Source organism: Ranitomeya variabilis, chromosome 4 (genome assembly GCF_051348905.1).
Source record: "Ranitomeya variabilis isolate aRanVar5 chromosome 4, aRanVar5.hap1, whole genome shotgun sequence".
NCBI lineage: Eukaryota > Metazoa > Chordata > Amphibia > Anura > Dendrobatidae > Ranitomeya > Ranitomeya variabilis.
The window spans coordinates 504141837-504207212 of NC_135235.1; the positions used below are offsets into that span (position 1 = coordinate 504141837).

Below are 65376 nucleotides of genomic sequence, written 5' to 3' on the forward strand. Positions count from 1 at the left end.
AAGTAAATGGGTTGTCCTACAAAGTCCATTTTAAGCAATAGATCTTGGAATTCCACAATTTGATGTGTTAGGAAAAAAAAGTGTTCCTGTGCTGCGCTAACCTTATAAACATGCCAGTACTGTGTAATGGCTGTGTCTAACCATACAGGAACATGGTCTGATCATATCACATTTCCAGGGCAGGCAAGAATGCAAAACAGTATACAGACATTACAGCAGGGGATCACAGCGGATTCTTTATGGCTATGTCCTGCGGAAGAAGTTGAATAACAAACGCATTGACTTTATAACCATTTAATAAAAAAATGTTTCCTGAACTCCAGCTCCGGAGTTCATCCATGTGAGTCTGCCAGCAGCGCAGGGAAACACGCTTTAAATCTGCATCACATTTCTCTGGTCTGTTGACCCATGGCCTGCAGCAGCTGGTATATGCTTGTAGGGAACCTGTCGGCAGGATTGTGCTGAGTAACCTACAGACACTCAGGTTGGGGCCGTTATACTGATTATATATCGGATCACCAATAGCTGCTACTGCACTGGCGCCACCATCTTGCTAGAGAAAACAACGTTGTCTCCACTAAGATGACGCCGGGCGTGCCTACGCAGTAGGCGATCCAATAGATGCTACGGCGCAGGTGCCGCCAGTGGCATTTTGGAGGAGGCAACTTTTTTCCCTCTCTAGCAAGATGGCGCTGCAGGTGTCTGCACAGTAGCAGCTGTTGGATCGCCAATAGCTGCAACTACGCGGCCAGTGCCATTTTCAAACTTTTTTTTTTAATGAATTTATGTATACCATCAAAGAAAACAATTAAATACACATAGATACAATCATGCTGCAGTGCAGGCGCCGCCTGCAGAAGGGAATAATTTATTTATATATATATATACACACACACACCTCAAAAAAAATAAAGGGAACATAAACAACAGAACATAACTCCCAAATAAATTAAACTTCTGTGAAATCAATCTGTCCACTTAGGAAGCAACACTGTTTGACAATCAATTTCACATGCTGTTGTGCAAATGGAATAGACAACAGATGGAAATTATTGGCAATTATCAAGACACACTCAATAAAGGAGTGGTTCTGCAGGTGAGGACCACAGACCACATCTCAGTACCAATGCTTTATGGTTGATGTTTTGGTCACCTTTAAATGTTGGTTGTGCTTTCACAGTCATGGTAGAATGAGACAGATTCTACAACCCACACAAGTGGCTCAGGTAGTGCAGCTCTTCCAGGATGGCACATCAATGCGAGCTGTGGCAAGGTTTGCTGTGTCTGTCAGCGTAGTGTCCAGAGGCTGGAGCTACCAGGAGACAGGCCAGTACACCAGGAGACGTGGAGAGGTCCGTAGAAGGGCAACAACCCAGCAGCAAGACCGCTACCTCAGCCTTTGTGCAAGGAGGAACAGGAGGAGCACTGCCAGAGCCCTGCAAAATGACCTCCAGCAGGCCACAAATGTGCATGTGTCTGCACAAACGGTTAGAAACTGACTCCATGGGGATGGTCTGAGAGCCCAATGTCCACAGATGGAGGTTGTGCTCACAGCTGAACACCGTGCAGGACGATTGGCGTTTGCCACAGGACACCAGGATTTGCAAATTCGCCACTGGCGCCTGTACTCTTCACAGATGAAAGCAGGTTCATGCTGAGCACATGTGACAGACGTGAGAGTCTGGAGACACTGTGGAGGGCAATCTGCTGCCTGCAACATCCTTCAGCATGACCTGTTTGGCAGTGGGTCAGTAATGGTGTGGAGTGGCATTTCTTTGGAGGGCCGCACAGCCCTCCATGTGCTCGCCAGAGGTAGCCTGACTGCCATTAGGTACCGAGATGAGATCCTCAGACCCCTTGTGAGACCATATGCTGGTGCGGTTGGCCCTGGTTTCCTCCTAATGTCGGACAGTGGCAGACCTCATGTGGCTGGACTGTGTCAGCAGTTCCTGCAAGATGAAGGCTTTGAAGCTATGGACTGGCCCGCCCGTTCCCCAGACCTGAATCCGATTGAACACATCTGGGACATCATGTCTAGCACCATTCACTAACGTCACGTTGCACCACAACTATCCAGGAGTTGGTGGATGCTTTAGTCCAGGTATGGGAGGAGATCCCTCAGGAGACCATCCGCCGCCTCATCGGGAGCATGCCCAGGCATTGTAGGGAGATCATACAGGCACGTGGATGCCACACACACTACTGAGCATCATTTCCTTGTCTTGAGGCATTTCCACTGAAGTTGGATCAGCCTGTAATTTTATTTTCCACTTTGATTTTGAGTATCATTCTACATCCAGACCTCCATGGGATATTTTGATTTACATTGATCATTTTTATGTTTTATTGTTCTCAACAAACTCCACTATGTAATGAATAAAGATTTGAAACTGAAATATTTCATTCAGTGATATCTAGGATGCGGTATTTTAGTGTTCCCTTCATTTTTTTTTTGAGTAGCGTATGTGTGTGTGTGTATATGTATATATATATATATATATATATATATATATATATATATATATATATATATATATATATATACATATATATATATACACATATATATATATACACACACACACACACACACACACACACACACACACACACACACACACACACACACACACACACAGTATATATAATTATAATATACACAAAGACCACCACCGTCCCACCCTGGAGCACGAGCATATCATTAACTCAAAACTGAAAATAAAGATGGACTAACAACCACAAGATGGATTTCATCAACCAAGGAATAATTTTAATCAGTATAACTGCGCCAACCTGACAGACACTGACAAGTTTCCTTTCAAGATTGTTGCAAGTATAATATTACCAGCTGAGCAAGTATTCACTATTAGTGATGAGCGAATATACTCGAGATTTCCCGAGCACGCTCGGGGGTCCTCCGAGTAGTTTTTAGTGCTCGGAGATTTAGTTTTTCTTGCCGCAGCTGAATGATTTACATCTGCTAGCCAGCATAAGTACATGTGGGGATTCCCTAGCAACCAGGCAACCCCCACATGTACTTATGCTGGCTAACAGATGTAAATCATTCAGCTGCGGCAAGAAAAACTAAATCTCCGAGCACTAAAAAATACTCGGGAGGACCCCCGAGCGTGCTCGGGAAATCTCGAGTAACGAGTATATTCGCTCATCACTATTCACTATTCTTTAGCTGTTGTTAGCCCTATTTGTGCTTTTTGCTTCCCAATCCCTCCTTTCTGTGAGAGCATTTCCCTGCCTGTTTTTAAACATGTTATACCTCATGGAAAGAATCAGCTGTGATCCTGTGCGGTCCCGTCTGTATACTTTTTTTTTTGCTTCTTCAGCTGCTGAAAAGATATATGTGCAGACCACTTTACTGCACGGTCAGGCACAGCCATTATAGAGTACATAGTGGGGGCACATTCATAAGATTATCTCAGCACAGGAACATTCTTTTTTTTTAAACACATCCAACTTGTGGAGCTCATTTTTATCCCAAGAACTGTTGGTTAAAATGTACATTGGAAAACTTCCTTTAAAACCATCACTTTAGAAGACCACACTTTGTTGCGAATTTTGTGCCACTACCTGGCCTTTATCACTGTACCCTGACTACTGGGTTTCAAACACCACTCCATTTCTTTGAGATTTGTTTATTGCACTTTGTAATGTGTACAGCTGCTCATCAGACCTAACTTGGGCAAGGAGCATGTATCAGTAATCTGTTAAAAGTAACATGTTTAAATCAGGTTTTTGTGTTTAATTTTTTTTCCTGCAGGTAAGCCCAATATCACCATCTTTATGAAAAAAAAATAATTGATATTTTCACACTCGACATTTGAAAGGTTTAGGACATCCATGTGTACTTTAGCAGCAATGAGCAAACTGTCCCTATCTTTTGAACTAAAATGTCTAATAAGCGTGTGCAAAGATTATTGTGAAGTGAGGATCTGGTTTTATCAGTCATTGTAATCCTGCCTCTGATAAGGGGCCTCCTGCAAACCTCCTCACAGGACAGGAAGTGTCTAAAAAGTCTCACTGGCCACTGGAAAAACTGCAAGATTACTAAACTTTTATATATCATTTTGTTATATGAAAACGTCAACAAAAATGTATAAAAATATATGCAACATTCAAAACCTGATTTGAATAATATGTCACTTTCCGATTATACACTCCCTTCAAGGGGCAACCTCATTTTCTAAAAAAAAAAAAGCAACGTGAAATCAATCTGTAAAATAAATGAAACTTACAGGTGTCTCCCGTTACTGATGACTATCCTATAAAATCAGACGTATCACAAATTCAGTTTAGTTGGATGTCCGACGACCATGCATTGGCACACGCACTTTAAAGGGAACCTGTCATCATGAAATTGCAACCTCATCTACAAGCATCATGTTATAGAGAAGGGGGAGTGGAGGATGGATATAGTTTTGTGAGAACAAATTCAGTATAACCTGTGTTAATCACATAATCCTCTGCTCTTTCTGGGATTTTGGGTCCAGTGGGCGGTCCTATCAGTGACTGAAAGCTGTCTGTATGCACACTTGTACAAGGAAAGCTGTCAGTCACTGACAGGACCCACACTGACCCAAAAAGAGCAGAGGTTTAAAATTATTAATACACAGTTTATAATGAATCTTTCCCTGCTCTGTGACATGGTGCCTGCAGATTAGACTGCAATTTCATGATGACAGGTCCTCTTTAAGTTGTGCACGAGCAGTCCGAATACACTGAAATCAGAGATTATATAAATCTACATGTGAAAGCGCCCAATTTTTATCATTGATTACTGTGGAAAGGAACCGATTCTCTGGCTATTGGTCCACTAACAATTTGAGTGATTTTTGGGGAACACCTCTTTAAATAAGAAAATGGAATGTTAATATTTAATGTAACATATATACATGAAATTATCAGTAATGCATTTGCTTTGAAAAACATAGTATAGTAAAGCAGGAAACAAATCTTCTGGTAAATTCTAGTAATTTACTCCAGTTGTGTCATTATATCCAAAGTGTAAAATTAGCGATAACGTCTGTTACTAGGATGGAGGATGGTGTGGATATGAAGTAAAGGACGGTGCTGACAGCAGCAATACTCCACTCTGAAGTCTTTGTTGGCCTATTCAATGCCATTTTCTTTCAGGATTGCTATAGTAGACTTCATATATGTCAAATCTGGGTACCCATTCCTGTAAAAAGAGAGATAGACTGGAATGAGTACGTTCAATTCAATAAACTTCAGACCCGTTACGGTTAACGCTAAATGGCGATGTGTCATATAGGAAGTCATGTGATTATATTGGTACCATAGGAAGTCATTTGATGTGAAATCATAATGCAACACGTTATCGTGTAGTCCTAGCCCAACTCACTACCCACATCCCCCAAAATAGTCTTGAACATAGGTAATTTTCTACTATGTCAGAGCTACAGTACAGACAAAGGCCACAGAATAGGATACACAGTTCAAGGCTGCAGCAGCATGTATGTCACAGGCAACCCTGGTTAGCATACACCATGAACATGGAAGTCCCACCAAGAAACTACAGACCTCCACTTATGATGGCTTAAAACTGATTGATAGAAACTACAAGCTGATAAAAGATTACCAATATCACAGAATATACATACTTTTGCTTTCCTCCATCTGGGGAGGTTTTATGAGGAATTTTGTACCACGTGACTATTTCTCCTGTTTCAAATGTCTTGATGTGAAAAATGAGGCCTTCATCCAGGGCTTTCTGAAGCAGTGCAAGGAGCTTCTTCCCCTCCCGATTATCTGGCAGGTAGGCCTCAAACTTTCCACCTCTATACTGGCATCCTGGATGAGGATCTCCAGCCTTAGTTAAATATATAAATAAAGATGGCTTAGACAGCTTATTCTTTTGTTTAGCTCACATCCTTTATTGCTTAAAGAGGACCTGTCACCAAGACAAAAGAGGCTATTTCTTGCTCTTATTCTATTCCTGCTGCTTCCTTGAATATTCTGGGTCCTTTTTTTATTCTGCCATATGGTTCCACAGATCTGGATCTTTTTAGTTAGTGCTAATTTTTATGGCCTTTACCAAGGAGGTGGGGCTCACAGAGTAGCATAAAGACATGTTCCCAGAGACAAACAAAAAAAAAATTGAATATTCATGAGCAGTGGAATTACCGTAAATAAGAGCAAGAACTGACTACTTTTCATTTGGAGACAGGTCCTCTTTAAACAGAATCAGAATATGATTTAAAGGGAACCTGTCACCCCAAAAATCGAAGATGAGCTGCGGCCACCGGCATCAGGGTCCAATCCGATGGGCATCGCAGTCCGGTCCGGGGCCTCCTATCTTCTTACGATGACGTCCTCTTCTTGTCTTCAGTGCGCAGGCGCCGGGAAAGGTCAGAGAGGCCCGGCGCCTGTGCACTGCAGTACTTTGCTCTGCCATCAACAGGGCAGACAAAGTACTCCTGCGCCGGAGCCGCAGCGTGAAGACCAGAAGAGGACGTCATCTGATGAAGATAGGAGGGACTGGACCGCGACACCCATCGGACCGCAGCAGGAATGCCCCTGGGCGAGTATAATCTAACCTCTTTTTCTCAACTTTTAAGATACATCGGGAGGCTTATCTACACCATTACAGAATGCTGTAGATAAGCGCCTGATGCTGGTAGGCTTAGCTCACCTTCGATTTTGGGTGTGACATTTTCCCTTTAACTAACAGCCCATTTTCAATTTAATTGTTTATAATTAGTGACCAGCGAGTATACTCCTTGCTCGGGTGTTCCTGAACACGCTCGGGTGGTCTCCGAGTATTTGTTAGTGCTCGGAGATTTAGTTTTTGTTGACTCAGCTGCATGATTTACGGCTGCTAGATAGCCTGAGTACATGTGGGGGTTGCCTGGTTGCTAGGGAATCCCCACATGTATTCAAGCTGTCCAGCAGCCGCAAATCATGCAGCTGAGTCAACAAAAACTAAATCTCTGAGCAGTCACAAATACTCGGAGATCACCCGAGCGTGCTCGGAAAAACCCGAGCAATGAGTACACTCACTCATCACTATTCATAATTACAACTGGAACTATACAATAAAAAATTAATGATATTTAAAAAAAATAAAATAAAAATTTGTACGCAGACTTGTGTGCCTCCATGGTTCCAGACTATAAACAATCCCCTTTGTCCATTTTGATCCTGCAGTTGTGTTACTCCACTCCAGTTGTCATCTCTTCCTAATAAACTATAGTCTATCTATACAGAAATTAAAGAATCTCCACATCTTGATAAAATTAGATATATGAAGTGGCTTTGTTTCTGTAGAGGTTTTCTCCTAACCAAATGTACTACAGTAGTATTCATAGACGTATGCGGACATACCAGCTAAGCCTACCAACTTCAAATCAACTGGCTGATCATGTTAAGTATTTAATGGCCTCCAAAGAAGAGGATTTAAGGCTACTTTCACACATCAGGTTTTTGCCGTCAGGCACAATTCGGCGAGTTTTGAAAAAACGGATCTTTTTTTTTTTTTCACTGGATCCGTTTGCTTCTCACAGAGTTGTATTAGCGCTGGATTGTGCCTGATGGCCACACGTTTCATCCGTTTTTTTGCCAGCTCTGTCCAAAATTTATTTTCCCTTGGATGGAGACGTACCGACGCATACTGTGAAAGCGCCGCACAACGGGGGCAGCGGATGCAGTTTTTCAACGCATCCGCTGCCCCATTGTGAGCTCCGGGGAGGAAGGGGCGGAGTACCGGCCGCGCATGCGCGGTCGGAAATGCTGGACACGACGCACCAAAAAACGTTACATGCAACGTTTTTTTGTGCCGACGGTTGCGACGTGTGGCAATGCGTCACTAATGTTAGTCTATGGAGAAAAAACGCATCCTGCAAGCAATTTTGCAGGATGCTTTTTTTCTCCAAAACGACGAAATTGCGACGTGCGTCGTACGATGCTAGTGTGAAAGAGGCCTAAACCAAAACGGATCCAGCAAAAAAAACTGATCTGGTGCATCAGTTTTTCACAATTTGCGCCGGATCCTTTTTTTTCACAAATAGCCGGCTTAATACCCTGCAGTTTTTCACCGTCAGGCAGGATCCGTCTAATTGTTGAAAAAAACGGATCAGTTGCAAATAGCGTAAAACCTAATGCAACAGATCCGTTTTTTATGATTAACCCGGGGAGGGGAGAGAGAGAGGGTGAAAGGGAAAGAGAGAGAGAGAGAGAGAGAGAGAGAAAGGGAAAGAAAGAGAGAGAGAGAGAGAGAGAGAGAGAGAAAGGGAAAGAGAGAGAAAGGGAAAGAGAAAAAGAAAAGGGAAAGAGAGAAAGGGAAAGAGCAATGGAAAGAGAGAGAAAGGGAAAGAGAGAAAGGGAAAGAGAAATGGAAAGAAAAAAGGGAAAGAGGGAGAGAAAGGGAAAGAGAGAGAAAGGGAAAGAAAGAGAAAGGGAAAGAGAAATGGAAAGAGAAAGGGAAAGAGAAAGAGAAAGAGAGAAAGGGAGAGAGAGAAAGGGAAATAGAAAGGGAAAGAGAGAAAGGGAAAGAGAGCGTGTGTAAGAGTGTAAGAGAGAGAGAGAGAAAGTGAAAGAGAGGGACACACCCCAGAACGGAAAGTGTGCATGAATGGAATGCATGGAAAACCAGATTCGTCATTTCACACCTCAGTTTCACATGTTTTCTGCCGGATCAGTCGCTGGGCGTTTTTTCGCCGGACAGAAAAAACGTTCCTCTGAACATTTTCTACGTCGGCCGGAAACAGCTTTTTTCACGGATCCAGCAAAAAACGGATGAAACGTGTGGCCATCAGCCTCAATCCGGCGCTAATACAACTCTATGAGAAAAAATGGATCCGGCGGAAAAAAAAAACGGATGTTTTTTTCAAAACTCGCCAGATTGTGCCTGACGGCAAAAACCTGATGTGTGAAAGTAGCCTTAGCTGCTCGATCCTTATATTATCAGAGGGTAAACTGTTATTATTACTATTATTGATTCCTACTGAGAAAAATATTTTGCAGCACAAGAGATAGCTGTCATCTAACCACAAATCTAATGACTTAGGCTACTTTCACACTAGCGTCAGGCGTTCCCGACACTAGCGTTGTCTTCGCCGCACAACGGGGGCAGCGGATGCATTTTTCCAGCGCATCCGCTGCCCCATTGTGAGGTGCGGGGAAGTGCGGGGAGGTGGGGGCGGAGTTCCGGCCGCGCATGCGCGGTCGGAAAAAGCGGACCGTCGTGAGCAAAAAACGTTACATGTAGCGTTTTTTGGTCCCGACGGTCCGCCACAACGCGGCGCAACCGTCGCACGACGGTTGCGAAGTGTGTCAATCCGTCGCAATACGTCGCTTAATGTAAGTCTATGGGGAAAAAACGCATCCTGCAAGCACTTTTGCAGGATGCGTTTTTTCGGAAAAACAACGCATTGTGGCAGATTGCAGTTAACGCTAGTGTGAAAGTAGCCTTATCCTTAAAAATGGCCTTCCATATTTGATTGCAGAAGACAATCTTCTACCAATCAGCAAAAACAGGCACCATGCTGGTATTAATAGTGTGACTGTCTCGGCCTTTTTCACTTTGATGCAGCTGAGCTGCAGTACCAAGCACAACCTCGCAGAAAAATGAGCCACAATGTTCTTGGGGGTCAGAGACATGGGTGATGTCTTATATAGGTAGTCCAAGACCTGGGAACAAAAGGCATGCCATGAGTAGATTTGACTTCATCAGCCCCGGTCCCTTCACAATGACAAAGTGTGTGATGACTCACTTTTAAATGACTGCACAACTGTATTTAGGTGGTGTTACTGTTTCACATCTATCGTTAAGCAAAAATTGCTGGATATGTCTTTCTATCACTTACCCTTTGTATGCCATCTGGAACTTCATATATTATCTTCAAGGAGGTATATTGGTCATACCCAGGTAATCTAAGGCTCATGCTTGTGTAAACCAAGGAAGCTCTCAAGGCACTTTTGTCATTAAGGCCAGACATAATAGATGCTGTTATACATTTAACACATACATTTTGACCAGATGACTGAATTGTTGTGCCGATGTTCTTACATTGGACACAAATGGTAGAATTCATAACCTCTGACTCTTGGCCAACTGCAGGACTCCGCAGCTGAGATGAACTGCTCTGATACGGTGGTTTGTAATCATCTCTGGAGATGCCCTGATCCCCATAATGTGGCTCTAGGTCACTCTGATTTTGGAGATTCGATGGAGAGAAGTCAACCTCTTCTGTTACAATCTCACTAGTATAGGAACCATGATTATAAGTTTTCACTTCTGTTGCTACAGTTTCTAATTGTTTTTTTGTGGTGTAGAAATCCATCTGATTCTTCTCTGACGTCAAGCTATTTTTTGGTTCGTCATGGAATTGTGGAAATTCTTTGGAATATTTAGAGTATTCATCTAAGGATGATGGTGATAAATTATCAGAATAGGCTTTGTTTTCATTGGTGATGTCTGGAAATATTTCTGTTCCGCTAACCTGGGAATAGTTTGGATCGACCAAACCTTTTCCAGTTTGAAAGTTATCTTCACCACCTAACTGAACAGATAACTGTTCAAGGTGTGTCTTGCCAAAAACATTGTCTTCTGAGCTTTGCTTTTGCTCAGCAATAGAATCTCCAGCCATATTCTTTTCAGAAAACTCAAATTTGTCCTTCAGGTGTAAAGGTGACAGACCGTCATCTGTCATTGTATCATTACTAGGTGACTTAGTTTTACATTCTATGTGCTGACTGTACACTTCAATGACACGGTCCTGAATTTGCTTGGGATATATAAGAACAAGATTTTCTTTCTGGAGCTTAACAGAAAGCATTTTGGAGCATTTCTGGAAAAGTTCACACCACTGAACTAAAGCACTGTCATCTTGACCTTGAACCCCAAGTGTGGCATAGTCAAGACATGAGCTGGTGGTTCGTACGTCTTCTTTCCAACACAATAGTTGAATCCTTTCCTTTGTTAAAATCAAATTAGATTTGTTAGTTGCCTTCAACTTTAAGCAAATATTTCCATTTTGCTTTTCCTCCTCTATCAACACAACCTCAGAACACCAACTCTTGATGTCAGAGCCATAGTTTTGTTTAATATAATGCCACAACCAATGCGCCACAATGACTTCGTCTTTGACTATCAGTGAATCGCTCTGTTGCTCAGAAGAGGCACTCTCTTTAGAATATACACGAGATAGGCTATTAGACCTTCTAAGTTTACCTTCTGGCATTTTGAGGTCCACTAATGCTGAGTTCACGTCTACCAAGCTAGAATAGGGAAGCTCACTTGATGCTTTTGTAATTCGGACAGGTTTGAGTGGACCTGTAGGTTTGGAGGTGGCTCTGCTTTGCCTTATATCCTCTCTACTCGTTTTCAGGACTGGGAGTACATCCATTTTTTTGAACGATGGCATGGTTTTGCTTTCCAATTTCTCATTTGGTTGCAAGAGACCCAAATCTTCAGCACTTGTAATTGCAGATCTGATAGATGTCTTGTCATTGGTGGGACCTCTCTCACGATCTAGCTGCTGTCTGCTATAACTATTTGATGATATTAGGTATTTCTCATCTATATGAGACTTTGATGCATATGAGCTGTGTGTTGTAGGAATGCTAAACGAGGCGGCTATTCTGCTTCCAACTTTGCTTTCATGTTTGTAGGTAGGGGACAAGGAATGCGACCCTACTTCTGACATGGTAGTTGACCCACTTGCTTTATATTGTGTGTCTCGATAACTTGATGGCCTATCAAATTTCAGTTGTACATCACTGATGTATTGTTTCCCTTGAGCCACATCAACCCCATTTCCAATAAGGTACACATATCTGTCGTCATCATGACAAAGAAGCATAGGATACAGTCTTTGGAGGTCTCTCAAAAGAAGGTTATGAAAGTCCTGCTCTCCATATACATCTCTCTTGTTTATCTGTTCTTTCCTTAGAAGTAGTTCTAATCCTTGATAAAGACCCATGAGCCTGAATCGTGCAGAACTCAAGTCTGCCATATGGTTTTTACCCCCTTTTACATACTGAAGATAAATTGTGGTGATTCCATCTCCACTTTCATCCACTGCATGAACATGATATTTGTTTAGTATTTCTTGATATTCAGAACTTTGGAACTTTTGTATGTATTTAAAGATATCAGAATCCCAGACAAAAGGTTCCTGCAAATGCTCCAGGGATTCAGTCAGCTGACTGTATCTTGCTTCAACTTCGCTTCCGTACACAGTCACAGATCTTTGAACCATAACTTGGGTGACATCTTGAGGGTCTGAATTTTTCAGGCGGTCAGTCTTGGTTTTCCTTCGTGTATCTGATGAAATCTCCTTTAAGTTTGTACATCCGATTTCTAATTTGCTTAATATTTCCTGTGCCATAGTCTGTATCCTGGCATATGGCCCACTGATGACACATGTCATGGATTCTTTATCAAAGTCAAACTTCACATCTGTATGAGTCTGCATTAAGTTGTTTAGAAGACTTCTACAACTTTCTGGGAACTTATTGTAGTTTACAGTCAATGACAACTTCTGAAATACCTGAAAATGGAAAACAATTTAAGTTAGATATAGTAGTATAAATATATTTTATAGCAGTGCTCAGTCATTTTGTGTCCAGGATGCAATTTAAGGGTTTCTCTACTAATTCCCATATGTACTAACCCAAGAAGGCATACAAGTCAATAATCATGGATATGGGAGTAGAGTCCTGTTTACAGGGGCAGACATCAGGCGTGTTCATAAGAATGCTAGTTTCCAATCATCGGCCCGTGTAAACATGCCGCTCCGCTGGTCAACCAATGTCTGAGCAAAATTCTTGTTCGACAGCTGATTGTTCATGCTGCAACCATTAAAATATCATTGTTGGCAGCACATCACCCAGTGAAAACAAGAGATGTGCTACCTACAACATGTAGTATACGGTGTGTTAGCTTATGAGGACTGTGAAGGAGGGCACCAGAGAGAGCACACAGAATCCAACTGATGCCACCACATGTGATGAACCCGCACCTCGCCAGCCCGGCTGACGCCACTATTATATCAGACGGATCATGTAATGTGGTCTCCCCACTTTCACCAATGTGACGTTCAGCAAGCCCTTGAAGACACGTAAGGTCAGCTTGGTACAGTTTTACACAAACGCCAACTGTCCAAAAGGGCCAAAGGAGGCACGGGGAGTAAAAGCAGGTGGCCCACGCAGTCGCTGATGTGGCACCACACTCGCTCACAACCATGGCAGGCTGAGAGGGCCTTTTCACTAGCACTAGTGAAACAGAGCTCTGTCAGCCCGGTAGGACTTCCACCAGTTCCTCGTTAGATATAAGCCCGGTCCGTTAACTGGATTATATTGGGCCAGAAACTAGCCCCGTTAACATGGAAAGATTAACCAAGAAACGGAGATGTTAATTCGTGATTAGAGATAAAAGAGCAGCCCAAGGTTAAATTATATATTTAATCGCCTTAAGGGTACACTAGACAATGCACTATATACACAATGGTTATACATATACAATTGTTAGAGTGTCTTTAACCCCTTTGGGTCACTGCCCTTCTGCCCTCTGGGCTGAACCTTAATTCCCTCCCCTTGCCTCTAGCAGCTAAAAACTCGAAAACCTAAGGTGAGTCATAACTCTTAAATGGACGGTCCTAGGGAGGGGGTTTTGGCGCAATCGGATCCGGCCTGGCCCCTGCTAGTGTTGAGACTAAATACATCTTTGCTATCTGGCTCCTATTAGCCATTCTACTTATCTCCCCCCTCCCTGCCCGGGGCGCTAGAATAGATTAAGACCCTGGAAGGCGTTCGCCATGTTCTGGAGATCTTGGAAATATACACGTTGTACGGCTAGGACGTATAGTATCTCCATAACTCCTTATGGAATTATATTTTGAAAATGTTCTTTGGCAGCTTCAGCATGACTCTATATTGCAAACAAGCCTTTGTCCTGGTCTGACCTCACTCAAGGTGTGAAATCTGTCACTCACAGCCTTTGCAGGCTTGACCTTTCCCCCTGCTGAGCTAGGGGCCAACTTTCTACTTTAGGCTTGGAGAATATTGTCCCTGCTGGACAAATGAAAGAGGGTTTTAAAATCCCAGGCCAAATATAATTTCATGATTATCATTTGCATTCTATCTCCAATATTCTTCACAAGGACAGATTATTAAACTAGTGTACACTGACTTGCAATTAGTCGATCAGCGCTTGTGTAAGGGCAGAGATAGGCTCATATAAATTGGTCGGTACAAGCCCAAAACTGACCCACATTCACACATCAAACGCTCCATTTACAATTGCCAATTTCTAGCCATAAACAAGAGTTGATCAACTACATGTAAATCATCGAATGGTGCTCACTTAATGGCCCATTCATACGGGGACATCAGAACAGAATGATCATCAATACAATTGTTGTGTCCTCAGTGATATGCTGCCAACAATGCAGCAGCCTATGAACAAGTCCTTCTTTGTCGGCTGATTAGGGGCCGATGTTCTTATGAGCGATTCGTACACTTATATGCAAATCCAAAATGCCTGAAACTTCCGGTTATTCTTTCCTTCTACAGCAGGAACTGTTACACTAACAAGTGAAATATTATGCACATAAAGAGTAGAGGAACATGTCCATTTGATTCCCATCACTTTTTATGCGAGTCCACATTTATCTTAAACAATCAATGTCTCAAAAGTGACAGCACAGCTGTATAAACCTGATAAGTGGTCCACATTGCAGTCCCTTAATAACAACTATGACACAAGGAAGGCATCCTGTTTCCTGCATGTGTACATCTCCATATCACAAAGCACACATATCTCTATCTACTTTTCTAACAGATCCTGTTTATTTAGGAGATTAGTCACCAACTGTTCAGTGAGAACCCCTCATAGCCCTCCAAATACACATACCATGTATTAAAGAAAATGTACATATATCCTGCAAGTACACTGCTACAGCCTCTGCTTGTGCCACCGATAGCTGGGCTAGTAATAGTTAGGCTGCAATGATTCTTCTCGTGAGTCAACCTAAACTTTTTCAGTTTTCAAGTTGTGATGTATCACTGCATAGGCAGATTTGACAAGAAAAGGATTTTCCAAGATACTTTCTTTACACTCACAGCTCTGCAAATGATATTTCCAGTAAAGCCGGTTCCACTAGCCCCATATTCATGGATCGAGCGCAGACAGCGATGTCTGGACCTGCCCTGTCTTGACCCAAATTCTACAGCCTTATATATGCCATGAGGCTGTTGAGTTCAGGTCAGGAGATCCCCAGTTGGTTGGGATATTGCAGTATAATAATGTTGGATATGTGAATTTGGTTTTATTTTATAATTTAATGACAATTACAATAGTTCCACCATTAGGAAGCGCAGCCAGCAGTCACAGGGTGTGTGACAAACTGGTATACGTGACATCATTAGTGCCATTTCTATTTGGGCTGGCTTTATGCTCAGCTAACATGACAAGATAATTAGACTGTGTGAGCTTCTTGGTGTTGGGCAGTGAAAGAATTGGTGATGACAAGAGAGAGGGATGCAATTTCAGGTGTCTGAACCTCAGAGGTTGTTTAAGCACAGAAATCACTTTATTTTTTTTGTTTTCTTACAACAAACAGTTTAAAAAGTATAGGAAAGTTGTGAGTCATTATTGTCCATGAAAGTCTGCAGTCATGGTGTGTGACTGCAGACTTGTGAATCCTCACACTGAGTACATCGCACACACTGTCATGCTTCTTGGGTGTAATGAGTGTGCGCTCCACATTGAGTACAGCGCACACTGTAATGCTTCTCGGGTGTAGTGAGTGTGTGCTCACATTGAGTACAGCGCACACTGTCGTGCTTCTTGGGTGTAATGAGTGTGCGCTCCACATTGAGTACAGCGCACACTGTAATGCTTCTCGGGTGTAGTGAGTGTGTGCTCACATTGAGTACAGCGCACATTGTCGTGCTTCTTGGGTGTAATGAGTGTGCGCTCCACATTGAGTACAGCGCACACTGTAATGCTTCTCGGGTGTAGTGAGTGTGTGCTCACATTGAGTACAGCGCACACTGTCGTGCTTCTTGGGTGTAATGAGTGTGCGCTCCACATTGAGTACAGCGCACACTGTAATGCTTCTCGGGTGTAGTGAGTGTGTGCTCACATTGAGTACAGCGCACACTGTCGTGCTTCTTGGGTGTAATGAGTGTGCGCTCCACATTGAGTACAGCGCACACTGTCATGCTTCTCGGGTGTAATGAGTGTGCGCTCCACATTGAGTACAGCGCACACTGTCATGCTTCTCGGGTGTAGTGAGTGTGCGCTCCACACTGAGTACAGCGCACACTGTCGTGCTTCTCAGGTGTAATGAGTGTGTGCTCACATTGAGTACAGCGCACACTGTCATGCTTCTCGGGTGTAGTGAGTGTGCGCTCCACATTGAGTACAGCGCACACTGTCATACTTCTCGGGTGTAATGAGTGTGCGCTCCACATTGAGTACAGCGCACACTGTCATACTTCTCGGGTGTAGTGAGTGTGTGCTCCACATTGAGTACAGCGCACACTGTCATACTTCTCGGGTGTAGTGAGTGTGTGCTCCACATTGAGTACAGCGCACACTGTCATGCTTCTCGGGTGTAATGAGTGTGCGCTCCACATTGAGTACAGCGCACACTGTCATGCTTCTCGGGTGTAATGAGTGTGCGCTCCACATTGAGTACAGCGCACACTGTCATACTTCTCGGGTGTAGTGAGTGTGTGCTCATACTCCCAGCCACATTGCGACTAGCTGTGCGAGGTCTCACTCAATACAAGTGAAGTGAGAGAGGCTGCGGACGTCTAGTCCGAATATGGCTGAAAGTATAACTGTGAGCATACTTCTAGTCACATGACCACCCAGTCTTTCCCTGGCACTGGAGAATCCTGACAGAGCGCTGTGTGTGATGTGAGGATTTACATATCTGCAGAAGCATAGAGCGACTGCAGACTTTCGTGCCAATCCTGGACAACCCCTTTAAAGTCACATTCCCATCATATAATGCTATGGCATTACATTTGTAGCAATTAAAAATGGTTGAAGTTTAGTGATTTTTACTTTTAGGCTTAGTATTGTCTTCGTTACCTCTTCTAGTTCCACCTTCCTGGTAAACTCACTGACCACCAGGTCATATCTCTTGTCTTTTACTTGCAAGAAGTGATCATTAATTCTCAGGACGCTCTCAACCACTACAGAGACAGAAAGATTAGTGTCCATACACCACATTTAACTAAACGAATACATGGGGGAATTCCTTACATAGCAATCCCTCAATACATTATCTACAGACAGAATAGCTATTTATAAGCAAGAAAAATAGGATAATAAATGAGGGCAGAACACAAATGGTCTATTGCTGCTCTGAATCTGTCACCATCCTGGGTGTGATCATATGGGTCAGGACTAGATGGCGGCATTGGCATTAGCTGCAGATCGAGGGATAAGCAAATCACACTTTAATGGAAGTGACTGGGAAATGCAGGTGACAACTGATCCCACGATTGCAGTCATTGGTAGCCTGGGGCCATTAGTTTTTCTATTATGCTACACAGATTATGCAGCAATTGTAAGAATTCAAAAGTTTTCTATGCCGGAGCCTAATACACAGCCATTTTATAGGGTCCTGTTACGTCCATCTGCAGTTTGTCTTTTACCTTCGTCGTCTTCAAAAGTAACAATGGCATAAGTTGGATTTCCTTGGATAATGTTGATTTTTTCCACTTCTCCTCCCCCGTTTCGGCTCCTCAGGAAATGTATGGTGAGTTTATCCTTTGCACGTTCAGCTGGGATGTCAGTCGGAATTCCATCTACTCTCAGCCTTTTCCTCTCCATTGCTCCCAGGTTTAACAGGAAGCTGCTAATAAAAATACAGAATAGCAGAGTAGTGACACAGACAATGACACTATTTTTGGTAAGACTGCAGATAAATGCCCGATATACCTCTCCAGTTATGGTGGGAACTACAGTCTGTTTACTTATGGAGTTTTTTTTATATAAGAAATTATTTAGGCCATACTCTTTGGGTTGTCTTTTATTTCAGATACCCTTATCATTAAAGCAAAATTGTTAGCAGGATTTTGCTAAGAAAACTACAGGCGTTGGCAGTTTTAAACTGATTAAAATGATACCTGGGGTGAAAAAAATCAGTCTTGTGGTTCTTGTGTAATCAACGTTAGAAGTTTTCAGTTAATGAGATGCCCGTGCTCAGGGGCAGGACTGTAGGCAGAGTCTTATCTTCCTGCTCTAAGCCAGAGAAACCACGGAAAGACCTGCCCTCTGGCTGCCCAGAAGCATAGACATGTTCCTCACATACAGACAGACTGTCTGTAAGTTGGTGCAGCCTGTGAGCAGGTCTCTCCTTGGTTTCTCTGGCTTAGAGCAGGAAGATAAGACTCTGCCTACAGTCCTGCCCCAGAACACAGGCATATCAATAACCGAAAACTTTTAACACTGATTACACAACAACCACAAGATGGATTTCTTCACCCCAGGTATCATTTTAATCAGTGTAACACTGCCAACCGGACAGTGTCTGTAGGTTACTGAGCACTGTCCTGCTGACATGCTCACTTTAAACACCATAATATTATAGATTAATGTAGGTGTACTCCCCTGCTAATGAAAACAACTACAGGGTTCCCATAGCAAGGAGCAGAGCTCATGCGCATTGCAAAGTATAGGACAGCATACCTTAAACTGAGCTGTACAATATGCCCCCTGAAAGTGACGGGTCAAGGGGGAATGGAGGGGAGATCCTCTACTCTGATGCATTTCATAGCTTGGAACGCATCGTCAATGTGTGCATGTACAGCGCACACCTGAAGTGACATCCCCGGAAGTGGTGGGCTCTGTCCCTGATGCATTCCATAGCATGGAACGCATCGCCATCTATGTATATCCACATGCAGGGCACCAGAGTATGAACAGGTACCCTATGGACCTTCCACAAGGCTTTGCTAGGGAAAGGCTTCAGGACATCAGGACTCCACTTAGGTATGAAGCTTTTCTTGCTTTGGAATTTTGAGGAAAAGGTTAAAGGGTGCTGGGAGGGGTCTGTGTAGTTTAAATAAGATTACATACTGTGAGTGTGAACCATACAGGGCGCACTACCTGGGCAACATCTCCCCTTGTGCTTGGGGGATATTATCTATTTATCGGCCTCCTGAGGAACCCAATTATGGTGTGCTTTGAGGCACACCTGAGGCATCAATATTGAGGCATTGTTGATGCATCAGTAAATACTTTCATCAAAGATAAGTTCCTTTTTCATTTACATGAATTGTATATTTGTGAGACTTTCCTCAAGTATCTACATTTGAGGCAACTCTAGACATAAGCACTGATATTTATTAGTGTGAAGTCTCTTTTACATCTGTTTGTTGATATGTATATCTTTGGGAAATTTTGAGGCATCTTGAGATATCAGTATTGATTTTTTACCTCTTTTTTTTTTTTTTTTTTTTACATTACATCTATATCTAGTTACACTAGGGTCGACTAGGGTGACTCGGGGAGAGTGGCCGTTGAGTAGGGGGCACCATATTGTCAACTTTAACTAGGGTGCCAACCTCTGCTGGTAGGTAGAAAACCAATGTTCAAGGAATTTATTAGGGCTCAATAGCCGTGGCTCGAGGGTTCAATATATAGGGAACTATATCTGACCTTGGTTTTAGTATGCACATTGATTATCTCGCTCTATTTATTATGTGTGTGTATATGTGTGTATAAATATATATATATACACATACACATATACATATACACATACACACACACAAGCGCAGTGGCAATAATATAAATATATATTATATTATATAGTGCCAGCCTCTGCTGTTAGGCAGCTATGTCTACTTTTAAATTTGATTGAATAAAGGTTAATATTTTAGGGTGTGTGTTATACTTCTGCAGGGGCGGACACTGACAGCTTGGGGCCACCGTGCAAGAAATGTGTCTGGGTCCCCTCCCTGGTACGCTGCTTATGATGAGGGCAATCTGGCAATGGGACCCCTCATTATTACTGCCCGTGATTATTACGTACATTGCAATCACAGGACCCCATAGCAAAAGTTCTATTTTCCACACCATTAAAAAATGTATATATTTATATTTTTTCACTGAGATGGAGATATATACTGTATGTGACATACATAAAATGCATATATATTCCATTAGCAGTCAGTTGACAACTAGTACCGGCTGTCAGTGAATAGAACGTGCAGACGTGGCTGACACGCTAGTTGGCACATGGCAGCAAGTGTGTACAGCACCTCCTTGTGGCTATGCTGGAACTGGCAGAGTCCGACCATGTGTATATTGTATTACATATTATGTCTGGTATCTGTATCATCTGGTATCTGCTCTATTAGGCTACTTTCACACTAGCATTGTTGGCTGTACGTCACAATGCGTCGTTTAGGAGAAAAAAAGCATCCTGCAAAGTTGTCTGCAGGATGCGTTTTTTTCCCCATAGACTTACATTAGCGACGCATTGCGACGTATTGCCACACCTCGCAACCGTCATGCGACGGTTGCGTCGTGTTTTGGCGGACCGTCAGCACAAAAAAAGTTACATGTACGTTACATGTAACGTTTTTTTGTGCGTCGAGTCCGCCAATTTCGACCGCGCATGCACGGCTGAAACTCCGCCCCCTCCTCCCCGGACCCTACAATGGGGCAGCGGAAGCGTCGTAAGACTGCATCTGCTGCCCACGTCGGGCATTATTTTCACAACGCGCGTCGGCACGCCAGGCCGATGTATAGCGACGGCCCTGTGCCAACGCTAGTGTGAAAGCAGCCTTAATTGTCTATGGAACTAATGGAAATAGCTCAGCAGCTCTATAGATAATGGAGAGAGCAGAGGCTGCGCATACACAACTCTGCTCCATCCAGGATGAGACTGCAGACCCCTGTTCTCAGAATCTCTGGGGGACCCAGTGGTCGAATCCTCAGTGATAAGCAAGTTATCCATGATCCAATGGATCACACATATACCATACATATACACACACAACACCGTACATACATATACCATACATTCAAACACATACTGTACATACATACACTTATATACACATACTGTACACACATACACATATACCGTACATGCATGCACATAGACGTACACCAGATATATATTCATACACATACCATACACACATATAGCGTACATACATACACACACATATACCGTATACACACACACATTGATAGAGTGTACATAAACATTCTAATCTATGGTATCAGGTGTTTGGATGAGCCCTGGAGGAAGTCGGCCTCATAGTGCAGAGATCAGCTGGAGAGGGTTGCAGAGCCCACTGTGGGGGATGGGGACACAGAGAAGAAGACGGATATTAGCCCCCTGCTGCAGCCATGCTGTCCCATGCAGTGAGCCTCCTCCCCCGACCTCTTGTCTGTGAGATACTGCTGGCAATGGAACAGTGGAGGAAGCAGAAGACCCCTGTAAGTCCTGCTCTTCCTCCACTGTTGTCCCCCCTGTGTGCCGTGCAGCCCGGGCCCACTGACTACAGGTGAACACTCACCATTGGGACGTGCCATGCTGGAGGACAGAGATGGCAGCCAGTGAGCGCTCTCATCAGTCTGGCGGGGAAAGCGTTCATTGGCCAGCGTCTCTCCCTGCATGACACTCTGCGCACCGCTCTCGGTATTCACTTGACTAGGAGAGGGAGTGAGGGGGCCCGATGCTGCAGGACACCAGGCCCCTCTCACTCCTGCCCGTAATGTTTACTCAGTGGCACCACAGTGGCTGCATACTCTGCCGCTATGGGCAGTACGCCCCTGCCTGCAGGGGCCCCCCTCCACCACTGGGCCCCAGGTCAGTTGATTATAGAATTGTTAATAACCAACACAGCAGATTAGAGAGGCAGGACTGTACATCACACCCAGGGTGCTGCTTAAAGAGCATCTGTCATCAGGTCAAAAGTCCCGCTGCTCCCCTGAGTAATGTGCCTTTTGTATTTTTAAATCCACCATAGAGTGCCAGAGATATGGGTCTTATTTATTGGGAATTTTTATGCACTTTACCGAGAGGGTGAGGTTCACAGGATTTTCTGGGGGCTTGCCTTTAGGCTGCTCTGCATAATTACCCTGAGATCAACACCTCCTTTGTAAAAACCATAAAAAAGTAGCACTAAATGACTTATTTCTGGAACCGTATGACAGGTTTAATAAATACAAAGAGCAGAATACTCAGGGGAGCAGTGGGATAAAATAAGGACACATACTGGACACTAGTGGCAGGTCCTCTATAAAGAGCTGTTCTACGAGACCCCTTCACCAATACATTTCCTACGAAATGACATTCCTGCACTTTCCTTTCTTAGAATTCTGCATTGAATGGTTCCTTTGTTATTCCTCCAGGAAATATAGAAATAAATTCATATCCGTATGTTACCATGTCTCTTGTCCATAGTGTGCGTTCCTACACAGACTCACAATGTCACTTACTTTGTTCATATATTTTCAGGGATAAAAAAAAAAAAAAAAGATGAAAAACACAATGGAGAGTTCTAGGATGGTCCAGAATTGCTTTTTTAATGGGGTAGAATATGCTAATTTTACAAGATCCGAACACGATTGGTGGGTGACGCTCGAAAAGAGGCACCCCCAGAACATGGGGGCAAGAACCCCCTCTAAATCACAGTACTATGAGCATCATGGTCATGGCTGGTACTGTTTCTGAAACAAAGCAGCCACATTTTTTTGTTAAACCATGATAATCCCATTAAGTCATCACAGAATCACTTTAAGAACTTGCTATTAAACAGTTTCTTTATAAAGTTGTGAAACCAGTACTGGTCTTTAAGGCGATATGTAGGTTGCTGTGTACATGTATTACTTGCTATAGATTGCTGTGTTCGCTATGTGGCTACCTTTTCGCTGTTATATAACAATAGCGTTATCATCAATGACTCCGAAGGAGCAATGCCTAATGGGAGTCACCTTTGTTATCTATCTGCTGCTTTTCTCCCCATGCTTTAGGGTACTGTCACACCGTGCAATTTTCGTCGCTACGACGGCACGATCCGTGACGTCGCAGCGTCGTATGAGTATCGCTCCAGCGTCGTAGACTGCGGTCACACTTTGCAATCACGGCGCTGGAGCGATGCCGAGGTTCGCTGGTAACCAGGGTAAACATCGGGTTACTAAGCGCAGGGCCGCGCTTAGTAACCCGATGTTTACCGTGGTTACCAGCGTAAAACTAAAAAAAAACAAACCGTACATGCTCACCATCTGATGTCCGTCAGGTCCCTCGCAGTCTGCTTCTTGCTCTGACTGAGATCCGGCCGTACAGTGAGAGCAGAGCGCAGCGGCGACGTCACCGCTGTGATCTACTCTCACTTTCCGGCCGGCGCTCACAGTCAGAGAGGGAAGCGGACTGCAAGGGACCTGACGGACATCAGATGGTGAGCATGTACGGTTTGTTTTTTTTTACTTTTCCGCTGGTAACCAGGGTAAACATCGGGTTACTAAGCGCGGCCCTGCGCTTAGTTACCCGATGTTTACCCTGGTTACCAGCGAACGCATCGCTGGATCGCTGTCACACACAACGATCCAGCGATGACAGCGGGAGATCCAGCGACGAAAGAAAGTTCCAAACGATCTGCTACGACGTACGATTCTCAGCAGGGTCCCTGATCGCTGCTGCGTGTCAGACACTGCGATATCGTATGGATATCGCTGGAACGTCACGAATCGTACCGTCGTAGCGATCAAAATTGCACAGTGTGACAGTACCCTTACACTGCAGGCCTGCTCATCAGATCAGATGATAAATAATATCACAAGCCCACCACAGGCTGAGCAGGATCTGAGTGCATATGACATGGTTACCAAGTAAGACTGAAATCATTCAGGTAATGCCAAGTTAGTAGAAGCAGAAGGACTCATGCGTTTGCGTTGTCATGTCCCTCCAGGGTATGCCGTCAGCGAAAACAATCAGAACCGTGTGTACTCCATAAGGGTATGTGCACACGTTGCGGATTTCTTGCAGAAATTTCCTGAAGAAAACCGGAAATTTTCTGCAAGAAATCCGCATATTTTTTTTTTGCGTTTTTTTCGCGTTTTTTTAGCATTCTGCAAGCGTAATTTGACAAGTGTGACCAACTTTTTACTATAGATGCAGCTTATGCAGCATCTATAGTAAAAGATAGAATGTTTAAAAATAATAAAAAAAATAAAAAAATGCTTATACTCACCCAGACATCTCCTCAGCGGCGTCCGTTCGTCTTCCTATAGCTGGTCTGTGCGCACAGGACCTTCCGTGACGTCACGGTCACGTGAGCGGTCACATGACCGCTCACGACCAATCACAGGACAGTGACGTCATCGGCAAGGTCCTTCGCCGCACATCAGCTACAGGAACCGAAGCGACAGCGTGCAGTGGAGGCAGGAAGACATCGAGGGTGAGTATATCGCTATTTTTTATTTTAATTCTTATTTTTTGACCACTTATATGGTGCCCAGTGCGTGGAGGAGAGTCTCCTCTCCTCCACCCTGGGTACCAACCGCACATAATCTGCTTACTTCCCGCATCGTGGGCACAGCCCCGTGCGGGAAGTAAGCAGATCAATGGACTCCTAGGTGTGCGGAATCCCCTGCAATTCCGCATTTTAATGAACATGTTGCTTTTTTTTCCGCGATGCGATTTTTTCGCTGAAAAAAAGGCTACATTTGCACAAAAAATGCGGAATACACTTAAAATAATGGGAGGCATATGTAAGCGTTTTTTTCGCGTTTTTATCACGTTTTTATAGCGAAAAAACGCGAAAAAAACGCGAAAAATACTTAACGTGTGCACATGGCCTTAGTCTGTGTAAGTCTTGCTTCTTCTAATAGGGGTACTTACCTGCAATTGAAGGGTGTCTGCTCAGCTCAGCATGAAAACAGCCCCTGCCCCTAAAGACAAAAGGGTTAAATTGGTGAGTACATTTTACGGTGTCATAAGAACAGGTGATCCTGGTGCTGAATTTGGGGGTGCACAGAGGACACGAGTGGGGGGAGAGTATTTGGGGAGCTGGGACTGATACTAATAAGTGATATTGCGTTCCTGTGTGCGCTCTATGAAATGTACCAGACTGGTAAACACAACACAACCTCTCCATGGCAGCGCTGTGTGGGGTTAGGAAATCAGCACTCTGGACAATCAGATAAAACCTAATGGCGGGGAGCAGATTAATGGGATATCTGGAGGCTGGAAGCGTGACACCGGCTCTGCAGTGCCAAACGTGTTCATACATGGAGCCGCCAGCTTCACATGGTCAGTGGCGCATTCAGCAATCGCTCATCACAGACGGACAAGTATTCCTGCATTTCCAGGAGGCACAATGTAGAGCGGCACCACTATCTAACCCAGGAACTATGTGCACAATACACAGACATGCCCCCAATCACCCTGGCACATGACCGCAGCACGCAGGGGTGTAACTACAATAGGTGCAGGGGTTGCAATCGCACCCAGACCCTGGAGCCTAGGGGGCCCCAAAAGTCCCTTTTGCCTACATAAGAAGACCAATACTATTAAAGGCTTGCAATAATTGGGGGCCTCGTTGGAGCTCTTGCATTTAGGCCCAAGACCTTCAAGTTATGCCACTGCTCATTATCCACATAAATTAGCTTAAAGGAAATCTGTCACCAAGTTTTTGCTACCCTATCAGTGAGAAGTATGATGTAGGGACAGATACCCTGATTCCAGTGATGGGTCACTTAGTTTACTGGGTAAAGTGATAGAATCACTGTTTTCTCTGCTGCAGAGCTACCAGTTCTTTAAATGCTGAGCCTGTATAACCCCGCCCACACCACTGATTGGCTGCTGTGTACACTGTATAATGACAGAAAGCAGCTAATCAGTGGTTGGGGCGGGGTAACAGCAGTTGACTATGAGACACAAGACACCTAGTCCTGTAGTGATAATCTGCTGCTGATAAAACACTGATTTTATTGAAACTATAGCCTAGTAAGTGACATATCACTGGAATCAAATTCTCAACCCCTACATCATGTTGCTCTCAAATTACATAACAAAAACCTACTGCTAACAGATTCCCTTTAAGTAGCTGACCTGCTGACCATACTCAGGAGATTTTGGATGTTTGAAAAAGCCATACTAGACCTTTTCTCGCACCACCAGTGCCATTTTATAACAGAAATAAGCATGACAGACGCTTACCGAATTCTGATGGCTGATTTGCTAAAAATAGGATCTCTCCTGGTGTATCGGGTGCTGTAGATAAAAATTCAATAATGATAAATGACTATTTGGCATCTATTAAAATGGCGTCCTATGGATGTATTCAGCATCCCTAATACTCAATAAACAAACTCATAACAGCCTTAATGCTTTTCGCCGACTATAGCAGTCCTCTAGTTAATTGTGCTCATTCCCAAAAAACACATAACGGTGGTAACCACAGTACTGCCAGTCAAAGTGTCAACAGCTGGACATAAAGCCCCCATATAGTGCCAGACACAGGGTACCCATTACAGTGGCACCGGTCCACATGCCCTGTTACTTACCTCGGGTGGGGAGAAGGCTGGCTGGTGTTCTTCCCTGCTACCTACACGTCATGCGTACACACACGCTATCGTCCAGGGACAAAGGCGGCTCCCTACTAACATCACTGAACCACTAATAATCTGGGATAAAGATCTATTCTTCATGAAGCCTGCGAGTCTCTGGGACACTGTAAATTGTTCAAGGTCAGAATGTTGGGACCCCCACTGATCTTAATAATGGGCCTGTCAATGGTGGTCTGGCATTCACAGTTCAAGTCCCTCGTAAACGTCTTCAGCTCTCATACATTTCAGCATACAATCCTGGCACATACCCTGCTCCAAAAAGTCACATATTAGGAGTAGCGGTATCATTGTGTTACAGCTTACACAGTAATATGTTCTCTCTTCTATCATAGCGCGGCTGAGCGTCTTCCTACTGAAGTATGCCCCTTGGGTAGTAAGTTTTGCACTCGGCCTTCACTATTCTTCATGTGACTGTACTCATCCTTTCTAAATACCAGTATCCTCACAACAGCCAAAGTGGCTGATAAAGCAAGGACTGCTGCGCCACCTAGTGGAAAACAAGAGCTGTTACCACGTGCAGAGATTTTGAATTGAATTTGTCACGCAATTATTTCTATCACTAGAATCACCCAGTCACATTGGGGGAAATTCTCAAACCCTCTCCAATTCTCCAAACGGGATATGTAGAGTCATAATTATCAATATTACGCCCCCATTGAATAGCATACAAGAGTGCCTTAGGAGCGGTTACCGTTAGATCCAGAAATATTTGGACAGTGGCTGGATATTTGTGATTTGGCCTCTCGATGTTACTATTTTTTATTTAAAATGAAAGAACTGAGACACATTTGAAGTGTAGACTTTCAGGTTTAATTAAAGGGGTCGAACAAAAATATCCTGTGAAATGTTTAGGAATTACAACTCTTTTTCTACAAAGTCCCCTCATTTCTGCTTAAGTTTTGTCTTAAACATGTGAAATGAATGCTCAATGGGGCAGAGATCTGGGGACTGACTCGGCCATTGCAGAATATTCCACTTCTTTGCCTTAAACTCCTGGCTTGCTTTTGCCATACGTTTTTGGTCATTGTCCATCTGTGCTGTGACGCGCCGTCCAATCAACCTTGCTGTGTTTGGCTGGACCTGAACAGAAGGTATGTCCAATACAGTACAGAATTCATCCGGCTGCTTCAGTCTTCAGTCACATCATCAATAAACACTAGTGACCCAGTGCCAATGGAAGCCTTGCATGCCCATACCATCACACTGCCTCCACCATGCTTTCCAAGGATGTGGTGAGCTTTGGATCATGAGCCGTTCCAAGCCTCCTCCATATTATTCTGGTACAGGTTGATCTTAGCTTCATCTGCCCAAAGAATGCTTTTTCAGAACTGGGCTGACTTCTTTAGATATTTTGACAAAGTCTAATCTGGCCTTTCTGTTTTTAAGGTTGATTAATGGTTTGCATCTTGTGGTGAACCCTCTGTATTTGATCTTATGAAGTCTACCTTTTATGGTAGACTTAGATACTGAAACAGCTGCTTCCTGCAGAGTGTTCTTCACTTTGGTGAATGTTGTGAAGGGGTTTATCTTCACCATAGAAAGGTTTCTGTGACCATCTACTACTGTTTTCTTCCATGGACGTCCAGAACTTTTTGAGTTTCTAAGCTCACCAGTGAGAGCTTTTTTGCAGAATTTACCAAACGTTTTATTTGGCTGCTCCTAATATTTCTGTTATCTCTCTGATGGATTTCTTCTTTTTTTTCATCCTAATAATGGTCTGTTACTCTTCCTTTAACCACATGTAGTGGGTTCACAGCAACAGCTTCCAAATGGAAATGCCACACCAGGAATCAGCTCCAGACCTTTAACCTTCTTAATTGATTCTGGCTTAATGAAGGAATAGCCCATGCAGCCCATAAAAGAACTTTTAAGATAATTGCCCGATTACTTTTGGTCCCTTTAAAAAAAAGACAGCTGCATATTAAAGAGTTGTAATGTCTAAACCCTTACTCCAATTAGGATGAGAATACCATCAAATTAAAACAGAGTCTGCATGTTAAGCCCTTATTGATTTTATAACTGTATCTTGAATATGCTTTGGTAAACAGACAAAGTGCCAAAACTTGCATCACTATCCAAATAGTTTTAGACCTAACTGTAATTCTACTTTCCAGATAACCACAATAGAAAATAGCAGTAGGATTTCCTACAAACTACTTCTCACTGGGGGGGAACACAATCCTAAAGGCCCCGTCTCACATAGCGAGATCGCTAGCGAGATCGCTGCTGAGTCACAAGTTTTGTGACGCAACAGCGACCTCAGTAGCGATCTCGCTATGTGTGACACGTACCAGCGATCAGGCCCCTGCTGCGAGATCGCTGGTCGTGTCAGAATGGCCTGGACCTTTTTTTGGTCGTTGAGGTCCCGCTGACATCGCTGAATCGGTGTGTGTGACACCGATCCAGCGATGTCTTCACTGGTAACCAGGGTAAACATTGGGTTACTAAGCGCAGGGCCGCGCTTAGTAACCCGATGTTTACCCTGGTTACCAGCGTAAATGTAAAAAAAAACAAGCAGTACATACTCACCATCTGTTGCCCGTCAGGTCCCTTGCCGTCTGCTTCCTGCTCTGACTGAGCCGCCGTAAAGTGAGAGCACAGCAGTGACGTCACCGCTGCGCTCTGCTCTCACTGTACGGCGGCTCAGTCAGAGCAGGAAGCGGACGGCAAGGGACCTGACGGGCAACAGATGGTGAGTATGTACTGTTTGGTTTTTTTTACATTTACGCTGGTAACCAGGGTAAACATCGGGTTACTAAGCGCGGCCCTGCGCTTAGTAACCCGATGTTTACCCTGGTTACCCGGGTGCTGCAGGGGGACTTCGGCATCGTTGAAGACAGTTTCAACGATGCCGAAGTCGTTCCCCTGATCGTTGGTCGCTGGAGAGAGCTGTCTGTGTGACAGCTCCCCAGCGACCACACAGCGACGCTGCAGCGATCAGCATCGTTGTCTGTATCGCTGCAGCGTCGCTGTGTGAGACGGGGCCTTAAGGGAAGCATGGCTAGAGTATTGGACTATACAGTTTATCTGTAACCATAGTCCTGCATAGCCGTATACACTAAGCAGTAGTAAATTATCACTCCACGCTAGTGTAATTCTTCTAACTAGTGGTTGTGGTCCCCTCATTCTGAAAACTGTGATCAAACTCCAGCTACCACTATTGCAATCTGCCATCACTTGTTATAGTGGGAAAATCCCTTGTATCTTCTGGTGGCACACTGATAGTCTTACTGGCACAGTTTGACAGTTTTGCAGTTTATTTTTCATTACCTATGAAAAGGACCAACTCATTCACTGCAAAGCAAACAAAAGAGGACAAGCACAGGCATGTGTGAAGGCAAAGAACTTGGCTCTGACTACCATACAGAAAGAATCTGCTCCGCAAGGGAAATACTATCTCCAGTGATACCTACAGGGACATACTGGATTCATAGCCTATCCTACGGTACTTCACCCATACGCCAGGGAAAATCCACTACCTGTTTTAAAGGCTCACTCCCCCCTTCCCCCCTAAATGGAAGATGTTATACTAGTAATGTATTTATTTTACTCACTGATATAACGCCATTAATTCCGCAGCACTTTACAGACATTATCAGCACTGTCCCCATTGGGACTCACAATATCTTAAGAATGTGGGAGGAAACTTTTAATGACAGAGTTTGTAAATAACTGTTTTATATACCAGAACCCTTTTTTGTTCCCAATTAAAAAAACCTACTGATACTTCACCCAAATTGAGATTACGCCACAGCGGTGTGTATTTGGTGAATCCCTTATAGCCATAGGTTTCTTTCCTGTCCCACACTTTATACACTAACTCCAATGTTGGAGTAAGAAGATTCCCTCTGGGAGAGATCCCAGACTCCAGAAGACACAGGGGTGAGGCCCATTTCATATTCTGTAATATAAGAGCACCCGACCTGCCCATGTCAGCTCTCCTTCCCCATCCATGGAGGTGTTGTAATTGGGATGCAATAAGATACAGCCATGGATCAGGAATGGCCAGCCCACCCTCACCCTTATGATGTCAGAGAGTTTGTAGTTTTATTCGAGCATGCTGTTTACACCATATTAATTCTCTGACCACAGTTTGCACTTTACAACATATGGGAGAAGGAAGCCAACAAGGAGCGCTATGTAGCACATATAACAACTGTGGCATAAGGATCATCTTCATTAGATTTAATCTACCTATATCTGATGGTGGGAGTTTGGACCATGCATTCACCTTAGTTTTAAACTTATCTAACCAAGGGTGTACATTTACTGTTCCATATTCCTTAGGCTTGGTACTGACACTTATTCCCAAGTATTTAAACTTGTCTACAATTTGTAACCGAGTTTGTTTCATTATTGGAGAATGGGGCAGATGATCTACTGGCATCAGGACAGATTTATTCCAATTAACTGATAAACCTCACAACGTTCCGAAGTCTGTTATGACTGACATTATTGGACTGATCGAGGATGTTATGTTGTTATCTACAAAAAGCTATCATCTGCATAGAGACCCACTCGCTCCTATATCTCCACATTTAAATACAGTAAAATCTCTTGACCCTCTTAGGCGACACGTCAAGAGTTCAATGGCCAGGGAAAAGAGAAAGGGCGACAACAGACAACATTGTCTAGTGCCCATCTGTAATTTAAAAGTCACAGAGAGCTGGCCATTCACTCAAATTTTAGCAACTGGGGAGCGGTATAACAGCTGGGTTAAAGAAATGTAATAGGGACCAAAGCCCATCTTTTTCAAAACTGCCCACAGATAACTCCATTCTACACTGTGAAATGCTTTGGCCGCATCCAAGGACATAACCGCGCTTGTGCCATCTACCTTTGAGCTAACTTGGAGGATGAGGAACAGACGTCTCAGATTTATAGAGGTAGATGCACAAATCCAGATCGATCCTCATGTACTACTTCTCGAATAACTTTAATCAATCTATTGGCTAAAACCTTAATATCCACTGGGAGTAGAGAGATTGGCCTATGAGTCCGGTTTTTACATATCTTTCCTGGGTTTTAGTATGAAAACTATTATGGCTTCATTCATAGAATCTGGTAGGGCGCCCCTTTCTAGTGCCTCCTTAAACACAACTAAGAGATTTGGCTATAGTACCTCTTTATTTAGTTTATGAAATTCTCCTGGGAGACCATCACCACCATTCTCCTTGTAGCTCCAGTCTAGGAAGAGCAATTCCATTTAGATAAGAGGCAATATCTCCCTCCAAAGCATTAGTCTTAGATGTGTACACGCTCAAATAATAAGAATGGAGAAGATTAATAACCTCATCAGTGTCCGTAACCACCCTCCCATCTGTTGTGACCAGTCTACTTATAAAGGCTATTCCTGTCCGTGCTTTAACAATAGTTGCCAGTAGGTGGTCCGCACTCTCACACTCTATAACGTATTTTTGCTTAAAGGGAACCTGTGACCCCCAAAATCGAGGGTGAGCTAAGCCCACCGGCATCAGGGGCTTATCTACAGCATTCTGTAATGCTGTAGATAAGCCCCCGCTGTAACCTGAAAAATAAGAAAAACGAGTTAGATTATACTCACCCAGGGGCGGTCCCGATGTGGTCCGGTCAGATGGGTGTCGCGGTGCGGGTCCAGCGCCTCCCATCTTCATACAATGACGTCCTCTTCTTTGCTTCCTATCGCGGCTCCTGTGCAGGCGTACTTTATCTGCCCTGTTGAGGGCAGAGCAAAGTACTGCAGTGCGCAGGGGCCGGGAAAGGTCACAGAGGCCCGGCGCCTGCGCACTGCAGTACTTTGCTCTGCCCTCAACAGGTCAGACAAAGTACGCCTGTGCCGGAGCCGCAGCGTGAAGACAAGAAGAGGACGTCATCCTATAAAGATGGGAGGCCCCGGACCGGACCGCGACACCCATCGGACCGCAGCAGGACCGCCCCTGGGTGAGTATAATCTAACCTCTTTTTCTCATCTTTCAGGATACATCGGGGGCCTAGCTCAACTTCCATTTTGGGGGTGACAGGTTCCCTTTAAAAGAGATCTGGATACACATGATGAGAGCATTATACTGCCTCTGTACAAATCCCTTTTTAGAGTGCACATGGAGTACTGTGTACCGTTTTGGGCACCAGTGCTCAGGAAGGATATAATGGAACTAGAGTGAGTACAAAGGAGGGCAACTAAATTAATGAAGGGGGAACTACAATACCCAGAGAGATTAGCAAAATTAGGATTATTTAGTCTAGAAAAAAGACGACTGAGTGGGGGATCTAATACCCATGTATAAGTATATAAGGGGACAATACAAATATCTCTCTGAGGATCTGTGTATACCAAGGAAGTTGATGGTCACAAGGGTGTATTCTCTGCGTCTGGAGGAGAGAAGGTTTTTCCACCAACATAGAAGAGGATTCTTTACTGTTAGAGCAGTGAGAATCTGGAATTCCTTGCCTGAGGAGGTGGTGATGGCGAACTCAGACGAGGGGTTCAAGAGAGGCCTGGATGTCTTCCTGGAGCGTAACAATATTGTGTCTTACAGTTATTAAGTTCTTTAGAAAGATGTAGATCTGGGGATTTATTCTGACGGAGTATAGGCTGAACTGGATGGACAAATGTCTTTTTCGGCCTTGCTAACTATGTTACTATGTACCCACTTGGCCAAGCGTACATAAATATGGCAGCGTCAGGAGGAATAGATAACAGCCATCCAAGGTGCACCTGGCTACCTTAGCTCCTTTTTTCCACTGGCGTGCTAAGTGTGCATGCTCATGAGATGGTCACATAGCTACAGCCATCGACTATCTGCCATTTTACACAGGGACTATACACAAGGTAGAAAGGGACACTGTAGGTTTTGCTATTGCGGTGAGGTCAGAATATTTTCAGTCAGTGCTTTGATAGACAAGTGCGTCACTACAGTTATGGTGAAAGATAAAGACAAAACTTTATTTATATCTGGCAACATGCACTGAATGATCAATAGTGGAGAATCAAAGTAGGACAAAAAACCTCCCAATATTTCATTTATATTCTAGCAGTTAGGCATCAGGACAAAGCAAATAACATGAGTGTAGTATACAATGAACAGTGACATTATAGTGCTAGATACGCCACGCCATCCAAACAACCCTGCGCCTACAAACCACAGACAGTTCCTGTTTCGGTTCTTCCTCCTGTTATTTTAGCTGCGCAGGCCGAGCTCTATCTACTACAATGTGCCACCAGAGTACAAAAAGAGGGAGCACTGTGATCACCCCCATCATTCTCCGTACAGTAGAGGATGGTGTAATACCCATGTTGCCCTCTAAAATCCTGACCACACATTGCATCCACAGCGCCCCTATAACAAATCACCCCAGATCCTACGAGACGCTATTTGGGGTCTAGATCAGCATCTTTTTTTGATAGTTAGTAGATTACAAACTTTTCTTTCTTCATTTTCTTTTAAGACAGAACATGGAAAAAATAAATTAAGGTAAAACCTTGTTTAGGAAGCCCAATTTCATATATTTTGTACAATTATTATATATTTGGGATCTCCTTTCAGGACCTCTATCAAACAACCCAAAGAAAGTCTCATTCTCTCTCTGAATGACCAAGACTGTCCCCTCCTTAGACTGACCATCACCCAGGAGCTGACATACCATTGGTGCAGCTGCACAGGGGTAAGGGGGCCATTTCCACCACCAAAGCAAGAGAAATTACAGTAAACTACTGAGGTCTCAATTACTTTTACTTTTATTCGTATCTATTTTTTATTTTTGAAATTCACGGGTAGCTGCTGCATTTTCCACCCTAGGCTTATACTCGAGTCATTAAGTTTTCCCAGTTTTTTGTGGCAAAATTAAGGGGGTCGGCTTATACTCGGGCCGACTTATACTTGAGTATATACGGTATACTGAATTATCGTATGCATATATTATTTTTGCACAGGGGTCCTTTTCTCTCTGTGTCTGCTTCTGTCGCCAACAGCGTAATGCCCGATTTCCCCTGTGGTGGCGCTGTGAAGGAACAAGAGAACTGAATACTCTGTGTTGGTTGCCTCCATAGATCACAGCTGATCACTGAGGGACCAGACAGTGGGACACCATATTATCCGACTATTTTACAAAATTCTCTGGTGTACACAATCCTGATCGGTAGAGATTTTTTAGGGCATAAAGGGGGTGCAGCTCGCCCTGTCTCATGTGGGTAACCATAAAGGGGGTGCAGCTCGCCCTAGCTCATGTGGGCAGCCATAAAGGGGGTGCAGCTCTCCCTAGCTCATGTGGGCAGCCATAAAGGGGGTGGAACTCGCCCTGGCTCATGTGGGTAATCATAAAGGGGGTGCAGCTCGTCCTGGATCATGTGGGCAGCCATAAAGGGGGTGCAGCTCTCCCTGGCTCATGTGGGCAGCCATAAATGGGCTGCTGCTCGCCCTGGCTCATGTTGCCAGACAAAGCGGGAGCAGCTCGCCCTGGCTCATGTGGGCAGGTATAAAGCGGGAGCAGCTCGCCCTGGCTCGTGTGGGCAGGTATAAAGGGGGTGCAGCTCGCCCTGGCTCATGTGGGCAGCAGCTCGCCCTGGCTCATGTGGACAGCCATAAAGGGGGTGCAGCTCTCCCTGGCTCATGTGGGCAGCCATAAATGGGCTGCTGCTCGCCCTGGCTCATGTGGGCAGCCATAAAGGGGGTGCAGCTCGCCCTGGCTCATGTGGAAAGCCATAAAGGGGGTGCAGCTCGCCCTGGCTCATGTGGGCAGCCATAAATGGGCTGCTGCTCGCCCTGGCTCATGTGGCAGACATAAAGGGGGTGCAGCTCGCCCAGGCTCATGTGGGCAGACATAAAGGGGGGTGCAGCTCACCCTGGCTCATGTGGACAGCCATAAAGGGGGTGCAGCTCACCCTGGCTCATGTGACAGACATAAAGGGGGTGCAGCTCACCCTGGCTCATGTGGCAGACATAAAGGGGGTGCAGCTCGCCCAGGCTCATGTGGGCAGACATAAAGGGGGGTGCAGCTCACCCTGGCTCATGTGGACAGCCATAAAGGGGGTGCAGCTCGCCCTGGCTCATGTGGGCAGCCATAAAGGGGGTGCAGCTCTCCCTGGCTCATGTGGGCAGCCATAAAGCGGGTGCCGCTCACCCTGGCTAATGTGGGTAACCATAAAGGGGGTGCAGCTCACCCTGGCTCATGTGGGCATTTTACAAACACCCACTCATTTAATATAAGTGCAGTGTAATCCCCAATGTCCCTATTGTGACACAGTAGGGGCAGTAAGGACTTGACAGACAGCTAATTAAAGTGGCCCATTACTGATGCTCCTAGATCAGCTCGGGGTGTGTTATGCTGTGGGCTAGTCCAACGGGAAGAAATATCTAGAAAAACAACCCTGTAACCTGGGTGGTAAAGTACTGATCGTGCCCCGAACCCTCAATGCCCAGCAGTCCAGACAGAAAACCTGATTTGTACCTTGGGGCAAATGAAAGCACCTGTGGGGATGCTACTGGTAGTGCGGCTATTACCTGTATGGTGGGTGGCAGAGGCACCACAAGTCCCAGCAGCACATTGCGTGCAGGTGTATAGCTCCCCGTTGTGCAGCGCTCCAGCTGTTGCACAACTACAACACCCAGCGTTCCTTTTGCAGCAGTTGGGAGTTGTAGTCCCACAGCAGGTTGCAGAGCGCTAATATTTGCGTCGCAGAATTGCATTTCCGTATTATGGTGGATGGGGCAGAGAGAAGCGATTGTTTAGCAGGAAGTGAACTGTAGAAGGGCGACAATGTGAGGCCTGGGAGCCGCTTACCCTCCTGGAGCAGAGCTCTGTCACCGGCAGTCCTGTGGTCGTCCTTCTTGTCGGTTATGAGGCGCAGACTCGCCTGGGAAACGCGTGGACGTTACGGGTAGGGCAGAAAGTCCATTCTGCAGAAATGAAAGTGAAAGCCGTGCAGTGCGCCACTACTGCCACACGGTGGCGGCATGCTACCGCTGCGGTGCGGTCGTCGGGGCAGCCAATCACGTTGGTGACGGCTCGTCCTGCAGGCTCCGGGCTCACTGGGCTGTGCTGCTGCTGCACACTACAGGAATCACTGTGAGGGGAAAGTAATGGTGTAACGGGTGATGTGAAATGTGCACAAAGCAAACTATGCTCTGCATGTGGCCCCTGCTGTTACTTGTAGCCCTCTACACAAGTACAGTTGTGTGAGTCTGAGGAAAGATACGTCATGTCTGCAGGAGGCATAACATGGGGATGGACGCACTGTAGTGCTGACATTACATGCTCCACCATGGCTGTGGCATGGGCAGCACCACTTGCAGGTGTCAGGGGGTCCACAAACCCCTTTTTTAAAAATCTGGCCAGTGTCACTTTATGTGGTAATAACTGGAACGCTTCAGTGGATCCCAGTGATTTTGAGATTGTTTTTTCAGGACACGTTATACTTTATGATAATGGTAAATTTAGGTCGATATGTTTTGTGTTTATAAAATATCAGAATTTTTTTTTAAAAAGTAGCAATTTTCGAACATTGAACAATTATCCCTCTAATCCAGGTAGTAACACCACACAAAAACATTAAGGGTATGTTCACACGATCCTGATTTCAATCCTTTTTTTTTCAGGACAAAAACCGCAGCTCTTGGCAGAAAACGCAGGTGCGTTTTTGGTGCGTTTTTGATGCGGTTTTTGATGCGGTTTTTAGTGCGGTTTTTTATGCAGTTTTCTCTGCAGATTGTCTGTGTTTGACACAAATAAAGCTTTAACTGCAGTGGGGGAAAAAAAAAAAAAAGAATTGATGTCATTTCCTTGTCCAACCCTTTTCTTCTTCCATCCTCCATTTTGGGACTAAACACCAAAATGAGTGGACGTGTTTTGAATGACAGCGCTCCGCAGAGTGCGGAGCGTAGGCCAGATCACAGCCCGCGGATCCAGCTCTATCCAGCTATGCGTCATGCGCCCCTATATTTAACATGGGGGCGCATGGACATGCGTCGCACTTGCGTTTTGCGCCGCATGCGTCACTGCAGCGCACGCATCCGGGCGCAGAGGACGCAGCAAGTTGCATTTTTGCTGCGTCCAAAATCAATCAAAAAAAGGACGCATGCGGCGCAAAACGCAGCGTTGTGCATGCGTTTTGCTGCGTTTTTGTTTGCGTTGTGTGTTGCGGCGCCGACGCTGCGGCGCACAACGCAAATGTGAACATAGCCTAAGTGCCACGTATTTAAGTGCCACGTATCACGTATTTCAGTGCCACGTATTTCAGTGCCACATATCACGTATTTCAGTGCCACATATTTCAGTGCCACGTATTTAAGTGCCACGTATTTCAGTACCACGTATTTCAGTGCCATGTATTTCAGTGCCACGTATTTCAGTGTCACGTATTTCAGTGTCACGTATTTCAGTGCCACGTATCACGTATTTCAGTGCCACGTATTTCAGTGCCACGTGCCACGTATTTCAGTGCCACGTATTTCAGTGCCACGTATTTCAGTGTCACGTATTTCAGTGTCACGTATTTCAGTGCCACGTATTTCAGTGCCACGTATTTCAGTGCCACGTATTTCAGTGCCACGTATTTCAGTGCCACGTATTTAAGTGCCACGTGCCACGTATTTAAGTGCCACGTGCCACGTATTTAAGTGCCATGTATTTAAGTGCCACGTATTTCAGTGCCACGTATCACGTATTTCAGTGCCACGTGCCACGTATTTAAGTGCCACGTATTTAAGTGCCACGTGCCACGTATTTCAGTGCCACGTGCCACATATTTAAGTGCCACGTATTTCAGTGCCACGTATCACGTATTTCAGTGCCACGTATCACGTATTTCAGTGCCACGTGCCACGTATTTAAGTGCCACGTATTTCAGTGCCACGTATCACGTATTTCAGTGCCACGTGCCACATATTTAAGTGCCATGTATTTAAGTGCCACGTATTTCAGTGCCACGTATCACGTATTTCAGTGCCACGTGCCACATATTTAAGTGACACGTATCACGTATTTAAGTGACACGTATCACGTATAAGTGCCACGTGTCACGTATTTAATTGCCACGTATTTAAGTGCCACGTATCCCACGAAGATTTTCCATGGAGAACAGACACATCCAGAGACATGTCTGCTCTCCACGGCTGCAGCAACACACTGACAGGAGCCATAGTTCCTGTCGGTGTGTCACTGCGCATGCGCGAGCGAGTTTACCGGCGGTCATTGACCCCGGCACTCTCGCTTAACGGCAGTGCTGCGTGGGAAAGTTCAACGCAGCTGTACTGCCGTTAACCGAGACGCCGGAGTCATTGAACTCCGGAACAGTACGCGATACACTGCTAGGAGCTTCGCTCCTGGCAGTGTATCGCCGGAGAGCAGCCGATCGGCGTGGGACACTCGTTTTATGGATTCTGCGGACAGGGAGTATGAATTTGATTTTTTATTTTGTGATTTTTTCCTGGAGGATCGAGGGCTTCGCCTACAAGTGTGCTGTTGGTGAGTATATACTCTGTGTTATGTGTTGTATGTACTGTACTGTGTGTCATGTATGTGTATTGTGTGTAGGTGTTTTGTGTAACTTTACAACTGTGCTAAGTCGCCGGACACAGGGACAACTCTCCCATCCTAATACCGGATGGGAGTAGTAGTCCCATACGGCGACTTAGCACAATGGTGGCACTAGCGTCGCATGGGGACACACACACACACACACACACACACACAGTATATACACACACACACACACACACACACACGCACACACAGACATACACACACACACACACATACCAATTCAATCAAACGGCCGACACGATCCCCATGCGACGGTATGCCTCCATGTCTCTCCGCCCAAGCACTTCCGCCCACGCACTTGTGGCCGCTTCCCCGCACTTCCGGCTGCAGCGGTTCTGCACCACAAACCGCAATAAAACCCGCAGATATATTTTTGATCTGCGGGTTTTACTGCGGGTTTGACCTCACAATGGAGGTCTATGGGTGCAGAACCGCTGCAGTTTCGGGGAAAGAAGTGACATGCTCCTTCTTTTTTCCCGCACCGATTCATCACGGCTTTTTAAGGGAAATTCAGGACCGTGTGCACAGTGGTTCCTGTTTTCAATAGGGGTACATTGTAATGTACCCTGCATGGAAAACAGCTGCGGAACCGCAGCGGCAAAACCGCTGCGGTTCTGCAGTAAAAAACGCACTGTGTGAACATGGCCTAATAAATGACATTTCCCACATGTCGGCTGTACATTAGCACCATTTGTGAAATGTTCTTTTATTTTGCTAGCCTTTTAGAAGGTTTAAAAATGTAGCAGTAATTCTTCATTTTTTCAAGGAAAATGTCCAAAATGTATTTTTTAGGGACCTATCCAGGTTTGAAGTGACTTTGGGGGTCCTATATATTGGAAAGGCCCCAAAAGAGGATAATATTTTAAAAATAGCACCGCCTAACATATTCAGAAGAAGTTTATTTTTACCACCTTAAATGTCAGTAATTTCTGAACAGGCCGCTACACCTGGCGGACTCTAAGGCTGGTTTCACACTTGCGTTTGGCTGGTCTGCGTATGGCTGGTCTGCGTATGGCTGCGTACATTCTCCCTTAAGCTCCGCCTACGCTCCACCTACTTCCGCATGCGTCCTGTGTGCCTAAAAAGTTGCTTTCCCGTGTGGCCGGCGGGCACGTCAAAACGCCACATGTGGACACATCCGCATACGCTTGTCCCTGCATACCCAAAGTTAAAGATAGGTATGCAGGACGCATGCGGAGGTAGGCGGAGCGTAGGTAGAGCTTAAGGCCGGGGTCACACTAGACCGTAATACGGACGAGTGCTATGCGATAAAAAATCGCATAGCACTCGGCCCAATGTTAATCTATGGTTCAGCTCCCATCATCGATATTTTCTCCACCGTATTTCGGATCCGAGGGAACTCGCAGCATGCTGCGATTGTCAGCGTATCTCGGCCGAGACTCGCCAATGCAAGTCTATGGGTGCGAGAAAAAATCGGATTACACACGAACCATGCGTGTGCATTGCGAGAAATACAGAAGACTTCTCCAGGTGACAGGAAATTGAATCATCCATCATCAGGAAGCTTTGGCATGCTAATTTATGGCCCACGCTGGATTGCAAAGCAGGAAGCACGCCTCCACGGAGTGTACTGTGTAGTAGCATGGCCAGGCATATTAATGTTGAGATGCTGATTGCTCTGGTCCATGATAGACCAGAGTTATGGGACCAACGCGACGCACATTATGCTGACCGCGCACGAAAAGACGCAGCATGGAGGGCAATCTGTCGCCACATGTTCCCCGATTTTGATGAGCGACCTCAAGCGGTTCAGCAAGAAATTTGTAAGTACCATCCTTTACCCAAAAATGTGCTGTTACATTTTTGTCTTGATAAAAATAGGCATGAACACATCATATGTGGTGTGTTTAGGAGTGATGTAAATGTTCCAAGCTCTTGGTTGAGGATACAAAAACATTAACAAGACACACCAATATGGTTCCAATATAGTAGCTAGAGTCCTTTCAGATCTTACCAAGGGAGTTTTATGTCCCCTTAGGCTCCAGGGCCTGTGTGTGCTTGCAAACCCTGGACCTGTTGTAGTTATGTGCTTGGCCAGCATGGTGGCTCAGTGGATATGAGTCCTGGGTTCAAATTCCACCAAGGACAAAATATGCAAAGAGTTTGGATGTTCTCTCCGTGTTTGCGTGGGTTTCCTCTGGGCACTCCGCTTTCCTCCCACAATCCAAAGACATACTCATCGGGAATTTATATTGGGTGACAGCAATGATAATGTTTTTTACAAACTGCAGAATATGTAATCGTTATGTAAAACTAAAGATTCTTTATTATTATTTGGTATTCCACAAACAACTTTTGCTTCTTTGCAGTGAATGATGTCACTAGACGCTGGCGGAGTTGCCGGGATCAATACCGGAGGGAACGTCAAGTTCCTGGGCGGAGTGGTGATGCAGCACCGAAAAAAAGAAAATATCTGTATTTTGATAGGCTGAATTTTCTGGCCCCGGTGATGGAGCTCAGACCGTAAGTGGATGCATGTCCTAAAAAATTATACACATCTTCTAACGTGAATATGTTTCTAATTTTTTCCTCTCTAATCATTTGTGAAATACAGCACAGAGTCCAATCTGACAGAAAGAGAGACTGCATCTGACTCGGAGGTGGTGATTGACCCCATTGGTGAAGATTCCGAAATGGCTGGACCATCAGGGCAAGCACCAAGCAGCAACCAACCACAACCAGCAGCAGCGTCTTCTGCCACACAGGAGGCCAATCCAGAGGTTGAGGAAGGAGGCCAGAGCAGCAGTCCAACCTTGGCTCTGGATACATCACCACAGCCTACTACCAGACCAAACCGTGGGCGGCGCAGAAGGGTGGCTTCTAACACTGGCACCAGGAGGCAAGTGGATACAGGGGTGTTGGACTATTTGTCAAGGGCTGCACATGACGATGGGGAGGAAGCGTACTTCCGCAGTCTTGCCCGCTATTTACGGCCCATTCCACGCTCGCTCAGGCTGCGGACCAGAGGTTGTATCCAAATTGTTCTTGATGCGGCCACACCCCCAAACAACCCCATTCGTTTGTTCAACTACCTAGAACAGTGGCAAATGTCACCTACAAATGTTCTGGCAGTGCAAGACCTTCCAGAGGAACCCAACCCAACAGTTGCAGCACCCCCCTTGCCACGTATAGCTCCACAACAACAGCCTGCCCAAAACACACAACAACAACCAAACAGGCCAATTAATGATTATCCATCCACTGCCCAATCTGACCACTTGAACAGACACATGTTTGGAGGCTGGTCCCAACATGTGTCTGCTCGACATGGCCATATTGGGGGGTATGACCAAATGGGTCAATACAGTACACAGGACTTTATGCCGTTCTATCCTCAACATCCAGTTGTACCGCACACTCAGGATCGAAACTTGCACCAACACCCTTCATATATATCTGCCATACCACAGGTTGACAGTCTGGTTGGTCCACCACCTAGGCCAAGTTCAGCACATGCTGGACCCCCGCCATCACCATCGCCACCCCCAACCTACCAGAACCTGTAAGTTTGGTTCCAAAAGTTTCGGGAAGTCATTTATGTTATTTCTTTTTGTTTTTGGCGCCATTGGCCTGTTCTTTGTTCTGGTTGACTCTGGTTATTAGGCCGAAAATTACATATGATGTTAATATGTTTTGGGCAAAGATATATATGCTTTGATCAGTAAAAATGTTGGTCAAAATATAAGTGTTGTGTCTTCTTAGGACTACAAAGATGATGTGGCAACTTCAAAACTTTTTGGGAAAGGAAAAGTAGAAACATAATATACAATTCACACATGAACATTAAGCTATTTATTAACTACCAATATCAAGAAATTCTAAAGCACAACAGCATTGTCTTGCCAATCAGTCGCTCCCTCTGGTGACACAAAATAATTTGTTAACACATCACGAACTTTGAGGCCTGAGGGCTGACGACGAGAAGGAAGAACACGTGGAGTAGGCAATACAGTATTAGCATAATCAATTTCAACAGCAGCAGATGATGGGCAATCATGGTATCTAGTAAAGTTGTGAAGAACAACACATGCTTTGATGACACCATTGACATTGCCTTCACTCAGTTGTATTGCGGACTGAAGTACCCGCCATTTAGCAGTGAGAATGCCAAATGAACACTCTACCAGACGGCGGGCACGTGAAAGGCGCAAATTAAAAATTCTACGCCGGTAGTCCAGGCCTCTCCGTGGATATGGCCTCATGACGTTCCTGGATAATTGAAACGCCTCATCTGCTACCATCATGTAAGGCACTGCATCTAAATTCGCCCCTGGTAGGTTACTTGGGGGTGGGAGATCCAAATCATTGGTGCGCATCCGCCGACCCATTAAGGAAGAACTGAAGACTCTAGAGTCTCCAGTTCTCCCACAGGCCCCAATATCGACAATTATAAACCTGTAGTTGCTGTCGACCAGGGCCAACAGCACTACAGAGAAAAACTGTTTATAATTATAGAATTGGGTCCCTGAGCCCGGCGGCTTACGCACACGGATGTGCTTTCCGTCCAGAGCCCCAATACAGTGCGGAAACTGGCAGGTGTCCTGAAATCCTTGGGCAATCCGTAACCAATCGGACCTTTTCGGCTCAGGCATCACCTCTTGATGGAGTCTTCTCCATATTTCCGTGCATGTATCCCGCACAATTCCAGAAATTGTAGATTTCCCGAGTAAAAACTCTAAATGCAGGGCCGCATATGATAGTCCAGTGGCAAGGAAGCTAAAAGAAACAAGAGAATTTGTTTACAATACAAATTTAAAACATTACAGTGGTCTCTGGGCCAAAACTACAATTAGCTAAATAATATGGCATGATTCCTCAAACATTAAGGACAAGCGATGGCTTTGAGGTTAGATTTGATTAAATAGTCCAACTTTAGCATAAATTACGGTATTTTCAGGAGTATCAGACAAATTTTGAACCCCTGAAAATCTTTTGAAAAATCGGGGGTCGTCTTATACACCGGAAAATACGGGTATGTTGAAGTTTAGGAACCCTTTAAATAGCTACTTTTCACAATGGGTAATAGCATTACACACAAATCTTTTTTTAGAAACCGAGGATTGATACATACCGTAAAGTAAGGATAAGGCGCTCCTCTGCGGAAATGGATTTTCGCATCCTGGTGTCCTTCTTGGTAATCCCCGGTCGCAAAATCTCCAACAAAATATCAAACGTTTGTATCCGCATCCGACAATAGTTGAAGAACTTGTCTGGATTGGTCCTCAGAGCAGCATACAGACGTTTGAAATGTCCTTTCTTGATCCGTTGTTTCATAAGTGGATGTACCCACATCCGTCTACGCCTCCTCGGATCAACAATTACTGGGTATGGCTCTCCAAAACGATGGGAAAGTACCCAGTTGTAAAGCACACGCTCTGTGGTGTTAAAAGTCAGTAGATCCGACATGTTGCTCATCAAGCAGAAGTGCACCAACACAAGCAGGGACTCTGCTGCCTTGATTGGTGGCTGCCACCTGTTTTCTGGGCCTTAAATAATGTTCTGGGTGATGATTTAAATTTTTCCAGGTGGAAAAACCGTTATATGTCCATTTTGCAAGCTTGCGAGAAAATCTCGGCATACGGATGCCATACGGATGTCACACGGATGTCACACGGATCATTTGATGCGAGGAAATCGCATCCTCGCACTGCACACGGATCACTGATTTTGAAACATTTGTGCGATTCTCGGCCGTGAAAAACGGACCGTTTTTTTATACGTTAAGTGTGTCCCCGGCCTAATGGAGGATGTCTGCAGCCATACACAGACCTGCACTGGCGCTGTTCCGACAATGTTGGTGCCAAGTCTCATTGCACTTGTGTGACATTGTTATGTCACGTGAGTGCTGCAGCCAATTATTGCAGTCTTTACTATTACTTCAGGATACTAGTGAGCAGCAGCCAATCAGTGATTGGAAGATAGTCTGAGAACTTGTTCTAGATTATCAGAGGATAGTTCAGGAGAAGAGAGATAAGAGTTAGACCCTGGGGTCAGACAAGATTACTTGGGCAATTGTTTTCCGAGTCATAGAGGCTGTAGATGCTAAAAGGTCCAAAGTTTTTAATGAAACTTTATTGCAAAAGTGCTTTTTAGCCCAAAATACATGCTGTCAAAGGTGTCCATATGCCTTACACCTGCATCTCCGCTGCTGTTGTAAAGCTAAAGTTCCCCCTATGCCGACACCCAACTAAAATGGCGTACACAATGCACTCAATTTTCCCATTTTCGCCGTTCCCACCCACTTTGCCAGCCCCTCACTACTACAACAAATGAAAAGGGTTGCTGTTGCTTTTCCTTCGGGGAAGGTGATGTCATGCTGAGGCAAATGAGTTCTCTTCACCAGGTAAGGCACACACATGCAACACATTCTGAATCCAGGCCAGGAGGGGGAGCTCAATACCCGGATTCAGGGGAGCTTCCCTAGACTTTGTTTCCTGACCTGGAGAAGGAGCTAGTTGTTCAGAGACACAGAAGTAGAAGGAGGTCTGCAACTGAGTGCAGACAGAGAGGCCTGGCAGCCATGAGGGAGCTGCAGCCTCTGGAAAGGAGTAACCTGTTGGGTTGCATGTAGAGCAGCTGGAAGGGAAGGAGCACAGGAGAGAGGCAGAGCTCAGAGGGGAACTGTGGCAGGGCACCCTCGGAGCTGAAGCGCAGTAATCCGGTTACCGGGAGCCCGAGGCTTTCGTGGACTCTAGGACACGGAGCAGACCCGGTGGGCACTATACGTCACCTGCGCGCACCACGCCTGAGACGCAGCAGCACCTGAGGAGCCCGGGGCATCTGAGAGTCCCTGTAAAAAGGCTCAAGCTGCGCATCGTGCAGGTACCTTTCCCAGGATAGGGGAAACTGGAAGACCTTGTAGGAAGCTTAAAGCAGCAGGGACCTCACTTAGAAAGGCGCAAGTAGGAAAGGCTCATGGACCTCTACTGAGAAAAGATAACTCTCACTTGCCTCTGAGTCGGCCGGACCACCATCATCCGTGCCTGGTACCCTGGACTGTGGCCTGTCACCCACAAGTAAACCAGGTAAAGACTTATCACTTGTCTCCTCCATTTATTCACCGTCTGCACCACCTACACCACACACCATAGGACCCCTGGGGACCCCGCTTCACCTGTGGGAAGTGTAACACCTGGGCTGCCTCAACATCCCCAGGGGACCCCTCTAATGCAACGTCGGTCCCCCTATTTACCGAACTCCACAGGTGGCGTCATGACAAACTTTGAACATTTAACCCCCTTTAACGTTGATGCCCAGGGCCACGGACCAGGTCGCAGCCACCGTGACATCGCGCTTTGCGACCGGACTAGGTACCGAGTACCCCACTGCCCTGACTGAGATCAAAAATTTGGAAACTAAGTTAAATAATTTTGATGAGACTTCACAGGTCCAGCCTTTTAGAGCCAAACTCAAAGACTTACTGGACAAATACGATAAGGAAATTATGTCCAAAAAACGCTCCAAATTTTTAAGGGACAGGACAGATTTTGAGAACAGGACTGCCTTTTCCTGGACTCATCAGGGAAACAGACGTTGGGGCCCCAGCTACAAACAAAGGACAACGGGTACTGAGACACAAATACCACCCACTGATGGACATACCTCAAGCGATTTTTTTTGTCCTCGGCAGAAAGCGAAATCGACCCAGGACCAGGCGAGGTCGTGGGAAACGGAGGGCCCTCCGTCCGGATTACCAGGAGCCACAGTTACAGACCACCACGCCGCAACCCCCGGAAACAATCCCACAAGTGATTTCTTCAGTTTCCGTCAATGTCCGTGAGTATAATCAGGGGGATAGTCTTCAAATTATTAATTTGTCCAAATATGCCCTTTCGCCACATGAGATTTCTGTCCTTTCCAAGGGCCTTACCTTTTCACCAGTCCAACAGATGGATAAGTTTATTTTGATAAAAGATCTTTTTCTATTCTGCAGAAAAATCATTTTGCAAGTTCTACATAATAAACCACAGGTTACTCCCATGTTGGACCAGACTGAACAAAGGGTATTCCAGGATCTCATGGATCTGCTACGTGAAGGTGAAGAGGGCCCAGGTAGGTCTAAATTTCCACATAGAAATAAGTCCCGTGTCTCACGACCTTTTTCTATTGTCCCGGCTGTGAGCATTTTTTTTTAAATGACTAAAAGGGATATTGAGGCACTATCTACCAGGCTTCCGATTACGGCCAATTTAACACCGTCTGAAAAACGGGCACTATCAAACCTGAAAGCGAATAATGAGTTCATTATACGTGAAGCGGACAAAGGCGGTAACATCGTCCTTTGGCCCCATGATCTTTACTTGGAGGAAGCTCATAGACAACTAGATAACTCTAGATTCTATCGTAGGCTTTCATCAGACCCTACTGGCATGTACTCGACAAAGTTGAGAACACTCATTGACAGAGCTTTGGAACTAGGCATAATCAATACAGGTGAGCGGGACTTTATCTGGGTCAAACACCCTGTTGTGTCAACTTTTTATATATTGCCAAAAATACACAAGGACGTCCACAAGCCACCTGGACGTCCGATTGTTTCAAGTATAGGAAGTTTATGTGAAAAGGCTTGCACATACATTGATTTCTTTTTGCAGCCTCTGGTATTGGAACTCCCCTCGTACATTAGGGACTCGTCACACTTTATCACATCCTTACAGGGGATTACTCTTTCCCCAGGTGAAATCATGGTTACATGTGATGTCGAGTCTCTATACTCGAATATCGACCATGATCATGGCCTACACGCGGTACTGTTTTTCTTGGATTTGCAACATAACTCCAACAGGATGCACGACTCTTTCATTGTGGACCTTCCTGACTTTATTCTCAAACTTAATTTTTTTGTATTCGATAGGACTTTCTTCCTTCAAGTTTCCGGCGTGGCAATGGGGGCCCGCTGTGCTCCGGCTCTGGTGAATCTTTTTTTGGGGTGGTGGGAGTCCACCGTTGTCTACAACACTATGTGGTACAAATCTAAGGTACGATACTGGTCGAGATATATCGACATGTCTTCTTCATCTGGTCAGGATCCCAGGATGAAGTTGGGGCCTTCATAGACTCCCTAAATGACAATTTGTATAACATTTTTTTGACTTTTTCGTGCTCTTCCTCTGTAGTGAGTTTCCTGGACCTCAATATTGTCTCTCGGGATGGTGCCCTGTCTACCTGCTTATATCGTAAGCCTACTGCCACAAACAATCTACTAGAGTATCGCAGCTTCCATCCACCACATACCAGAAGGGGTGTTCCCGTAGGACAATTCTTGAGAACAAGGAGGAACTGCACGCTCGACGAGGATTTTCGCAATGAAGCACGGGACCTCACTTTAAGGTTCAAGAAGAGGACATATCCAAAAAAATACATCTCCCAAGCATATCAGAGGGCTAGTCTTCAATCACAAGTTTCCTTATTGGAACCCAGAAAGAAGCCTCCTGACAAATACGTCCGTTTCATCACAGGATACCACACCCACTGGTCCCAGGTAAGACAAATCTTACAAAGACACTGGGGGGTACTCACAACGGAGTACTTACTTCCCAGATTGTTAGTGAGCGGCCGCTCATAATAGCCAGAAGAGCACCCAACTTATGAGATCTCCTCACAAGAAGCCATTATACCAGGCCCACTACAATACTGAATCGGGGCATTTCATTGAAGGGATCCTTTCCCTGTGGCGACTGCAATGTCTGTCCATACATGTATCCTGTTAGAGACAACTTTTGCAATCCTACTGATCAGATTGAACACTGCCTGAAGGCCTACATCAATTGCAAGACCACTAATGTGGTCTACGCAATTATCTGTCCCTGCCCGCTTGTGTATGTGGGACAGACGTCCCAGGAGCTGCGTCGACGCATTCAAAACATCTTTCCACCATCAATACTGCGTCTACGGATTCCCACAAGGGCAAGGTCCTTACCACAGTGGCATCCTACTATTTATCACATCATGCGGGTAGATGTGCAGGCACCAGGATAGTTGGTTTAGAGCATATCAGAGGCTCAGGCAGGGGTGGATCGCTTGAGAACAAGCTCCTACAAGTAGAAGCCCGCTGGATTTTCTTGCTCCATTCTACAGCACCATCGGGCATTAATGAGGATCTTCTCTTTACTGGTTTCCCGGGTTGACTTTTTGTTGTTAATGTTTGCTATATGTTCCTTCCAGGTTGCATTCAAGATCTTCCCTGGGTTACACTGGCCTTCGAATTGCGGTTACATCTTTTTCGATGGTGAAAATCTTAATACATTTTATGGTTTCAAACTGTAAACACTCAGAGTTTTTTTTACTTCAACCAGAAAACCTTAACGGTTCATAAAAAACTTGACTGTTCAGGATATGATAAAAGTCATAGTATTCTGAATCTTTAACTTATAAAGATACCTTTACATGGGGTGATTATTGGTTCCAGAGAGGCTTTCGGCCGATAATCGTACACATGGCTGGTGACAGGACATTACAATATAAACGTTCAAAGGTAAACACTGATAACATTAAAATCTAATATATAATTGCCTAGAATACTACTTCCGGCAATTTGTGCCAACTTCCGTGGCTTTGTCCGGAGATAATGTCCGGAGATAAGTGACGTCACCAGCGTCCTACACCCACTCAGGGTGGACAAAGATATATGCCTTCGTGGTGCGCGGCACTTTTCTGATTGGTTGCCGCCTGCCGCGAGCGACCAATCAGAAATGTGCCGTACTGTGACACACTCCGCCCGCCATTTTGGTGTGATTTTTGAATTTTTACCTCACAGCAAGTTTCTACTGCGTGGAGGCGGTCCCAGTGACGTCGCTCTTCAAGCTCCTGCCGAATTTCGTCAAAAAAATGATAATACCATTTACCAAAACTATATATATTTAGTTGTGAAGTGGTTCAGTTTCTTACTATTATTTATTAATTGTATTATTCTTACATTTGAATAAATAAAGTATATATGGATTCTAGACTCCCGATTCTTTAGAATCGGGCTGCCATCTAGTATATATGTATGTATATATATATATATATATATATATATATATATATATATATATATATATATATATATACTAGACTGTGGCCCGATTCTAACGCATCGGGTATTCTAGAATATGCATGTCCCTGTAGTATATGGACAATGATGATTCCAGAATTTGCGGCAGGCTGTGCCCGTCGCTGATTGGTCGAGGCAACCTTTATGACATCATCGTCGCCATGGCAACCATTATGACATCTACGTCGACACTGTGCCCGTCTCTGATTGGTCGAGGCCTGGCGGCCTCGACCAATCAGAGGCGCGGGATTTCCATTATGACATCATCGTCGCCATGCTGTGCCCGTCGCTGATTGGTCGAGGCCTGGCGGCCTCGACCAATCAGAGACGCGGAATTTCCAGGACAGACAGACAGACAGACAGACAGACAGACAGACAGACAGACAGACGGAAAAACCCTTAGACAATTATATATATAGATAATATGTATATTTTTTGCCATACCTGTATGCCATAGAATTGATTAGTAATCTTATTTCGGTTTCTTGCTTGCATGGTTGACTTTGGGAGTTACAATTTACGTTTCTTCTAGGATACTTCAATTTCTAGGTCCATCACTTCTTCCCCTATCTCTAGTCCCCGTTTATTCTCTAGTTCTCACTATTGCCAGACCTTGTCATGAGGTGGTTCCTCTTCATGACCTATGGTACCAATGGGGGCACACAGCGGTCACTCGTTGTCATATGGAATTCCTTCCATGTTTTGGGAAGCATTGACTCTGCAGGTGATGTACAATTTTCTTTTGATGATCACATGCATTTATGTACTCTGGAATCTGTTTTTCCATGCTCAGCGCTTTTTTCCCAACATATAATTCTGTGACTTTCCATGTCACATGTGCCTACTTACTTTGGAATTTGCGTCCCATTGTTTGGAGTTCTTTTCTCCAAATATTCAAGGTTTCCTTCAAATTCTATGTACCTTCTGGTACATCATATCCATTAGGACATGGTCCTCTATATACTATCTATGTGCTTTTTGTGTTTCATGCAATAAACACAGTGGTTATAACAAGGATATCTTTATTGTTTTAATATTTATTTAACCAGTTTTTTCCTTAAAGATATCATCATATGTTCATACAGGAGCATGGGAGATCCATAGCATCCAGTTTGGCATCGGCCATTTCTCTTCTTTTGTTTGTTTTTACTCTATTATTTTTTTCAGGTGTCTTTTTCGTTTCCCCATTAACATATCCTTATGTGTGTGTTTATTGTTATTGTCATCGTTATTTTCATTTATTTATTTATTTTTATTTCTGATACCTTGATATGTTTATTTATTTTTTTTTTTGCATATTCCACACCTCTGTACATCCTATAAAGTTACGTTTTTTTCTTTGCCCCCATTTTTTGTTTTGCCATTATCTTACCCTCCTTCTCACACATAAGTTCACGATGCGCTGCACTGAATGATTTTGGCGCATGCGCATTGTGTACTACTGGCAGGGACTTCTGCCTGCATTTCTTGCCCTGTCCGTTCCGCTTCCGGTTTCTGGCGTACCTCGCCTGTGGACCTGCCTATACTGAAAGGTATTTAAACCGATGTTGATCGCTCAAATGACATCTTTCCCTGACGAAGCCATCCATGCAACGGCGACACGCGTTGGGCTTCTCCCCACGCTGATCCCTGCCTTTTTTTGCCTCTCTCCCCCGGCTGCAGCACTTTTGATCTTGGCTACGTTATATGTGGGCTCTGCACAACATCGCTTTCACAGGGCTGCGGTATAATATCCTGGCATAATGCTCATTTAGGCTTCTTTGTACCATCTGTGTGGTCATGGTCTTTGGCTCAATGCTTATTTAAGCTTTCTTTTATGCCATTCTTTTTTTTCACTACAGGTACATTAATATTGCTTTGACATACAGGTATATACCATACATTATCCCTTGTGTCTTCAGGTATCGCTGTCTGTGTATTTCATGAGTATTTAGATACCTGTTTTGTTTTTGACTTTCAGTACAAATAGTGACTGCCCACTTTTCCAGCCCCCCGGGGTGGGTTTGATTGGCAATTTATGCATTAATGTGCGAGGTCATTGTTATATTATTATTATTATGTATACTCTGTTGAGTGTATAGATATTTATGATGGACATACATGGTGACATCTATCACTTCGGTGGGATCACTGTGGGGATCTTGGTTTATATATATATATATATATATATATATATATATATATATATATATATATATATATATATATATATCTAATATATAAAGCTGAATGTGTGTGTGTGTGTACACTCACCGGCCACTTTATTAGGTACACCATGCTAGTAACGGGTTGGACCCCCTTTTGCCTTCAGAACTGCCTCAATTCTTCGTGGCATAGATTCAACAAGGTGCTGGAAGCATTCCTCAGAGATTTTGGTCCATATTGACATGATGGCATCACACAGTTGCCGCAGATTTGTCGGCTGCACATCCCAAAGATGCTCCATACAAGGCAGGATGGATCCATGCTTTCATGTTGTTTACGCCAAATTCTGACCCTACCATCCGAATGTCGCAGCAGAAATCGAGACTCATCAGACCAAGCAACGTTTTTCCAATCTTCTACTGTCCAATTTCGATGAGCTTGTACAAATTGTAGCCTCAGTTTCCTGTTCTTAGCTGAAAGGAGTGGTACCCGGTGTGGTCTTCTGCTGCTGTAGCCCATCTGCCTCAAAGTTCGACGCACTGTGCGTTCAGAGATGCTCTTAGGCCTACCTTGGTTGTAACGGGTGGCGATTTGAGTCACTGTTGCCTTTCTATCAGCTCGAACCAGTCTGCCCATTCTCCTCTGACCTCTGGCATCAACAAGGCATTTCCGCCCACAGAACTGCCGCTCTCTGGATTTTTTTTCTTTTTCGGACTATTCTCTGTAAACCCTAGAGATGGTTGTGCGTGAAAATCCCAGTAGATCAGCAGTTTCTGAAATACTCAGACCAGCCCTTCTGGCACCAACAACCATGCCACGTTCAAAGGCACTCAAATCACCTTTCTTCCCCATACTGATGCTCGGTTTGAACTGCAGGAAATTGTCTTGACCATGTCTACATGCCTAAATGCACTGAGTTGCCGCCATGTGGTTGGCTGATTAGAAATTAAGTGTTAACAAGAAGTTGGACAGGTGTACCTAATAAAGTGGCCAGTGAGTGTATGTATGTATGTATGTATGTATGTCCGGGATTGGCATCTGAACCGTAGCAGCTACAGCCACAAAATTTTGCACAGTCACACGTCTGGACCCCGAGAGCGTCATAGGCTATGTTGTGAGGTGAAATTTTAACCCCGCGCTTTCCAATTCACCAAACAATTTTGCCCCTATCTACATAATGGGGAAAAAGTGAAAGGAAAAGTGTTGGAGGCGTCGCAGCTACAGGCACAAAATTTTGCACAGTCACACGTCTGGACCCTGAGAGCGTCAAAGCTATATTGTGAGGTGAAATTTTAACCCCGCGCTTTCCAAGTCACCAAACAATTTTGCCCCTATCTACATAATGGGGAAAAAATGAAAGGAAAAGTGTTGGAGGCAAATTAACAGCTGCCAGATGTGAACAAGGGGGACTTAAAGAATGACAGCGATGGCACCAAAGAGTATATACTGTACAGTTGCTAAGGTGGGGCCCCAACATGGGATAATCACACCACCACGGGGATATGAACACACACACAAAATGCGCCACACACTACCACGTGCTCGAACACATATACCACCCTCAGTGCACATTTCACCACACATACACCAACCTCGCCACATAAAAGTAGAAACACAAAAGTCGCCGCTCAAAACTCGCCACGCGCAAAACTCTCCACATGCAAAACTCGCCACACGTGCAAAACTCGCCACACGCAAAACTTGCACACGCAGAAAAATTGCCACACGCAGAAAAATTGCCACATGCACAAAAGTTGCAACACATGCAAAAGTTGCCTCACACAAAACTTGCACATACTCAAAAGGCACCACACATAAAACTCGCCACGCGCAAAACTCGCCATGCGCAAAACTTGCTGCACACAACTTGCTACACTAACCTGTCACATGCAACTCGACACACAAAAAGTTGCTACACGCATGTCGCCACACAAAACTCATCTCACAAAAGTCCCTACATGCATGTCGCCACACACAACTCAACACACACAACTTGACACCCGAAACTCGCCCTAAAACACACACAAGTCTGGTATCCTTCAAAAATAAAAATCTGATTAATAAGCAGACAAACTACAAGAGCAACAAATGTACCATATAGGAATCCGGCAGCTGTCAGTCACATGACCAGTCTATTATGTGTATGTGTGAGCTAATATATACTGCCAGGGGGTGGGCTTACTGTTGGCTGGGGATTTATCAGGCTGCCATTTTAGCTTACAAATACTGAGGTAAAAATACTGACCAAATAACGTGTGAACGAGGGCTAATACAGGAGGAGATGGCATACAGCTATATACTATATACAGGAGATGACACACAGGTATATACTATTTACAGGGGAGATGACACACAGGTATATACTATATACAGGAGGAGATGACACACAGATATATACTATATACAGGAGAGATGACACACAGGTATATACTATATAGAGGAGGAGATGACATACAGGTACATACTACATACAGGAGGAGATGACATACAGGTATATACTATATACAGGAGGAGATGACACACAGGTATATACTATATACAGGAGCAGATTACCTACAGGTATATAGTATATACAGGAGGAGATGACACAGGTATATGCTATGTATAGGAGGAGATGACATACAGGTATATACTATATACAGGAGATGACACACAGATATATACTATATATAGGTGAGATGACACACAGGTATATACTATGTACAGGAGATTACATACAGGTATATCTAATATATAAAGCTGAATGTGTGTATGTATGTATGTGTGTATGTCCGGGATTGGCATCTGTACCGTCGCAGCTACAGCCACAAAATTTTGCACAGTCACACGTCTGGACCCCGAGAGCGTCATAGGCTATGTTGTGAGGTGAAATTTTAACCCCGCGCGTTCCAATTCACCAAACAATTTTGCTCCTATCTACATAATGGGGAAAAAGTGAAGGGAAAAGTGTTGGAGGAAAATTGACAGCTGCCAGATGTGAACAATGAGGACTTAAAGAATGAGAGCGATGGCGACAAAGAGTATATACCGTACAGTTGCTAAGGTGGGGCCCCGACATGGGATACTCACCACACACGGGGATATGAACACAAACACAAAATGCGCCACACACTACCACGTGCTTGAACACATATACCACCCTCAGCACACATTTCACCACACACACACACCAACCTCGCCACATAAAAGTCGAAACACAAAAGTCACCACTCAAAACTCGCTACATGCAAAACTCGCCATATGCAAAACTAGGCTCACGCAAAACTCGCCACACGTGCAAAACTCACCTCATGGAAAACTCACCTCATGCAAAACTTGCACACACAGAAAAATTGCCACATGTACAAAAGTTGCACCACATGCAAAAGTTGCCTCACACAAAACTTGCACATACTCAAAATGCACCACACATAAAACTCGCCACGCGCAAAACTCGCCATGCACAAATCTTGCTGCACACAACTTGCTACACTAACCTGTCACATGCAACTCAACACACAAAATGTTGCTACACGCATGTCGCCACACAAAACTCATCTCACAAAAGTCGCTACATGCATGTCGCCACACGCAACTCAACACACACAACTTGACACATAAAACTCGCCCTAAAACACACACAAGTCTGGTATTGTCCTTCAAAAATAAAAATCTGATTAATAAGCAAACTACAAGAGCAACAAATGTACCATATAGGAAATACGGCAGCTGTCAGTCACATGACCTGTCTATTATGTGTATGTGTGAGCTAATATATACTGCCAGGGGGGAGGGCTTCCTGTTGGCTGGGGATTTATCAGGCTGCCAATAGCAACCAATCACAGCTCAGCTTCTATTTTGCTACAGTTAATTAACCTGAGCTCTGATTGGTTAATATAGGCAACAAAGACATTCTCAGTATAACAAAGCTAATATATGTTGTGAAATGCTTCTATTTGCTTAGTTTTTGCCTTTTAATAATTACATTTCTATCTATTTGTTTTGTGGTTTTTGTGTGCAGAATAAATTTTTGTTAACACATTCTATTTTGCTAACAGCAGTCATTAACCCGGGCGAAGCCGGGTAGTACAGCTAGTATTATATAAAGCTGAATGTGTGTATGTGTGTGTGTATGTATGTATGTATGTATGTATGTATGTATGTGTGTATGTCCGGGATTGGCATCTGAACCGTCGCAGCTACAGCCACAAAATTTTGCACAGTCACACGTCTGGACCCCGAGAGCGTCATAGGCTATGTTGTGAGGTGAAATTTTAACCCCGCGCTTTCCAATTCACCAAACAATTTTGCCCCTATCTACATAATGGGGAAAAAATGAAAGGAAAAGTGTTGGAGGCAAATTAACAGCTGCCAGATGTGAACAAGGGGGACTTAAAGAATGAGAGCGATGGCGCCAAAGAGTATATACTGTACAGTTGCTAAGGTGGGGCCCCAACATGGGATAATCACCACACCACCACGGTGATATGAACACACACACAAAATGCGCCACACACTACCACGTGCTCGAACACATATACCACCCACAGCACACATTTCACCACACATACACCAACCTCGCCACATAAAAGTCGAAACACAAAAGTCACCGCTCAAAACTCGCCAAGCGCAAAACTCTCCACGTGCAAAACTCGCCACATGGAAAACTCGCCACACACATAACTTGCACACGCGGAAAAATTGCCACATGCACAAAAGTTGCAACACATGCAAAAGTTGCCTCACACAAAACTTGCACATACTCAAAAGGCACCACACATAAAACTCGCCACGTGCAAAACTCGCCATGCGCAAAACTTGCTGCACACAACTTGCTACACTAACCTGTCACATGCAACTCGACACACAAAAAGTTGCTACACGCATGTCGCCACACAAAACTCATCTCACAAAAGTCGCTACATGCATGTCGCCACACGCAACTCAACACACACAACTTGACACACGAAACTCGCCCTAAAACACACACAAGTCTGGTATTATCCTTCAAAAATAAAAATCTGATTAATAAGCAGACAAACTACAAGAGCAACAAATGTACCATATAGGAATCCGGCAGCTGTCAGTCACATGACCAGTCTATTATGTGTATGTGTGAGCTAATATATACTGCCAGGGGGTGGGCTTCCTGTAGGCTGGGGATTTATCAGGCTGCCAATTTAGCTTACAAATACTGAGGTAAAAATACTGACCAAATAACGTGTGAACGAGGTCTAATACAGGAGATGACATACAGATATATACTATATACAGGAGGAGATGACATACAGGTATATACTATATACAGGAGGAGATGACACACAGGTATATACTATATACAGGAGGAGATGACACACAGATATATACTATATACAGGAGAGATGACACACAGGTATATACTATATACAGGGGAGATGACACACAGGTATAAAGTATATACAGGAGGAGATGACATACAGGTATATACTATATACAGGAGGAGATGTGTTATGATCCTAGTGGCAAGGATCGCAGGTCGGACTAGCTAAGTAACTGAACAGACTACTAGCTCTGGGGAAGTGGTAACTAGATTGACCGCAACCTGATCCTATCCGCAAACAACTATAGGCAGCCGTGGAACGTTTACCTAAAAATCCTAGACGTCTCGTCACGGCCTGAGAAACTGACTATTCCTAGAGAGAAAGTAAGTCCTCACTTGCCTCAGTGGAAGACCCCAAAGATATAGAATAGCCCCCCACAAATATTAACGGTGAGTTAAGGGGAAAGCACAAACGCAGAGATGAAATCAGATTTAGCAAATGAGGCCCGCTAATACTAGATAGCAGAAAATAGGAAGAGAACTGTGCGGTCAATGAAAAACCCTATTCAAAATATCCACGCAGAGATTGCTCGAGCCCCCGCACCAACTAACGGTGCGGGGGAAGCAACTCCGTACCCCAGAGCTTACCAGCAAAAAGAAATCACATGTTAGCAAGCTGGACTAGGCTCATCATACACAGAAATCATATTGCAGGCAGATGAGCAAAAAATATTCAAACAGAACTTAGCTTATCCTGAAGAGGCAGAAAACGACATAATCAGGAGTAATCAGAATAGCACTGAATACATTGACAGCCGGCAACAAGTGGAAATGAAGCAGGGCTAAATAGGAGCCTCCCTGGTGAATAACGAGGCAGCTGATCCAGCAGACCCGCAGGATAATAAACCAAACCACCAGGGGGAGCCAAAAAACCAAAGTCACACAATACCATCTGTGACCACAAGAGGGAGCCTGAAAACGGAGTTCACAACAGTACCCCCCCCCTTGAGGAGGGGTCACCGAACCCTCATCAAAACCCCCAGGGCGATCAGGGTGAGCCACATGGAAGGCACGAACCAAATCGGCCGCATGAACATCAGAGGCGACAACCCAGGAATTATCCTCCTGACCATAGCCTTTCCACTTAACCAAATACTGAAGCCTCCGTCTAGAAATACGAGAATCCAAGATCTTCTCCACCACGTATTCCAATTCTCCCTCAACCAGCACAGGGGCAGGAGGCTCAACCGAAGGAACCACAGGCACCACATACCTCCGCAACAACGACCGATGGAACACATTATGAATAGCAAACGATGCCGGGAGGTCCAAACGAAATGACACAGGGTTAAGAACTTCCAAAATCTTATAAGGACCGATAAACCGAGGCTTAAACTTAGGAGAGGAGACCTTCATAGGAACAAAGCGAGAAGACAACCACACCAAATCCCCAACGCGAAGTCGGGGACCCACACAGCGACGGCGGTTGGCAAAGCGCTGAGCCTTCTCTTGTGACAGCTTCAAATTGTCCACCACATGATTCCAAATCTGATGCAACCTATCCACCACAACATCCACTCCAGGACAGTCAGAAGACTCCACCTGACCCGAGGAAAAACGAGGATGAAACCCTGAATTACAAAAAAAAGGCGAAACCAAAGTAGCAGAACTAGCCCGATTATTAAGGGCAAACTCGGCCAATGGCAAAAAAGTCACCCAGTCGTCCTGATCAGCAGAAACAAAACATCTTAAATAGGTTTCCAAAGTCTGATTAGTGCGCTCGGTTTGGCCATTCGTCTGAGGATGGAAGGCCGACGAAAAAGACAAATTAATGCCCATCTTAGCACAAAAGGTCCGCCAAAATCTAGACACAAACTGGGATCCTCTGTCGGAAACAATATTTTCAGGGATCCCGTGCAAACGAACCACATTTTGAAAAAACAGAGGAACCAACTCGGAGGAGGAAGGCAACTTAGGCAAGGGCACCAAATGGACCATTTTAGAAAAACGATCACACACCACCCAAATGACCGACATTCCCTGAGAGACAGGGAGATCTGAAATAAAATCCATGGAAATGTGCGTCCAAGGCCTCTTCGGGACAGGCAAAGGCAACAACAAGCCACTGGCACGAGAACAGCAAGGCTTAGCCCGAGCACAAATTCCACGAGACTGCACAAAGGAACGCACATCCCGCGACAAGGAAGGCCACCAGAAGGACCTAGCCACCAAATCTCTGGTACCAAAAATCCCAGGATGGCCTGCCAACACCGAAGAATGAACCTCGGAAATAACTCTGCTGGTCCATCTATCCGGGACAAACAGTCTCTCCGGTGGACAACGGTCAGGTCTATCTGCCTGAAACTCCTGCAGCACTCGTCGCAAATCTGGGGAGATGGCAGACAAAATCACCCCTTCTCTGAGGATACCAGCTGGCTCTGAATCACCAGAAGAGTCAGGCACAAAACTCCTAGAAAGAGCATCAGCCTTCACATTCTTCGAACCAGGCAGGTATGAGACCACGAAATCAAAACGAGATAAAAACAACGACCAACGAGCCTGTCTAGGATTCAGCCGCTTGGCCGACTCGAGATAAATCAAATTCTTGTGATCAGTCAAGACCACCACACGATGCTTAGCTCCCTCGAGCCAATGTCGCCACTCCTCAAATGCCCACTTCATAGCCAACAACTCCCGATTACCAACATCATAATTCCGCTCGGCAGGCGAAAACTTTCTTGAAAAGAAAGCACATGGCTTCATCACAGAGCCATCAGAGCTTCTCTGCGACAAAACAGCCCCCGCTCCAATCTCAGAAGCATCAACCTCGACCTGGAAAGGAAGGGAGACGTCTGGCTGACATAAGACCGGAGCCAAAGAAAACCGGCGCTTCAGCTCCCGAAAGGCCTCCACAGCCGCAGGAGACCAATTAGTAACATCAGAACCCTTCTTGGTCAAATCCGTCAATGGCTTAACAACACCAGAAAAATTAGCGATGAAGCGACGGTAAAAATTAGCAAAACCCAAGAACTTCTGAAGACTCTTAACAGATGTAGGCTGAGTCCAGTCATGAATAGCCTGAACCTTGACTGGGTCCATCTCAATAGCAGAAGGAGAAAAAATGAAACCCAAAAAAGAGACCTTCTGGACTCCAAAAAGACATTTTGAGCCCTTCACAAATAAAGCATTGGCACGCAGGACCTGAAACACCATCCTGACCTGCTTAACATGGGACTCCCAATCATCCGAAAAAAACAGAATATCATCCAGATACACAATCATAAATTTATCCAGATATTCGCGGAAGATGTCGTGCATAAAGGACTGAAAGACAGAAGGAGCGTTAGAAAGTCCAAAAGGCATCACCAAGTACTCAATATGGCCTTCGGGCTTATTAAATGCAGTTTTCCATTCATCACCCTGCTTAATACGCACAAGGTTATACGCACCACGAAGATCTATCTTGGTGAACCAACTAGACCCCTTAATGCGAGCAAACAGATCAGATAACAATGGCAAGGATACTGAAATTTGACCGTGATTTTGTTTAGAAGGCGATAATCAATACAAGGTCTCAAGGAACCATCCTTCTTAGCCACAAAAAAGAACCCCGCACCAAGAGGGGAGGAGGAGGGGCGAATAAGTCCTTTCTCCAAAGACTCCTTTATATAACTCCGCATAGCAGCATGCTCCGGCACTGACAAATTGAAAAGTCATCCCTTAGGAAACTTACTACCAGGAATCAAATTTATAGCACAATCACAATCCCTATGAGGAGGTAGAGAACTGAGTTTGGGCTCATCAAATACATCCTGGTAATCTGACAAAAACGCAGGGACCTCAGAAGGAGATGATGAAGCAATTGACACCACAGGAGCGTCGCCATGAATTCCCTGACAACCCCAACTTGACACAGACATTGCTTTCCAATCCAGGACTGGATTATGAGTCTGCAACCATGGCAGGCCCAACACGACAACATCATGCAAATTATGCAATACAAGAAAGCGAATCACCTCCTGATGAACAGGAGTCATGCACATGGTCACTTGTGTCCAGTACTGAGGTTTATTCGTAGCCAATGGTGTAGCATCAATTCCCCTTAGTGGAATAGGGAATTTTAAAGGCTCCAAAACAAAACCACAGCGCCTGGCAAATGACAAATCCATCAGACTCAGGGCAGCACCTGAATCCACAAAAGCCATAACCGGGTAAGATGACAGGGAACAAATCAGGGTAACAGACAAAATAAAGTTAGGCTGTAAAGTACCGATGGTGACAGATTTATCAATCTTTTTTGTGCGCTTAGAGCATGCTGAGATAACATGAGCTGAGTCACCACAGTAAAAGCACAGCCCATTTTGCCGTCTATAATTTTGCCGTTCACTTCTGGTCAGAATTCTATCACATTGCATAGACTCAGGTGTCTGTTCAGAAGACACCGCCAAATGGTGCGCAGGTTTGCGCTCCCGCAAACGCCGATCAATCTGAATGGCCAGAGTCATTGACTCATTCAGACCTGCAGGCGTAGGGAACCCCACCATGACATTCTTAATGGCTTCAGAAAGACCTTTTCTGAAATTTGCAGCCAGGGCACACTCATTCCATTGAGCAAGCACCGACCATTTCTGAAATTTCTGGCAGTACACCTCTGCATCATCTTGCCCCTGAGAGAGGGCCAACAACGCTTTTTCAGCCTGGTTCTCAAGATTAGGTTCCTCATAGAGCAATCCAAGGGCCAGAAAAAACGCATCCACACTGAGCAACGCAGGATCCCTTGGAGCCAATGCGAAAGCCCAATCTTGAGGATCGCCACGCAAGAAAGAAATAATAATCTTAACTTGCTGAACAGAATCCCCAGAGGAACGAGGTTTCAAAGAAAGAAACAACTTGCAATTGTTCTTAAAATTCAGGAACCTAGATCTACCTCCAGAAAACAACTCCGGAATAGGTATTCTAGGCTCTGACATAGGACTGTGCACAACAAAATCCTGAATACTTTGTACCCTTGCAGCAAGATGATCTACACTGGAGGCTAAACTCTGGATATCCATATCAGCAGCTGAACTCAGAGCCACACCAAGATTAAGAGGAGGAGAGAAGCCACACAGCAGTTAGACACACGGCAGCAAAAAAAAAAATATCTCCAAGCTTCTTTTCTCCTGCTTCTGCCATGCAATTAACACTTTACTGGCCGGCTGTACTGTTATGATCCTAGTGGCAAGGATCGCAGGTCGGACTAGCTAAGTAACTGAACAGACTACTAGCTCTGGGGAAGTGGTAACTAGATTGACCGCAACCTGATCCTATCCGCAAACAACTATAGGCAGCCGTGGAACGTTTACCTAAAAATCCTAGACGTCTCGTCACGGCCTGAGAAACTGACTATTCCTAGAGAGAAAGTAAGTCCTCACTTGCCTCAGTGGAAGACCCCAAAGATATAGAATAGCCCCCCACAAATATTAACGGTGAGTTAAGGGGAAAGCACAAACGCAGAGATGAAATCAGATTTAGCAAATGAGGCCCGCTAATACTAGATAGCAGAAAATAGGAAGAGAACTGTGCGGTCAATGAAAAACCCTATTCAAAATATCCACGCAGAGATTGCTCGAGCCCCCGCACCAACTAACGGTGCGGGGGAAGCAACTCCGTACCCCAGAGCTTACCAGCAAAAAGAAATCACATGTTAGCAAGCTGGACTAGACTCATCATACACAGAAATCATATTGCAGGCAGATGAGCAAAAAATATTCAAACAGAACTTAGCTTATCCTGAAGAGGCAGAAAACGAGATAATCGGGAGTAATCAGAATAGCACTGAATACATTGACAGCCGGCAACAAGTGGAAATGAAGCAGGGCTAAATAGGAGCCTCCCTGGTGAATAACGAGGCAGCTAATCCAGCAGACCCGCAGGATAATAAACCAAACCACCAGGGGGAGCCAAAAAACCAAAGTCACACAATACCATCTGTGACCACAAGAGGGATCCTGAAAACGGAGTTCACAACAGAGATGACACACAAGTATATACTATTTACAGGGGAGATGACACACAGGTATATACTATATACAGGAGATGACACACAGATATATACTATATACAGGAGAGATGACACACAGGTATATACTATATAGAGATGACATACAGGTACATACTACATACAGGAGGAGATGACATACAGGTATATACTATATACAGGAGGAGATGACACACAGGTATATACTATATACAGGAGCAGATTACCTACAGGTATATAGTATATACAGGAGGAGATGACATACAGGTATATGCTATGTATAGGAGGAGATGACATACAGGTATATACTATATACAGGAGGAGATGACACACAGATATATACTATATATAGTTGAGATGACACACAGGTATATATTATATACAGGAGATTACATACAGGTATATCTAATATATAAAGCTAAATGTGTGTATGTATGTATGTATGTGTGTATGTCCGGGATTGGCATCTGCACCGTCGCAGCTACAGCCACAAAATTTTGCACAGTCACACGTCTGGACCCCGAGAGCGTCATAGGCTATGTTGTGAGGTGAAATTTTAACCCCGCGCGTTCCAATCCACCAAACAATTTTGCCCCTATCTACTTAATGGGGAAAAAGTGAAGGGAAAAGTGTTGGAGGAAAATTGACAGCTGCCAGATGTGAACAATGGGGACTTAAAGAATGAGAGCGATGGCGCCAAAGAGTATATACCGTACAGTTGCTAAGATGGGGCCCCGACATGGGATACTCACCACACACGGGGATATGAACACACACACAAAATGCGCCACACACTACCACGTGCTTGAACACATATACCACCCTCAGCACACATTTCACCACACACACACCAACCTCGCCACATAAAAGTCGAAACACAAAAGTCACCACTCAAAACTCGCCACGTGCAAAACTCGCTACATGCAAAACTCGCCATATGCAAAACTAGGCTCACGCAAAACTCGCCACACGTGCAAAACTCACCTCATGGAAAACTCACCTCATGCAATTATCCTTCAAAAATAAAAATCTGATTAATAAGCAGACAAACTACAAGAGCAACAAATGTACCATATAGGAAATACGGCAGCTGTCAGTCACATGACCTGTCTATTATGTGTATGTGTGAGCTAATATATACTGCCAGGGGGGAGGGCTTCCTGTTGGCTGGGGATTTATCAGGCTGCCAATAGCAACCAATCACAGCTCAGCTTCTATTTTGCTACAGTTAATTAATCTGAGCTCTGATTGGTTAATATAGGCAACAAAGACATTCTCAGTATAACAAAGCTAATATATGTTAAGAAATGCTTCTATTATAGTTTTTGCCTTTTAATAATTACATTTCTATCTATTTGTTTTGTGGTTTTTGTGTGCAGAATAAATTTTTGTTAACACATTCTATTTTGCTAACAGCAGTCATTAACCCGGGCGAAGCCGGGTAGTACAGCTAGTTATTAATACATTTCATCCAGCAACTTTAGCAAAAAACTATCCCTGCAGCCAAGCCTGACATACTGACCCTATGACCTATAGGATACGAGCAAATATAGACAGCTGACACAAGTGTGGCATTCACAGGTCACCAGGACAGTTGTCGGCCAGCAAACACAGTACTGCTCAGAGGCTCTCAGCTGCTCGGAATGTGCAGTACCGGTTAAAATTGGACAAACCTGTTCATGAGATGGTTTTCATTGTTCTTATTGGAATATCATCCCATCAGGATTGCGCTTAGTGGTGCCATCATTTGTGATGCAACATAACAATGA

The 65376-nt window shown here is 44.7% G+C and overlaps 2 protein-coding genes across 9 annotated transcripts; one reads left to right on the forward strand and one right to left on the reverse strand.

Annotated features, from left to right (window-relative positions):
* Nucleotides 1-3742: 3742 nt before the first annotated feature.
* On the reverse strand, nucleotides 3743-36690 carry LOC143765415 (uncharacterized). 8 transcript variants are annotated; one of them, XM_077252049.1, is made up of 8 exons: nucleotides 36350-36690; nucleotides 26184-26237; nucleotides 24864-24913; nucleotides 17653-17855; nucleotides 17084-17187; nucleotides 9840-12527; nucleotides 5637-5845; nucleotides 3743-5194 (listed from the first exon to the last, which is right to left on the reverse strand). In XM_077252049.1, the coding sequence occupies exons 4-8, from the start codon at nucleotides 17828-17830 to the stop codon at nucleotides 5125-5127; spliced, it is 3249 nt and encodes a 1082-aa protein (XP_077108164.1). In that variant the 5' UTR covers nucleotides 17831-17855; nucleotides 24864-24913; nucleotides 26184-26237; nucleotides 36350-36690; the 3' UTR covers nucleotides 3743-5124. The 8 variants fall into 8 exon arrangements, with proteins under 8 accessions (XP_077108164.1, XP_077108168.1, XP_077108167.1 ...); XM_077252053.1 differs by having other exon boundaries at nucleotides 17653-17852; nucleotides 36350-36542; XM_077252052.1 differs by lacking the exon at nucleotides 36350-36690 and adding an exon at nucleotides 36070-36229.
* On the forward strand, nucleotides 36311-42981 carry LOC143765416 (uncharacterized). Its single transcript, XM_077252058.1, has 3 exons — nucleotides 36311-36446; nucleotides 41440-41593; nucleotides 41685-42981. The coding sequence occupies exons 2-3, from the start codon at nucleotides 41580-41582 to the stop codon at nucleotides 42634-42636; spliced, it is 966 nt and encodes a 321-aa protein (XP_077108173.1). The 5' UTR covers nucleotides 36311-36446; nucleotides 41440-41579; the 3' UTR covers nucleotides 42637-42981.
* The last annotated feature ends 22395 nt before the right edge of the window (nucleotides 42982-65376 follow it).

Excerpts from the sequence above, each read along its gene's own strand:
- LOC143765415 (XM_077252049.1), bottom strand. The coding sequence starts at position 17,830 with ATGGAGAGGAAAAGGCTGAGAGTAGATGGAATTCCGACTGACATCCCA. Across the intron at positions 17,188-17,652 it reads TACTTTTGAAGACGACGAAG|TGGTTGAGAGCGTCCTGAGA; the intron begins GTAAAAGACAAA and ends CTGTCTCTGTAG. Across the intron at positions 5,195-5,636 it reads CCAGATGGAGGAAAGCAAAA|GAATGGGTACCCAGATTTGA; the intron begins GTATGTATATTC and ends CTCTTTTTACAG.